Consider the following 71,915-nt stretch of genomic DNA (forward strand, 5'->3'; position numbering starts at 1 on the left):
AAATGGACAACTGTAAAACGATCGCACGGTCACTTTGGAGCTGCTAGGCCGAAATATAGCCCCACTTCACCTTAAGACAGAAAGAGTAGCCGAGACCGCCTTACGCGCATCGTGATTTTGACCAACTTCGGCTGGATTTCTCGGAGCTTGGGGCATATTTTCACTCCTGATGGCCTTGGTTTGCAGTGAAATGGACACAGCAAAACCTTTTGAACGATCACTTTCGAGCTTCTACCAAACTATAGCCCAACTTCACTTTAAAACTGAAAGAGTAGTTGACACCGTCTTACGCGCATCGTGATTTTGACAAACTTTGGCTCGATTTCCCGGAACTTGGGGGAAATTTTCCAGTCCCGGGGACTCTAAACTAACTCCTAATGGCCTTAGTTTTCACTGAAATGGACACAGGCAAAAGGACCGCATGCTCGGTGTCGTTGTTCTAGTCCGAAATATAGGCCCACTTCATTTTAAGACTCAAAGAGTGGCCGAGACCGCCTCACGCCCATCGTGATTTTGAGCAATTTTGGCTCGATTTGCCGTAAATTGGGAGATATTTTCCAGTCCCAGGGACTCTAACCTAACTCCTGATGGCCTTAGTTTTCAGTGAAATGGACACAGGTAAAAGAAGGATACGCTCGGTGTTGAGCTTCTAGGCCGAAATATAGCCCTACTTCATTTTAAGACTGAAAGAATAGCCGAGACTGCCTGACGCGCATCGTGATTTTGGGTAACTTTGGCTCGATTTGCCGGACATTGAGGGATATTTTCCAGTCCCAGGGACTCTAAACTAACTCCTGATGGGCTTAGTTTTCAGTGAAATGGACACAGGTAAAAGAAGCGCTTCCTCGGTGTCGAGCTTCTAGGCCGAAATATTGCCCCACTTCATTTTAAGACTGAGACAGTAGCCGAGACCGCCTTACGCGCATCGTGATTTTCAGCAACTTTGGCTTGATTTGCCGGAACTTAGGGGATATTTTCCAGTCCCAGGGACTCTTAATTAACCCTTGATGGCCTTAGTTTTCAGTGAAATGGACACAGGTAAAAGAAGCGCACGCTGCGTGTCGAGGGTCTAGGCCGAAATATAGCCCCACTTTATTTTAAGACTGAAAGAGTAGCCGAGACCGCCTTACGCGCAGCGTGATTTTCAGCAACTTTGGTTCGAATTGCCGGAACTTGAATGATATTTTCCAGTCCCGGGGACTCTAAACTAACTCCTGATGGCCTTAGTTTTTAGTGAAATGGACACAGGTAAAAGTAGCTTACGCTGGGTTTCAAGCTTCTAGACCGAAATATTGCCCCACTTCATCTCAAGACTAAAAGAGTAGCCGAGACCGCCTTACGCGCATCGTCATTTTGAGCAACTTTGGCCCGAATTGCCGGAACTTGAGGGACTTTTTCCAGTCCCGGGTACTCTAAACTAACTCCAGATGGCCTTAGTTTTCACTGAAATGGACACGCGTAAAAGGAGCGCACACTGGGTGTCGAGCTTCTAGGTCCAAATATAGCCCCACCTCACTTTAAGACTCATAGAGTAGCCGTGCCGCCTTGGGCGTATCGTGATTTTCACCAAATTCAGCTCTATTTCCCGGAACTTGGGGAATATTTTCCAGTCCCGGGGACTCTAAACTAACTCCTAATTCAGTTTCCTTCTAAGATTTCCCTTTTGAACGATCACTCTTGCCAATTCAAATATTGACAAATGCATTGGCTGAAACCGAATGTCAGGTCTCATTAGAAATTTTAAATGTTGAGCTTAGGAACGTGTTGGAATTAACGAGCAGAACAAGACATCACGTCTTTATACGCACTAGACCCAGTTAAAAACAAGTCTCAGAAACGATATCAAAACTGCTAAATCCCAGTAGTTCGATATAACAGTTTTTATGTCAAACTACAGCGATTGAACAGTTTTTAAAACGTGTCTAAGAGCTTTTTTGTAAGTTCGTCTAGGTCTGTTCTCCTCGAATGTCAGGTTCAGTTGAGATACTGGTGACTCTCCTAGTATCTGATACAGCCCTGGCCTTTCCCTAGGCTGGGTTTCTAGCAACAACTTCCCTCTCAGGAGAGAACTAATGGTTCCAAGAAGGTAAAACCGGGAGGGCATTCAGAGAACCTATGTGGGGAAGTGCGGTGCGTTTGTTGAAGCTGCTACCGGCCTAATTCAGACCAAAACATGTGATTTCGGACGTGACTCTAAAATGGATACCTTATTTAAACTCTCTATATCTAAGGATAGGTACACGCTGTTAGAACCCTTTCCGTCACGTGATTTTTTCAGCCAATACTTCCCTCTGAGGAAAGGACTAATTGTTTCAAGTTGTAGCAGACAAAGCCGGGGACTCCCCGAGATTAGGTGGGGATGTGCAGTGCGTTCCTTGAAACCCTTACCCTAATTCAGACCAGAGTATAGTGACTTTCGATTCCCTTTTTCAGACCTGGGGCCCTTTTCTCGAAAGCCCAGGAAACTCTGTTCCGACCCGTAAAGCCATAGCAAAATCTCGAACCTAACGATTACAGAGCTGTTTTATTCACATATTCTTCATATGAAGAGAGGTTCCCTTCATATAAGAAATTTCAGGCGTATAAACTTCTCCGTTTTTAGATACACATGAACTAAAAATGGCTTTACGGGCCCTAAAACTGATACCCCTAAAACTGATGCCCTATTTCAGCTCTCTATATCTGGACTTGTTCAACCAGGAATGCCTTCAACTGAGACTGCTTATATATGGTAGTTCCCTGAACTTGCGGCAAACAGAATAATTTTGAACAGTAAAATTTAGAATATAGGTAACTTATTTGAGTTTAGATCTATCGTCAATTGATTTACTCTTTTAAGCAACCTGCACGTAATTGTATCACAGTTCTATGATCTTGATGTGGGCACTGTGGAGAGGATTGAGATAAGACCAAGAAGAGTCAAAAACAGCTTTTTCGGAAGTGATACCTGGAACCTTAACCAGGTAGGTGGGCAAAAGGTAAAGTCTGCATACGAGCCAAGTGGCCCATCAGGCCGGAGCTTATCCTGGTTTCAGCAGTATGAAGTGACCAGGAGTATTTCTAATCCCCCCTGGATGGGATGCCAGTCCATCGCAAGTTTCCGTGAGAGTAAAGTGTCTTGCCCAACAAAATAACACAATGTCCCCGGCCAGGGAGAGAGGAACAGCAGTGTATGACTGTTTTTATTATTATTAAATTCCATTCCATACACGACATATAATACTTAAAATACATTTAGTACAATTCATTGCTCAGTTATATATTATTACTTTGTTTGCATGCGTTTACTAATTTATGAACGAAACATAAATTACCTACAATACGTTACTTTCTCACTTACCTACCTACCTATCTACCTGCCTATTTACTTCATTTATGCTTGCTTGCTTACGTTTGCCACTGTGGGCGAAAGACTGGTTTATATTGACAAACAGGCGGAAAATATGCGCATGTTTAGACCTGGTATCTACAGTAAGAGTAATACAAATAAGTAGCTCTAAACTAGCCATTAATTTCGTGTTACTCAAATGCTCAGAACATGTCACTTAAAGAATATTTGGTTTGTTTTTGTATCAGGTGAAGGTTACAAAGGGAGACGAAACGCGAACTGCAGTGTTCAAGGAAACCATTCCAGTATGGCCCTCAAACATCCGCTGGTATTCTGGTACGTCCTGACGCCAAAACAACAGCTGGAAAATATTATTTGTTCTAGAAATCTAATGCCCATGTGTACTCTTAAAACTAGCCCTTTTAAGCTAAAACTTTCCAATGCACACATAGTAGTCTAATTGGTAAGTAATTGGTTTGGGTTTGGTTTTAGGACACTCAATTGAAAACCACTCTATGCCCAAGGTTTCCTAGTACCCTATGGTAATTTTCTGAACTCTATTATTAGTATAGGTAATCGTATGAAAGCGAGTGCAATTAAGGACTACACCACGAGTAATGTTAAAAAATTGTACGATTGCTCATTTATACGCCTACCCGCTATATATTATGCATTGTATTGGATTTACTTTTAAGTGTGATTATGCATTTGATATATTTTATCCACTTTAACTTGTAGGTTACTTAGATACTAGTCAGTTACACATGACCCCTCAAGCATGTAATGCTTTTAATCTCATCGTGTTTAAATAAAGGATCAAACTTACTTACTTACCCCTCCCCCGAAAGTTGACGCTCACGCGTCTAGCCGTCTCTTCTCGCGGAGGAACGTAGACCAGACTCGAGAGAGTGGCGGAAATCGAGACTTCATCAGAGAAGGGAGAGTACTTTTCCTATTCATGCTCTCTTGACCGCACTGAGTAATAATAGTAATATTAAAGTGTAACACAAACAGCTATACGAAGTCAATTTAATAAACTTATCTCGTATTTTGCTTTGCAGCTAGAGCCTGGCTTAATCCATACGGTAAGTAAATGAGAATGACGCAAAAAAATATAAATAAATTTAAATATGATGAAAGAAATTAGTGAGCTAAAGTTAAGAAACCATTCTAATGAGGGTGTTTAGATCTACTTAGAAGCCGCTGCGTTCAGAACCGCTGTGTTTTGGCCTTGGACCCGAAATTCTCAATCGAAAGCTTTCAATCGTCAACGGCTTAAAACTGTATTTATTATAATAACTTCGGTGATTTACAAGGATTTCCAGCCCTGAGAAAAACCGAAATTGAACACGTGTGTAAACTTACGATAATTTAACTGTAATGATATCAATGACGTGATGTTTGATATCAAGGCATGCTTGACCCTTTCACCGTACTTAAATTTGTTGGTGTTAATCGAAACATCTTCAGATGTTCCTGGAAAGTCTTCTGCAACTTCGGTAATCTTCGGAAATTTTCGGAAAATGTCCTCGGAAACGTGCGTGGGCTTAGGAATCATTTGGAGAATACTTAAAAATTTTCGGAAACTGGTCGGAAGTCTTCCAAAAATCGTCAAAAACGTCGTTATTTTTGTTTATGTAATAAACAAAATAATACATGGTTGATTTTAGATATGGAATTTCTATTCTCGTGATCAACTTTATATCTTAGGAGTGAGCGCAGCTCACTCGTAAGATATCCAGTAGAACACTTGAAGTTCCTTATCTACGATTACCCATGCATATATGTACGTATCATTCTAGAAAAGATGCATGTGGAGCCTGTCTTATTTCATTGCATGTTCCTTTCATGTTCATTCTGTTTATTTCAACAGTTTCCTACTCGGTCAAAGTTTACGGATCGGACACAGAAACTAAAAATATTTTGTCAATGGCTGTTGTGATTGAAGGAGAAGATGACACAGAAACTAAATTCAAATACTTGACCAACAAAGCGACAGAAGGGTATGAAATGCTCATCATGTCCTCAGCCGAAATGGCGGGCCCCGGTCGGAGGGGGCGGGGGGAGACCTCGGGAGTTATCATCGCACCTCTTTGTGGATAAAACTCGTGGTTTGGTATAGCTTGGCTTGGCATGTTTAATAAATTGACAAATGTTTATCCTGGCAGCTGGAAACACAATACGTTTGGAATCAGAGAGAACTGATACCTTTTATAGGTGAAGAAGGGGGAGACGGCATGGCCGAGTGGTTAGGGCGCTCTGACCACTAAGCTGGATTTGTTTTTCAGTAGACCCTAGTTCAACTCTTCGGCAACGCTTGTAAATAGCCAAGTGTTCTGCCTCCTTCCAGTTGGGATTTGCAACTATGTTATGTTCATTTGCATTATTTGTTTCATCATTTGGTTTCTTTGGCCCTGAAAAGCCCCATCGTATTTATTTATTTATTTATTTACTTATTTATTCATTGATGTAAAAAGAATTCCAGCAGCGCCCACAAAATGCGATTCCGGTCCTCTTTCTCGTCGCCAGTGCCTCCGTTTCTTTTGGTCATGTGGTCGGCAATTTTAAAACGAGTAGCACTGGGATCGAGAACTGGGACTACCGATGATAGCTCTCGTCAAATTTATCTCCCGTACGGTTACAGGGAGGAAAAATCTATAAAAATCGGTTCTTATCGCCAATTTTCTCTTGTTTACTCCCTTTAGTAACCAACTCGTCATCAAAGGCAGTTTCAGGGATATTAATGTGGGTATTATCGAATGGATTCGGGTAAGAACAGCGACAATAATTGATTGGACTCTTAAAGAGGTACAGTGATATTTCCGGTAAAAGTATCTTTAGTGACGTAGTTCAAAAAGTTCAGGCACTGGCACTTGAAGTAATTTACCCCTACAAAGGTTGCTTAGAGCGGTTTTCAATTGTGTGTTGTAAAACCAAAACCGATGACATCCCTCTGACCAACCATAAAGGAGGTAGCCAGTCCAATTAACCAATCAACACTCGAAGCAAATGCATGAAGTCGGCCCGAAGCGCGGGAAAATCTGCGCGAACGAGTTATACAGGCCTGCAAATGATCTCGGGACTGCAAATCATCCCCAAATTGTACCGCAAAAGATCCCCCGGACCAGAAATTGTCGCTTCGCTATTTTAAGCCAATTACTCATTTAGCGTGGTAATTTAAAACCAAAGAAAATGGCCCGCTGCATGATCTACTAGCACTAAACTGAAACTTTACTCTTGCCTCTACCCCGTTTTATTGATTCCAAGGGTCGCCGAGTAATATTTGTTTTGCTTGTGTATCAGGTAAAGGTTACAAAGGGAAAGGAGACAGTAACTGCAGTGTTCAATGAAAAGAGTACCGCATTTAATCTAAATAATTATCGAGGTAGGTCAGATCAGCTGACTTGAAACTAGTCAAAATAGTATTTACTTTTTTGTTTTTGTTGTCAGAAGTGTTTTAGCTCTCGTAAGCTTGTAATATTTTTTCCCTGCTAGCAGCTGTTATTGTTTTGAGGCTAAGGGCATTGTTTCTGTTGTTTTGTCTATTTTCCTCTCAAAGGGTATCAAGCCATTCGTATGAGACCTTGCGAGAGCTACCACCCGACCCCTTGTTGTTGGCTCCCTAGACTCAAGTTGTTATGGGAACATGCTTCACTTCTCGAATACAGCCAATTTGGGTTTTAATTTTCCTAGTTAGCGGTCTGAATTACCATGAAAGTATTGATCAAAAAAAATTATGACAACACTTCGAAGATAGAATTGATATTCCTACTTAATTCAAGTCCTATTTTTTCTTTTGATTTCCACTGTATATTGGTTTCGCGTTTTTCATCTATCTGTAGGAAATTTGGTGGCCAAAGATAAATTTTATAACATTAACTGAGTAAATAAAGCAGTATCGGACTAATAATACTTTCAAGGAAAGTTGGCTGTATAATGCTGTAAGCTGATTAAAGTTCGAACTAATAGAGACAGTTATTGATTATCAGTTAAATAAAATGATTTTGCATTTTGTTTTGCAGCTAGGGCACAGGCGTCTAGCCCACCGTCTGGGTCATAACGGTCAGCGGAATGGGAACGGAGCACAAAAAGCATGCGCATAATCTGCAATGAGAGGAAACGAGTGAAAAAAAATAAATAAAAGATTTATGATTGAAGTTTCTTTTACGACTTATTCAAGTCCAGTTCTTAAGTTTCACGGATTCCCAGACGGTTACAGTGAAATCGTTATTTCTCAGTGGGTTTGAAACTTGCTCGGTATAAGAAGGGACTTTAGATATCTTGAGCGCTTACCATCTGTGTAGAAAACCAGCAAACAAAATGAGAAGGGATGAGTGTGTACCATTTGACAACATTTGAAAACCTTCCATTGGAAAGAACATTCTCGACTCCAGAGCTACTCTCTTTTGCGCATGCCTGATGGCTTCGTGTCTTATATACCTAGTCCAGAACGCGAAGGTCTGGGGCGGGAATAGTGGAAAGGACTGTTTCCATTTCCCAGTTTCCCACCGAAACGACTGCGTATTTCCCGGCGGGCTGAAGTTGTCTTCCAATTCACTACAGAATCTCCTGCTGCCAATTCCCCCGCTAGAAGTACACTACCAATTTGTTTCCCTTTTGATTTTATACAACTGCTGCAATCACTAGCTTTCTAACCCCGCACGCAACCGGAAAATATCATTTGCGCACTTGCAGAACTAAACAGCACAAATGTAATATGGTTTACGTATCAAGACTTACTTAGAAGCACGCATAACTATGGATTTTCACACGGTAATAACTTTTTAGGAATGCTTTCGCTATTTTCCAAACAATATAACATTGAATGCTTTTCGAACGCATATTTCATCTCTTGGTATTAGAACCCTGTCTCTTAAACATTGGATGGAAATATAATCCCTAACATGTGAGTCATGGCTCGTAAACGTACTGCCAACTTGCCACGACGTCTAATATTTGGGTCCAATAACTTGTTATGTAGTGCCTTGGTAGTTTTTGGCTGATATCAAAAGATACCACAGTCGCCAAAACCTTCATCTCTCGCTAATAGAATCACGTCTCTTTCACGGGTCGAAAAGAGTATGATGTCAAACTTCGGATAGGTATTACTTATATTCCACCATCTTGAAACTAGATTCAACCTTTGGGATCTAATGTCTGTTACTGTAGGACCTTGCCAACAGTAGTCATCTTGATATTCAGTCCGCAAAAAGGACCAAGGTACAACACAAAACGTTATTAGACTCGAAAAAGTGGACATAGTTTTAAGACAAGAATTGGTTGGAAGCTGCCGGGAGGTTGGTGAAAAAGTGCTGGGAAACTTGGAGTGATAAATTACAACATGGCTTTTAACACAGTATTCAGTCTCGGACCACTTCAAGATTATGTAATGTACTGCTCATATGGTGTTTGTAAGCTTAGACAACCCCTGTGCTGTTAAATATAGAGACTGAGGGGTCACAAAGCCACCGCGCCCTAAAGGTACTATTACAGTACCCCAGGGCTCCACTTCCTTAAATCCACGGTCTTTTTCAGTCTCGCATGGAATGTAAACAAAATACTTGGGAAGAGTGTGACTTTTCCGTCCAAGTACTTTAAAAGTGTATGCCAGCGAATTGTACATTGTGGACCTTACAACCCGTTCTGCCTTTTTATTGGTCCGTCAAGCGAGAAGGGACAGAAATAAAACGCATGTGATGACATAAGGGGTGCGCGAGAACACAAGCGGCCGAGACGCGCCCGCATAATGTGACGGACGTTTAGCCGGCCGCATCATACAGCAGATGGTTTCAGGGGCACAGCACAAGCGCGCGCTCCGTGTTCGTGTATCGCGCTTTGAGTATCGGAGCTCTGCCCCGCTAAACCACCTGCTGCGGGCTACAGAAATCACAGGAGAACCTGATGAGAGCAGCAAGACTTGTTTGTCTACAGGCATTTCTTCTTTTCTTTCTAAGTTAGCGCGAGTTCCATTTCCCGAACAACGCCGACTGGTAATCGAGCCTAGGCGATGAGATAACGACTACAAAATCGAGAGAAAAAAAAATTGTCTGAAAAAAATGCACCGTGGACTCGATGGAGGTTTATTGTGTTAGAGAGAGAAGAGGGGGGCTTATGATCGTAAGGAATTTTGCGCTTCAAAATTTTTTGGCATCCCTTTACGCGGCCTACGAGTAGCGTGGTTACGGTTACACGCAGGCCACCCCTTACGTACACCTCCCGTGAGCGGACATCGGTCAGGAAACATCTCAGTTTTTATTTCCCATGAGCGGGGCCCTCCCCCAGGTGGGTCTTTTTCCCTTGCTAAAAGCGTACGCTAAACGGAAGATTGGTTTAACTCCGTAAACACGTTACATTATACTGTGATTAAACACAAGGAAGTTCTACAGAAGTCTCTTAAGCATGCTCTAACGACATATAAAATAAGCCCTTAAATAAGGGGACGTTATTCCTGCGTGTTTGGGAGGTGTGGAAGGAAGAGTTTCTTTTTTTTGGCACCTTTCCCCTGCGAGACATGACAGAAAATCGAGCGATATAGCTCACATAAATGCAGAATTTTGAACACTTGATTTCACGATGTGGCTTTTGCAGAGGACAAATGGCTAACCTGTATAGAAATGCGCCAAGGTTTATCACTGACTTGCTGGTTCATTTAACCTTTATCTGTGCGGTATTTTCGTGTGTTTTCCCATAAAAAACCCCAAGAAACCCATAGCAAAACCATTTAAAGGCCAGTGCAATTAAAAAAGCCAATCAGAAACCAGACCTTACCCACGTGGGTCAGGAAGCCAATAAGAAATAAGGTTTAACCTAGGTGTTAAGGATTACTCAATTTCGCGGGTCCTCTTCGTCCTTGAAAGTCTACTTTAAAATCTTGAATGGCGAGAAGAAACGGGAAATATTCACAGAATTCGCAGTTATATCTTCTAAAACATCTTAAAGTTACAGATTTCAAACTGCGTAATGGCTTTTTTCATCAACTTGAAAAGTCACTGACAGTAAATGACGTAGTCGACGAAAGCCCGTGCAACGAAACAAGCCAATCAGCGTAGAGTAGTTCATCACGTTATGTGCGGCCGAAAAAAGCGCTGCTTTCAAAATTTCATTCCCCGCGAAACATGCGCCTCGAAGGAAGTGAATTTTTTTCACTGAAGAAGCTCGGAATTTCTATTCTTTGCCGACTTAATTGACGGTGTAACCAGCTTCAGCAACATTCTTGCAGTTACGAGAAGCTAACTGCGACAAACATGTGAGTGTATTATTGTTTCAGGCCACAAAATGTTTCAAAAATCAACACATGTTTGCGAGTTAATGTTGCTTCATTCGCGGCGAAGAAAATCTCGTTTTCCGTTCACGTACGTTTTCCTCAAAAAATTATACGTACGAACTAGTTCCTCTTTAGTAATTAATTGTAATTTTGTATTTGTAGGCAGAGTTTGCCAGAGAAAATGAGAACATTGGTCGTACACCTCCGTACACAAATTTGCTGTACACTCGCCCTCGCCATGCCGGATTAAAAACCATGTTGACAGTTCACAAATCGACAGGTAGGCGAAATTCACTTGTTACACTTGAGCTAAATTTAAAAAAAGTAGCTGGAATTATTTTTATACGCAAAATTTTCTTTCAAGTTCCCTTATAATTCTAGAAATGAGGAACGCTAGAGAGTTCCCGCGCGAAGCGCGACTTTTGCCGCCAAACTGAACCAAAATGTTTCTCAAGTGGTTATGCGTTTTTCGCGGAATGAAATTTTATTTTCCAAGTCGCGCTATAAAGGTAAATTACTTTTCTTCTCTTTAAATTATTGTTGCTGCTTCTAAATTCTGCAATTAAAAGTTAGGGAAAAGTGAAATTCCTTAGAAAGTGGCCATAATTATCCGAAGATGCGACTTACGATTTATAGTCAAATTTCTTGTTAGCACCTACGTAAACAATATTCTGTTTTGGACTATGAGCGTATTTGGTTTTGGAGCGATTTTACAATACCGGACAACTTGTTAACATATCAAAAAGAATCATTCAAATTAAGTGAGATGCAAATGAGTGTTCCGTTTTTCTAAAATATTGCCTAGGTTTTATGGGATCTTGAATTTAAGTTGTAAATGACGGCCTGAAAATGTTTAAATCAGTTGTGTGACACTCGAGTTTCTAACACCGACTCCAACAACAGTTTGCTGTACAGATAATTACCATTTCCTTTAAAATCCTTAAACTTGAGTTAAGCAAAGTGCTTCTTTCAAAAATTTTAATTTCTGCACGTAGAGTTAATTACTTTTAATTACTTCGGCCGTTTTACAGTTCATGTAACTTCGCACACTCGCGTTCTGAATATTTTGTTGCGAACTGCATGAGACAAACATGATTTGGTAAATAATCTTGAAGGAAATAACTGGATCATCGTTCAATGAAAAATAAACTGACTTAATAGTTGTTGTATCGAGAAATGTGTTTTTAATTATAGGTACAAAGAAGCTTACATTACATTCGAGACCTACGTTTTCCTAACATTTCGTGACTAGAATAGTAAACCCATTGAAACGTCCGCTAATGCAATTTACGGGTTTGACTGGTCTTTTTAATCCACAGTAACCAAATCTGATCCCAAAGTCACTTTACTGTAATAATAATAATAACAATAACAATAACAATAATAATAATAATAATAATAATAATAATAATAATAACAATAATCATAATAATAAACAATAGACTGTAATATTCCAAAGAGCGAAATTTATAAAAATTGTGACATTAGTCTTGGTGATATCCTTTCCCACGTGAACAAAAAAAAAATGCACACTTTGCCAGGAGTCACATCCTTTGTTCCACTTGGAACTTAAAGGACTAATCCAGTCAGCTGTTTTTAATTGTATGTATGATGTGTTGCAATTTCTGGAGCAAACTTGTTACCAGCATACCTTGTGTAATTAGTTCTTGTTATCTTTCCTTGTTTTAGTGTTTCTTGACCTTGGAGGAGGAACAGGCTTGGTCCATCACTTCAGCACCATACAGTCCACCTGTGCAAGACAAGACCTGACTCTGACCCAATCGACTCTGATGGGGACATTATAAGATGCGAGGATAATGGAAGGGTGGGGAAGATGAAGTAACCTCTTCTCTTTCCTCCTTCCCATTGTCTACTGCTACTTACGATTTACTCAGACGAGGAGAGTGGGAACGAGTCAGTTCGAAGATTCTGATAGAAGACTTTTTTGCATATCTAAACATATGCAGTTGGTTGGTAACATTGATTGTGGGTTGGTAGGGGAGGTTTTAAAATACTGTAAAGCTCTGGATGAACCTTAACACTAAATTTCGGCCAGAGGTCAACAAACCTCTGTTTCAGCTTAACTTAATGTAGTTAGATTAGTTAGTTGGGTCCCAAGGTTTTGGGTGGTTCCTCCCTTAAGGCTTGTCCATTGGGTTCCTTTTCAGGTTATTTCGGTCAAGATTCGACTTTTCTTCAACTCGATGCTGGGTCTGCTTCGAGAATTTATTCGGACAAGATTCGACTTTGTTCAACTGGACACTGGCTCTACAATGTGGATATTTTCGGCATCCACTTCGGCTCGACATTTTCATGACTGCGTCTCCCGCTTAGCTGCGCAATAAAAACTTTCTTTCCTTGCTTTACTTGATGACAGGGACTGTGATCAAGTGAAACTATTTTGACCAAAATTTTTCAAAAAACTTTTCATCAGTAAAACCATTTCGGCCTAAAGGTTCAACCAGACATGACTTAAAAGTAGATAACTGGAGATTTCAGGTCATTCAGCTGAAAGGAGGAAGGCTGTTTTCCTACTCCTATGCAGTTTAGTGGCTTGACTCTGGTTGTAGCTAATAGTTAAGGCCAGGAATACAAAGCAGTTTAGGAGGGAATATAGGGGACGAAACACACTTCAGTTTAGTTCGCTTGCATACATTTAGGCCAATTGTCTGTTGTCATATTTTGACAGCTTCACAACTGTCAGTCAAAATTTTGGGCCATTGTGTACATTTTAGGGTTTAAGCCAATTGTCTTGTTGTGGCAGTTTGTCAACTGTCTGCTAAATTATTACATCAACATCGCACAAATAAAAAGGTTGTCAGTTTTCAAGTTTCCACAATGGCCCATACAGTTGTTTTCACTTCACACTTTAGGCCAATTGTCTTGACACAGCAGTTTCAGCTGCCTGCCAAATTTTCATAACTTAAATTATCGCCAATCTTGTGATGAACATGGAAAGGAGGAGGAGCACTGGTGTTTAACAGCAATCCATGTAAGGTAGGGCAAGTTCTACACCCTGGCATCAGGTACGTGGTGTAATTTAAGGACGACAAATTTCGCTTTCGGATTCGGTTTTCAGTTCGGCTTTCAACTCGGAACACCAATTGGCGCTAATTTACAAACAAAGGCTTGGTATCGACTATAACTCGTTAGCAAGCCGCTAATAACCCCTGTGTACCATCCGGGGCACCCTAAGTGTTCATTTCGGGGTGTCGACATTTACTGACACAGAACACTTGAGGTTTCTCAGGATGTCAAATTTTTTCACATAGGAATGCGCGTCCCCTTAATTAGGTCCTGTGGATAATGTAGGAAACATGTAACATACTTTGAATAATAAATCCAACAAAACTGTGTGTCTGTGTCATTTTTTTAAACCTATTAGCTAAGATTAATTCAAGGCAGTTATGGATAGCGTGAAGCATTGTTGAACAGTGCAAAACTAGATAAATTAAGTACTAACCATTTTCAATTTCAGGACCTTCGACTATGGTAAGTATTTTATCCGCACTGAGCCCATTTTCGGGGGCACGCCCATGTTAGTGTAGCATAATGTAGCAAACATGTAATATATTTCAAACAATAAATCCAACAAAACTGTGTCTCTGTGTCTTTTTTTAACCTAATGACTAACATTAATTTACAGCAATAATGCATAGTGTGAAGCATTGTTGAACGATGCAAAACAAGATAAATTTAGTACTAACCATTTGCAAATGGTAAGTTACTTGAGCCCATTTTCGGGGGTTCGCCCATTTTCGGGGGCGCACTTGCAGCCAACGCACAGTTAAACAAATTTAAAAATAAGGTGAGTAGTCAAGGCATTTCTGGCCCACTTTTAAGGGCTGGCTCATTTTCGGGAGCATTACCTCCAGTCTAGTATACAGGTGTAGCTGTGCAACGTGGTCCTGAGGGAAACACCATCACAGGAGCCATGAGGAAGGAACTTGAGGAAGTTTGAGAGAACAGTTGTCTACATGAAATTAACATCTGTCTGAGTTTCCAGGAGGATTTTGGATCATGTGTGTTTGGGTGGTAAGTCATACATGCGTACTTGTAAATAGGAACATGAACATGATAACATTTTTGCTCTCATTTAAGTTTCCAGGAAGCCTCAACACAGCCAGTGACACCAGTCACAAGGAAAGAGCCTCTTCCAATGCAACCTAAAAAAAAACAGGTAATGACACAAATAAATTCTGCCATTTAGCTGCTGACTTTTTTTTTTTTGACATGGATCATTTTTAAGCAATTAAGTTCTTTCATCATCTTCATCATCATCACATCCTTTTCCCATCTGGGAAATAAGGCTTTATGAATTGCCTGTGGATGAATTATTGGAAAAAAAAATTACCTGAAGGTGCCATTTTTTTTTCAGCAGCACAAAAGATGATGCAAAACACTCAAGATCAAGTGTTGGTGAAGGAACCAAATTATATACCCTTATTTACGGCATTTACAAAATGTTTTTGACACGATATATTCAAGGTAAATTGTCTGAAATGAGATCAATTTTTACACCATCTTTCGCCATCGATTGTGGGCAGAGGTCAGGTCAAAATTTTAGTTTATTCATTTATCAGTTATCACTACTAAATTATTGACTGTTATTTTTATCATGTACAACTGATGTCACCACTAGCTATTGACAAGACAATTGTCTGTTGAGGAGCTCAAATTGATCATATGTCGCTTATCAGCATAAAACAACAGTGCATTTATCCTCATTTTAAGACAACAGGGCCCTCATTGATGACAGTGATGTGTAAAGGCTACCCTGTATGATGCCAAGTGATGTGAATAGTATGTCTCTGTATGTCTTTTCCAATGTCATAAAGAAAATACAAAAGGCCAATTATAATACCTTTGGATGCTTTTAAGCCAATTGTCTGTCAAGGAGCTCAAATTATAGACAGTTTTTTGCAGTATAACTGAAAAAAATAATGGATTACATGGATTATTCCTTTTGGAAGGATGCTATATGCCCAATTGTCTGTTGATGGGAAAAATAATGGGCAACATTTTTCAGCAGTGTGCAAAAAACATTGCACCAGGATAATTGTCTGTCGCTTCAAAATTGTTTTAAAAAACTTTATTCCACATTATGCCTCAACAGTGTGTAGTTTTAACTTTTGCTAGGAGCAGGATAATCTGAGGAACAACAACCTTGAGGTTGAGCAGCCAACAACACAGATGAGTTCCAGACGCCATAGTACTAATGGTCTCAGTGGAGAAACTTATCCATGCTTAACTGGTTCTGCCGCAAACTTGGAAAGAACCTGGTAACAAAGAAGGATGACACACCAACACTAAACAGTTATGTGCATGTCAAAGGAACCCGACAGGAAGTAACAGGTCACATCTCAAAAGCAACAAGTGAGGACTGATAGTGAAATGAAAGATGGACTAAATGGAACTGCTTGTCATGTTTGATGGTGAGGGGCTTTTTTGAATGCTATGCAGTCACTCTTTTACTCTGCTGGAATAGAGAAGTCTCTCAAGGTGATTTGGATGCAGTTATAGAATTTACTCTCCTGTAGTAAAGTCATAACCCCTATCAAATGACTCTTCATTGTCCAGCCGCTTTATTTGTCAATAATGATATGCTGCCTCTTCAGTTGGCAGAGTTTGTCTGTCATCTTGACATGTTTGTCAACATGCAGAGGAAATAATATTCTAGTCAGGGAAGCATTGTGTTCTTTGACAAACCACTGCATACTGCAGGGTCCTATTTAAACTGTGCCCTTGAACCCAAAGACTTTTAATGCAGAGGTGACATTGCTCTTGATGCAATGTTTTGTCATGTTACATGTAAGTCATGGGGTGATCGATGTTGGCACAATTCTACTCACTGATGAACAATTAGTTTATGTTTTGGAAGCTGTGCAAGGGATCAGGCCAGAATACTGTACTGCAGTGGCTTATCAGGAATCAGACTTTATTCCAAGGTTTGATTTTTCTGCCTGTATGTCCCTGTTCACAGTCCATTAGACTACAGATAGTGATGGCCTCCAGCCATGATTTGAATTGGTTATACATTCAAATGAACTGACATCAATTTCCAATCCTCTGACAAAGACTTTAAACTTAAGTCTTTTACAGGCTCAGTTAAGCAGTCCTTTTCAGGACTCTTCCACCCAGACAGTCACACTAGAGGAGTGTGATTCTTTACAACCTACAATTTTTCTTCTTTCTGGAATACATATACCACAACAATTAACCAGACTCCTCACTTATCGTTGGATGGACTACATTGCTAATTTAGTGATCGAGTTGACACGGAAAAATGTTCAGCTCTGGACAAATAAGACCTCCACTGCAACATTAATTAATTGGAGCCAAAAGTCTTTCTGTGACTTCCTGTGCTATCAGTCTGTCCTCTGTCAATGCTTTTGATGATGTAGTAAATTGTGGTAACATCTGATATATGGATACCAGGCCAGAATACTGTACTGCAGTAGCTAATTATGCTTGTGCAAATACAAATAATAAGGTAATAAATGTTCTCAGTATCTGATGATCTGCTTGCGAATATTACCAGTAACACTATATGGAACAATGTAAAGGTGCACCTTTGAGCAACAGAATGCAACAACTTAGAGCATGTGTATCTATCTCTGTCCTTTTACAGCCTTTGTTTTTATCAGCTTGCATCTGAATGCAACCAACACACAAGGGAGTCCAGTAAGCAGCTGTTGAGCTCTAAGTCTTTCTCTTTCACAATGTAGAGCTTGGTTGTGCTCAGGTATCATTACCAGTCCAGTACTATTTGTGCTTGTTGTACGGCTATCTGAGGCCAGAATTCTGCACCCTGAAGATGTGATGTGGCACATTGGCAGCAAAATTAAAATTACTTAATGATCTTGTCAAAAGAGATGGCAAAATCAGCCAGCAAGACCAAAACAATCATGAAGACACACAGTGACAAAAGAGTTGGAGTGCACCAGGACGAAAAAGGGTGAGACTGAACTGATTGCAAACAACAGAGTACAGTGAAGAGCTACATGTATGGTACAAGACCTGTGCCTCACAAGGGGCAAACACAATTGAGACTAAGACTCAATCTAACATTAAATCTGCTTGCCTCAAACCTTTGTGTCAACACTGCATTTAGCTCTGTACTCTTCCACATTAAAGGAGTTGTTATAAGCTGAGTAAAGATCTGTGCTTGAATAAAAACTGCACGGAAAAACTCTGCAGTTATTCTCATTTCTACAACAGACTGAAAAAGCTCATTTGGCCTAGCTCTAATCATCACAAAACAACTATGTGAATTTAATGCTGAAACTTAAGTGGTTATTTGATCTTTCTGACAGACTGTAGAACTTGATGTTCTTGACTGTGTTTTCATTCACTTGTAAATTTCTATTTGCTTTGCTGATGCTTTCAACGAGTGCTTCATCATCAAATCTACAAAAAATTTAGTGGATACCAGGCTTTAATACTGCAACCAAGTAGCTTGTGTTCTGTGAATTGAAGTGCAAATATTTCTCCATGCCCACATGAGCTCCACTCTAATTTTGATTAAATGTCTTTGCTCAAAGACTACCAACAACAATCACAATGCAGCTGCCCCCACTGAACCACAGAGATTTCTGTGCTAACACTCAACTACAGTGTGCATAGGTATGGCTTATTTGTTACTTTCCCTACTTGCAATAATTCGGTTCAGTCCTTTAAAGCCAACTTGGACCACGATTTTCCAGATTACATTGCTCTGACTGGCTCTGGCCCTGACCATCACATCACATCACATCACATCACATCACATCACATCACATCACATCACATCACATCACATCACATCACATCACATCACCCTTGACTAGAATGTACACTACAATGTAAACAGCTCTGGTATGTTTCTACAAAAGTGGGGCCACTGGAGGACAACAGTAATCTCATTCAAGATGGCAAGGAGCTTGCTAGAGATGTCAGACATTGGGTAGAGATTAATCAAGTGTGCATCAGCAAAATTACAGAAAGATGGTGGAACTACTGTAAATATGGACCTCATGTTGCACTCGAAGATTATTTTAGACTGCTGTGGAGTCCTAATCTAATTTAATTACATTAGTTATTAAAGAGCAAGCTGCACATCTTAAAAAGAAACCTGCAAATTAATAATGGTGCTTGAGTATCTTGAGTGACCTGGAAGATGTTTATTTTGTGTCTCACATCCAATAAATAGCAAAACTTACAGCTTACTCACAACATCCTGCACATTTCCTGGGAGGAAAGATCACCGAGAAAGGAACTTTGGAAGAAAATAAGGCAAGATAGACATTGGACCTGCTTAATTCAATGGGAGAAGACTGTCCACCACTGAAACATCACCATCAAAAACTGGTTTCAGTCACTTAATGTCTGCATGGCTGCTTGTTTCTCAATGCTGTCGAGCTTCATGGCTAAGCCAGAAGCTATTTGTGTGAGAGACACAAAAGACCTCTCCTTTAAGGGCACTACCCCCTGCTGTCATAGCAAAGTGCTCATATGCCACAGCTTGAACCTGTGGTCACTGGGATCCTTGCCTAAATATACCCCAGGCCTGTGAAATCTTGTAGTTTTCTTCCTGGTGATTCATCAAATTAAAGATGAGTCGAAGGGTGGGACCTTTTGTTGCCCCCAGAACCTCCAACAGCAGTTCTACTGACCTGCATTTCTTCAAGTGGCTGAAGAATTAGAGCACCTGGAAGTTAACATTGTTCCTCCTAGTTCACTCATGCATTATCCTTGTCATCACTGATTGCAGCATTTAAATACTACTTGATCATCTCTTCTTGCGATGAAGACTCCACCAATTACAATGTACCACTGCAACCACATACAGGATTTAGCTTTCAGTTCCATATCTAAATCATCTCTCAATGAAATTTTAAGAAGCATCGATGATGTATTTTGCCTGGGAAGCCTTTTCTCTCTTCATTGGTTACCCCCTCCAAGCTGACTTTGCTTGCATCCATGTGAAGGAGATATTCATCATAACTTACGACAATTCTTGGTTTGCCATTTCAAGTAAATCAAACAATATATTTGGAGTGTAATCACATACAATCTACATTTGGATACAATTTGGACGTCACCTTTGAATGACACATCAAGTAATCTTCAGTGAAATCATCTTGTGAAACCTTTCTCTACTTGATGACACATTCCCCTATTGGAAAATCAACGGGAAAAAAATATGGAAGATACTCTACCCCCAAACTAGATTGCATTGTGTGATTCTGCTCTTATTTACCATCTGCTGTAAATACCTGTCATGACAGATCTGCATGCAAGAGAATTTCAACCCCTTGGCTCCAGTGTGGACTGATCAAAACTTGGATCTCCCCTTTTGAGGCCTTACCTGCTCTTACAATATTTGAATACAGGTTTAAACAATGTTTGCTGAAAATACATGTACTGAGCTATTCTCTTCTCAGCAGTATCTCAGGTTTAACACTATTCAGTTTCTTGCTAGACAGAACACCCACATGCCCCTGACATATCAAGAATTGATGATTATAAATTTTCTGTTATTTTTGAGATTTCACTCTTCTCAACCTCCCAAAGAATTGGTCTACAGTTTTGTTCCCTTTCTGGATACTCAAACATCCTCCTCCAAATCGTTCCTTTCGAGGTGCACATTTATCCTCAAGTTTCATTAGTTTTCAAATTGCAGACCAATTTTCTCTGACCAACTTTATTTCCTTGCCTCCTTGAGCTAATCATGCTGCTGAAAACTTCAATAAACATGGCATACTTTAGCCAGCAAACTGGGACATGATGGTTTTCTTGACCTGAGGTCAGGTTGTGGTTTGTTGTCTCATATCGATCATCATCTTTGTCCTTTCCCTATTCTCAGTGATTTGGGCTGTTGTTGCTTGTCTATACTCTACACAATTCTTTTTCTGGTAGGATTTTTCTGCCTCCTATCAGTCAAACCCCATCTGCCACACTGATCTACTTTTATTTATTCTCAACAGTTCTCTGCATCTCATAAATAATCATTCTTCTCTCGTTTTGGAACATTTTAAGTTCAAAACAAATTGTCATATTTTTTGAGAAAGCAAGTAACATTAAAATGTATTCAAGCTAACAAAGGGATTCAAACCCATAACCTTTTCAGAGGTTGTTGGTTTCAAGTGCTGAGCTGACAAATCCACTGGGAGTGTTTGAGGCCAGTTATGTATTTAAAAAATTGTCTTACTTATATATGGATACTGTGAAAATTGTTTGCTGTTTAGAATTTTCTCCAGAGTTTGAACTGAATTACGTTATTATGTAGTGACAGGTCAGCCAGCAAAGTGTTTAACAAAAGTGAAAATTTAGGCTTGAATGGGATTCAAACCCATGATGAAAGACTGCAGTCTTGTACACCTCACCATGCAAATTACAATGTGTTAGTCACTTCAGGATCAAGTCAATTATTGGAAAAACTTGATTTTTAAAATCACAAAAAAGGAACAGAGTTGTTCAAATAATCTTTTTAAACTTATTTTCATCAAAATGTGATGCCTGTTTACTTCTGACACCAAAAGAATCATGTGAAAGGAAATGTCAAGCAAATTCCGTTAACAAAAGAAGGTAAGTAGTTAAAAAGGAAAAATGTTAAGGGTTCAATGGGATTCAAACCCATGAAAAGGGACTGCAGTTGAACTGCTCAATCAGAGCTTCAAAGCTACTGGGAGCATGTAAGATACAAACATCTTAGCCTATGAAAAGATGACTACATGATAAATCACTATGAAATAAATCATGTGAACTGAGGGTGAAATTCATTGCTTTGAATTTCAGTCACTGTACACATGTATGATTTATTTCATATAACTGTACTATCATGAAAAGTAATTTGTGTGCTATAGAGTTCCAGTCCTCAGCAACTGTCAACCACAAGCAGGATTTGTCCGTCCTTCCAGAGCAGTCAGGTCAGACCATCAGGACCAACCAGGACAGTGGATCTGTCAGCCCATGGAGAGCAGCCAACTCAGACCAACAGGACCAACCAGGACAGGGGATCTGTCAGCCCATGCAGAGCAGTCAAGTCAGACCATCAGGACCAGCCAGGACAGTGGATCTGTCAGCCCATACAGAGCGTTCAAGTCGGACCATCAGGACTAACCAGGACAGTGGAACTGTCAGCCCATATAGAGCGTTCAAGCCAGACCATCAGGACCAACCAGGACAGTGGATCTGTCAGCCCAAAGAGAGCAGTCAAGTCGGACCATCAGGACCAACCAGGACAGTGGATCTGTCAGCCCATAAAGAGCAGTCAAGTCAGACCATCAGGACCAACCAGGACAGTGGATCTGTCAGCCCATAAAGAGCAGTCAAGTCAGACCATCAGGACCAACCAGGACAGTGTATCTGTCTTCATAGAGTAGTCAGGACCAACTAGGACCGTGTAACAGGCCAGCCAGGACAATGGATCTGACTAAACAAAGCAGTCAGGACCAACTAGGACCACGGACCTGAATGTTAACCTATACACTGCAGTCAAGTTGGACCATCCACTAACAGGCCAGCCAGAACAGTGGATCTAGATGCAAGCCTATACCGTGCAGTCAAGTTTGAAAGCCAGCCAAGCCAGGTACAGTGTATATACAAGAATTCTACATCCCAGTCATAACAGCTAGCTAGTAATCACCTAATATTACACAAGTTTAAGACAGTACCACTAACCACAAGGCATACCAAACCCATTCTAATGCATGTGTGATATATATCACTGCTCTTAGCTATATAGAAGTAAATTATGTTCCTGACCAATTATTCACCTACTACTGGGCCAAATTAATAAAAATGTTGGCCTCAATATAAAATAGGAGGAGCATTAAGTAATTATAAAAGTTAGTGCCAAAAACCACTCTGCTCCAACTGCTTTGAAAGCTTTCATTGAAATATTTCGATTTAGTCTAAAAGTCAAGAAGAGACTGTACAATGTCATCTGTAGAACTAGCATTTTATATATTTCAGATTTAACAAACAAATAGCAGTCTTTATTGATAATCAGACATGAGGTATTCAGACCTAATGAAAATTACATTTCTGATACCTTGTCAGTAACATTTGTTTTCTTGCACATTTTAGCTCCATGTAAAAATTTGTCTGAGATGACTGCTTATACAAGCATTTCCAGATGTGTACCTGTTATGCAGCTCATCATGATGCCATAGTCACAAGAGGCAATAGAACAGCAGCCCAGTCGGATCAACCTGAAAGGAATTGAAGAAAGATTAACATGAGCAAGCTATCTTGAAAGGTAAAAAATACAGTATATTAAAAATGGTTATCATTAATCACTAATTACCCAACCTTTCCTGGCCTACACTATGACAATGTCAGAGCTCACAAAGAGACAAGAAATGTTTATAAGACAGGCTATTATTTATTATTAAAAGAAAATTGTTGGAGAGCAAGACTTTGATCTCCAGTTACATGTACTGTCAACTTTTATATAAAATCCTCAAAATTTTGTTAAACATTCAAACCACTATAGTTTTCCTTAAATGTCCCTGGTCAGTCAAGCTACATGAATGTCAACGATGTTGCTAATTGCATTGAATGCTCTTTCCATTTCTAAAGGTTGTATTCTTTTACATGTAGTTGAAGCCCTTTAGTTAAAATATTTTTTCTTCACAAAAATAGGTCCTTATGATTATTATACATGCAGGATCCCTTCAAAACTAATTTTCAGCTATCATTAATTGAAACACAAGCACAAGCATGAATGGATCATGTGCACCAAAGGAACCTGTGGTTAAGTGTCGAACGAAACTCTGGATATATATATACCCTTGATTTACATCTCGATCGATACTTACTCGACACTGAATCAACAGCCAGATGATAGTCGGCTGAGTGTTGACCAACATATATGCATCAATTGAAATTAGTCTACTCCCGACCAACTGTCAACCAAGATGTCAATTGAGTGTCAACCGAGGTGTCGATTGAGTGTCCATCGAGAGTATCAATTGAGGGTATTGATCGACACTCAATCACAGATGCCACAATAAACTAGAGAGGACAGCAAGGGCGTCCAAATGTAACGACATTCTCTCTCTTTCTTAGGCCATGGTCAAACAACAAAATTTGCAGGAGCTGAATCTATTATGCAAATCATGGTGTTGGTGACACAGTGCAGGATGACATATGAAGAGTAAGTACCTGTTTGTTGTTTTGATACTTTCCCTTATGTTGCTAACAGTTATATACTTTTTGACTCGTAAACATTGTTTACTTAGACCTTCTAAATTTTATGTACATGTAGATGCATATGTACACATAATTGAATGCTAAAATCTCCATAATCAACAGTTTCTAACATTTCTCAAGCAAGGGAAGAAATTTATTCCTGTGCAGAAACATTGTATGTTTTACAGGCAGTCCTAGTTACATGATTTTATGCCCATTTGCAAGAAATGAGTCTGAGAACAATTTACTCACTAACAAAAGTCACGTGTGCAAATATGGTGATTTTCGTTTTGTTATTTTCAGTCAACGATCACAGATGATTGCTGGACAGGAGAAAGGCAAATCACTGGATCACACAAAGGACAAGCAACTTGATGATGACTCACTGAAGATGGCGGCAGACGATCAAGACAATGCAAAGCGTTCTGGAGGACTTATAATTTTTAATTTATTTTCATTATTAATTATGTTTGTCATGCTATTTCTTTTCAGTAGACAGCAATTAGTCACATAAAGATTTATGTTGTGCATCAAATGAAAATTCTAAAAAATTAATATTCTTGTTTTCTACAAATAATAGCAACAAAGCTATTTATTTAAAGTCAAATAGATAGCTTAAAATGCTAATATTTAACAGTAACAGTCAAGCATTATTAAGAAATAATAGCCTAATGCTATCATTAACGAAATGATAGCTTGAATGCAATTATTTCAAAATAATAGCTTGATGAATTTTTTCTATTCAAAAATTTTAGCTTCCTGCAAGCTATAATTTTTGAATAGACTCTTGAAAGTTATTCTTTTTGATATATAAGGATAGCTCAGGAGAGTTCTTATAAATTAGAAATTTCATTTGATGTTAAAGACCCACTTCTGTATGTGATTAGATTTGTCTTCTGAAAAGAAACTGATACAGACATGACAATTAAGCTTGTTGGCAAAACTGGACAAGATGAACTCATTACGTCAATAACTTGATTTCTGTCGGAGTCTGCGAAGTGAATATCAAGATCATTAAATCGAAGGTAGACTTGAATTTTAAACCACAAGATTAATCAATTGATATTAATTATTATCATTAGAAGTTCGAAAGGAAACATCTGGACAGTATGAACTCTTCTTGATTAACATAAGCTAAGCTGATAATAACATAACCCTGAACAACAACTAATGCTCTTAGTAACTCATGGAGAGTTCTACATGTTCCAGTATGCATTGAAAAAAAAAATCAATCAAAAACCTTTTTGCATGATTTAAATCTGCTTTAAAATTCAAGTCTACCTGATACTTGGCAGTTTTCATGAGTTTTAAAATGCTAGTAAGAATAAAATTAAACTTTGTTTTGCTGAAGAGAAAATTTCTTTTTAACTATCCAAAGTAAAGTACAAGTTCTGGTCAGCTGTTAGGCCCTAGGCTTTTTGCAGTATTGATTCAAGTTACTTTTGTCATCTATAAGACGTCAAATATTTACAGTAAAGAAATTAAATTGGCCATGAATTTTTATGACTAGCCTGCTGGACAAATATGAAAGTTAGTCTGTGAGAACTCAAAATTTGGGGACCTGGGATGGATTGGGACTGTTGGGGGTTTAGGGTTCCAAGGGCAAGGAGTTTTGGTTATTGGGATTAGGGTTAAGGTTTGGGCTAGGAATTTGGGCTTGGGACTTGGTGAAGGGAAAGGGTTGGAGTTGGGGTTTGGGTGTAACAGGCTGGAGTTAGGGATTTGGGTCTGGACTAGGGTATGGATGAGGGAGTAGGGTTTGGGTCAGGGAAAAGTACCAGGGATTTGGGTAAAGGTTAGGGTAACTGGGTTTTTGAGTTTTCACAATCTCACTCAGGTGTTGGCAGCCAGCTAAGTTACATGAACCTTTGATGTGCTAGTCATGATATTAATGTCGTTTTACATTGTTATTTATAACATGTATCCTTGAAAGATAATTATTCTTCCCTTGATGCTGACCCGTTCTGTACAGTACTTGGGATTGTTTTGTTATTGCTTAGGTTTAGTTTTATTCATCAACGATTAATTGTATACATGCAAGAGTTTTCATAGCCTCAACCCAGAGGTTTAGGTGAGGTGCAGTGGTTTGGAGAATATGCTTCCAGTTTTTCTCTGATTGAGTTTTTACTGGTTTGTGCATCCGGAATTTCACCACTATTAATATGTATTTGTGTATATCTATAAAATTTATAATAAATTGGACCGTGTTTGACTAAGGTACATTTAGAGCTATTTTGACCTGTAAACTCCAGAAGTTTAGGTAAAATGCAGTGGTTGGGAGAATATGTTTCCAGTTTTCTCCAGTTCAGGAGTTTTTTCTGTTTTTTTGCATCTAACATTTCACCACTATAGTGTTGCTGTGTATTCCAATAAATTATTCCATAATTTTCAATTTGCCTCACAAGAATATGTTTAACAAATCATCCTCAGTTACTACTTTTTTAAAATCAACAAGAATGAATTTATTACCTTTAAATTATTAATAATAAAAATAATAATTATTTCATGGCCATACATGTAACTGTTGTTTTACTTCTGCTCAAAATTTTTTCAAGGGGGAAAGACAGCTCCACTTTGCTCATATCACCTGTAGGGAGCTAGCTAACACTAACTGCTGCCTGTCCAATGATCTGTATGACCCGGAGGGGACAGGTTGAGGATGCTCATAAGAAAATTTGGACTGAACCCTTAAAGGAGACCAACCTGGGATTGGCTTGAGTTTTATTTTGACCCCTAAAAGATAGTACGCTTATCAGTTAAGTAAGGCACGACGGAGCTTTGGTGATGAAGTTTTAGACTTAATATTACAGTTTTGTCACAGGCAACTTTCCTCGTTTCCAATGGTAAAATAGTATTGTCGCTTCAAATTTCATGCGCTTTGCTGCCAATGATGTCAAAGGTTGACAGGCTGCTATTAGAAATGGAGCCAGTTGCCCGTGACAACAACACAAGTTGAACGTTGAAACCTGGTCGTCAAACTTTTGTTGTACCTTACTCAACTGATAACTGTAGTACCACTTTAAATGGAATAAGCTTTATTTCCTACCCCTGCTCAGGAAAGGAGCCTTCCGGGGGGAGGGGGAGTACTTCTGGAAGAATTGGGTGGGGGTGTGCAGCCTGCTTCCCAAAACCCTTACCCTATCTATGACCAAAATCTGCGATTTTACCTCTCCTATTTACGGGCCTGACCAAAATTTGATACCATAGTTATGACTGTTGTGGCTGACACAGTTGCCTCAAACATAATTTATGAAGGCTTTTGTGGATGGTCTTATCGATAATGATGAAAAGGTAACTTCTTCTAAAAGAACATACTTAATTCAAGACTAGAGTGCAAAAACCATACCCTATTTATGACGACAAATGGCCAAAATCGATACCCTGTTTATGATCAATACGGCTGAAAAACGATACCTTTTGGGGCACACCCCCCCCCCCCCCCACCCCGGGTTTACACCCCTTCCACTAAAGGAAGGGCACGACCTTTTCATATGGCAGTCCCCCCGCCCCCCTCGGCTGGATGACTTTAATCCGACTCGGTATTTATTTTCTCCAGGAGTGGAATGGTGCGGATCGTGAAAGAAATAATCAAAATTATACCTGAGCCATTGAAATCACACGAGACGAGCCGAAATTGATCAGAAGGCGAGAATTACAATCGCAGAAAATACTTTACACTAGCAAAAACCATGGTGAAAAATAATAACTACAACTTACGATCGCTTTACGAGTTCATACCGCCTTCGTTGAAATCAAACTCGTTATGCTTACCTCCGATCATAAGCTGCAATAGTCGCACCAGTGTTCGAAAGTGTTGACAAAACTATCAAGCAAAGGAAGGCAAAAGTGCGCTTAGTTTGACCGTGCGAGAGTTGGGGCGAGGGAGGACAAAATATTTTGCGCTGAGGGTTGCTCAGCCACACAGCATAATGTCCTGTAAGTTGGATAACGTCACCATGCCAACGCATCAATCTCAGCGATACATTAATTAACGTCCAAAATAAAATATTCTGAAATTTTCGCACAAGCGGCTCTGAATATAGGCTCAATCCTGATCTGCAGCCGTGGGTGTTTCGGTGCGCCCGCGTTCCCCCACTGGTGAGGCCGATCACAACTGGAAAGGGGTAAGGTGTCGCCATGTCAACGTATAAATCTCAGCCAATCAGTATTTTGCGTCCAAAATTTGGACGGACTGATTCAGAATTCACTACGATGCGGGCAGGGTCTTCTTCCCCTCTTCTCTCCTTCCTTGCCATGCCAAGAGCTTGCCCGGCCCTGTGCTAAACCGTTACCAGAGTCACTTAAGTGTAATAAATGTTTTAACTCTTAAAAGAGTTTGTATAACCAAAATATAAGAGTTAAGTATGAAGATTAGGAGATGACATTGAAATCGGTCCGATGTATGTGTAATTCACCGAATAAAGACTCTTGAACATCTAATAGTACCATTTCTTCTCATCCTGGTGTGTTTAAACGAGATTTGAGCGAATTTTGATGATTTATTATACGGTGTTATGATAAGAGACATGGTAAGAAACTTTGGCCAGTCAGTTTGACGACAAAACACTTTTCGGAAACGACTCAAATTTCACACAAAAATAGCATTTACTCACAACATTAATGGCTGAACTTAGAATGTAAGGCCTTCAGTTTCTCTTTCTGTAATCCAATTAAGGTGGCCGAACACAGTTTTCGCCCGCGCTTTTGCTGATGCAATTGAGCGCGCGCACAAGGATTGCAAAGAGCGATCATTTTATTTACTCAACACCCGCACTATCTGTGCTATTTTTTCTCTATTATTGAGCGCAGTGTATTGATGGCTTTAGTCTTTTATTCAAAGATATGTTAGAAAAGGTAACGACGCAAAGAAACCAGCTATTCTCAGCTTTCTCTTTGTTACCGAAAGAACCCAGTTAAATGCAGCGTATGCGCAGTTGCTCGAAAAATTGAGACTGATTGGTTTTGCAGAAACTTGCGGATTTCTGACGATCCAGTCGTTAAAATTTCAAGAAATTTGGCAAAAAAATAGTTCAGAAACCACGTGAATGATCTATCGCAAAAAATCTAAATTTTGACAAAGGGAATTTTTAATAATACAGAACATGCGGTGAAAACGATTTACGGCGAATTACGAAAATCGCCTATGTCAAAATTTTATTAGAACAGTGTTGACAGAAGGGATTTAATGTCAATTCGTAGTGGGCAAAAGATGAAAAAAATCTAACGACTGGATTTTTTTTTAAATAAACAAAAACCATTTTTTAAGCCTTGTTTTTAACCAGTCCCGTTGCCATGGCAACAGCACACACCTTAGCCAAAATGCGAGAATAAACTTTTCTGTGGTTAACCTTGACTCTTGCAAAAAACGAGCGCCAAAGCATAAATAGCTTAAAAGTAATGGTGCATTAGGCATAGGCTCTTGAAAACTGTGCTCGGCCACCTTAAGCACACGTTCAGTTTTCACCGTGTTAGTTGGATGGTTGAAAATTTGAAATATGACGATCGAAATGAGGACGCCAGAAAGTTGTTCAAAGTCACTCGGCCGTCGGAGACTGGGCGCTGTTTCACGCGTGCTATCTCGCCAACATATTTACCCTCGAGTGTCCTATAACTGAGTATTATGAAGAAATGTAGAGATATTTAGTCCCGAGTGCATAACTTACAGTTAAAAGTGAGTCGTTGTAGATGTATTTATCCTCTCGTGTAAATAAATATAAATAAATAATAAATATAAAGTGTCAAAGTCTTTAGCACTACTTTGCTAATTGAGGACACTGAAATGAGCAAACAAATATTGTGAATTGCACAGAAACTTCTTAAAAATCCCAGCTGGCGGGAGGCTGACCAGTTGGCTTTTTAAAAAGCGTGGAGGAGTTGAATCTGGGACCACCAAACACAAATCCATCCAGTGATAAGGAGGAGGATTTGAACCCGGGACCTCCAGATTACAAATCCAGCTCCCTAACCACTAGGCCACGCTGTGGAGGCAGCGTGGCCTAGTGGTTAGGACGTGAGCCTCGTGCGTTCAATATTCCTCCTCGTTGTAGCATCAAATATGATTAAACGGTTTACAACGAAAGTCAGATTATTCTCCAGTTTTTTGAGGTGAATAATTGGGGTGAATACTTCTTTTTTCGTAAAATTGAAGGGGACACTTAATGGCAAATGGAAACTCATTTTCAGGGCTTGTAGGTTTTAACGGTTGGTGTTGAGGGCTTCTTTTTTTACAATGTACGCCATCATTTGGAATCTTAATTTACAAGAACAATTCATTACCGGTAGTGACTCAACAGTAAATCCCTTGATTTATTTCACATTCAACAAAGATGACAAAGATATTGATTCTTTACAAATCTTCACATATGTATCCACGTGGTTCTGTGTTACCTGTAGCCTTATATTTATACCGGAGTTTTAGACTGTCTGCGACGCAGGCTAATACTTCAGATACTTATATAAAAACCTAAAATCACAATTAAAGCTAAATTATTCAGATCTAAGTGCCTTGCTTTATTACGAGTGTAAGAGTTTGGTACTGCGCATGCCGACTAATTGAGGACACTGAAATAAGCAAACAAATATTTTAAATTAGAAAGAAACTTGTTAAAAATCCCAACTACCTTATAAGATAATGTTAACGATAATGTAACATCAATCAATAAATTAATCGGTTTCGGGCTAGTGATAGTATCGAGAACGATGGCTATGTAATGCTTAAATTGATTAAATTTCGCAATAAGATAAACAGCTCTTAATTTTCAGTTAGATAAAATGGTTTCGCATTTCGTTTTGCAGGAGATCTGCAAAAAGCAGGGCACCAAATCCAAAGCGTGAAAAACAGGGAAGCGGAATAGGAACAGCAGAACAGAATAGCATTAAAAAAAAAGATGCACATAAATTGTCATGAAAGTAAAGAATCAAAAATAAAGGATAAATGGTAGTACTTGAAAGAATGGATTGTTCGACTATTAAATTTTTGCCTTTTAAGACATAATAGTAAAAGTTGTTTATAGTAATTTACCTTTGTAAAATAACTAAGATACTAAGCACGCCCTGATTGGTCCTGTTAACTATCGTATCATCTTTAAAATTCTACTCATCACGTACAAGGCCCTAAACGATCTGGCACCTTCATACGTTCGTGATCTTCTCACTCCTTACACTCCGTCTCGTCAGCTACGTTCATCTTCTAAAGAACTTCTTTCCATTCCGCACTTCAATTTGAAAACATATGGCGCAAGATCTTTCTCTGTAGCAGCTCCTACACTTTGGAACACTCTTCCGTCTGACATCAAGAACAGCTCCTCAGTGTCCCTTTTTAAACATAAACTAAAAACGTTCCTTTTTAAGAAAGCATTTTTATAACTTTTTAGCGACATTTTTTTATTTTTACTTTATTTGTCTTAAGTGTTTTTAATATTTCTAACTGTAAAGCGCTTTTGAACTTTTAGGATATTGGCGCTATATAAATATTTTATTATTATTATTATTATTATTATTATTATTATTATTATTATTATTATTATTATTAGAGTTGCCAAAGCCATGTTCTATTGTACTGATAAGCGCATGATTCCCGATACGGCAGAGCTATGCGAGAACTGGAGAACTCTGAATACTAGCGAGAACAAAATACACAACTCCCTCGTTCTCCGTCTGAGATATCAATAAAGCGAGTATCTTTTCATTCAACATATACATGGATATTTGCAAGGAAAAACAGGACCATGGCGATAGAATGCTTAATCTTTCCTTCCATGGCAAAAATTTGACACATACACCGCTTTCTCTTTGGCCAAGGGAAAAAAAATAAACACAGAAATCAAAACTCTTTTGTTTATTTTTATTCAGCTTGCTTTATTAAGCTTAAAATTTACTCCCTTTTATATTGATTTCAACATTTAACTGATCAGGTTAACTCAGTTAATCTCGGTTTGATTTAATAGTTTTCACAGATGTATCCACGTGTTGCCGTTATTCCTTGACCCGCATCTTTTCTATTGCACATGACATTATTAAAATGCCCTTGGGTCCCTGAACTGGGATACCAGATTTCGCCACAAACTTCCCTTGAATCATCACTAGGCTGACCGCTCTGCCAGCGGCTGTCATCTGTGGCCACAGTGACACCAGGCGATCCTGCCTCAGTCCATTTCCACGTTCCGCTTTCTTTACGGAGTCCAATGTAATAGTGAGTGTAACTACCAGTTTCCGTCACTTTATCTGCGAGGAAGCCCTTAACTTTGTTCCACTCGTCTGTCGTTTCCATGGTAACTAGGTGAGCTCCCATGTCACGGCACGCGTCACGGGCTTCGTTCCAGGTACTGTCAACGTCATGAAAAGTGTAGCAGTTGTTTACATTGCTGGCACTACAGTCCACAGCTGGAAAATTTCACCACATGGTCATTAGAACTTTAATTAGAAACAAGAATTAACTGTAAAAACACAGCAAAAATTAAATTAAATGTATGGGAAAAAGTTCGATGCCCAATAATTTGAGCGTGATTGACGTTCTGAAGATTTTATGAGTTACAAAGAAAAGATACCCAGCGGAAGGTCCTTTTGATCAAGTTTGAAGAACATAGGGCGACGGATTTCTTTTTTCAAAGTTTTCATGCAAATTTATGTAAATTTTCCAAGGAATCCTGATTCGGCGTTACAGACAAATTTCCCTCAAATTTGAGAAGTAAGTTTGTTTACCTAATATCTCTTGTATTTAATTCATAAATATTTAAAAACTCAAATTTTTCGTTACCTGTTAGACATTAGATTCTCCATTTTCCCCACACATTTAACATATTTTTTTTCCTTATTTGTCCCCACCCCCCCCCCCCCAAACATGATGGCATCAAAACCCGTGAAAAGGTTTCTCAATTTTTTACTACGCACACCCATCATTAGAATCGAAACCCGGGGAATGGAGACGGTCATTATAAATGACCTCCCACGAGAGAGGATAAGGAGTCATCTCCCCGGATAGTCTCATTCAAGTTAATTTTAGACATTTTTACCCAGTTCCTCCGCGTATGATGTTAACACGCCGTCCACGCGCTTGCGTAGATGTTTTCTTGGAGGATAAAAATACGTGCAAAGCCTTCTGGGTTGAGCACGTGGGTAATATTCGCGTCGTGTGATTCGCTATTTCTAGATCCTCCTGGGATTTCTGAAGCTGGAAGTGACCTCAAAATAAGTTGAGAGAGATTATCTTAACAAAACAAACTTAAGGAACAAAATTAAGCTACATTTATCGCCTGGTGTAACCTTAAACACGAAGGCGCGCTATATAAGGAAGTCTTCCCAAGGCTCATTTGTTAGTCACCGTTGACGTGCGCGGGTCAAGTTCAAAATGGCGGGCGATCTGAATACACGAAAGGTAAGCTGTAATTGAATTAAACTTCTTTGCTGTCTTTACTTGCCATAAAATTAAAATATCTTTATCTAACAAGAAATAGTACTTCACAGATTACTATTTTATCGGACGAATCTTTAATCGTAGTAATCACATCGATTCGGAAAAAATTCCGAGTTCCAGATGGGATTTGAACCCACGACCCTCCGTGATCTAGACCGGACGCTCTTACCACTGAGCTACAGGAGACTCTATGTTGAGCAAGGGTGAAATGTGGGCCTCTGTCTGAAACCGCATCGCGCGGTCACACAGCCAAATGTTGAATTGGCGCATATGAACTCTCTAACTACATCACGCAGTCACATTTAAAGCATATCAAAGATACAACCAACCACCCTTCAAAGTGAGTATTAAATGTAGAAATCACATCGGCTCGCAAAAATTAACTCGGAATTTTTTCCGAGTCGATGTGATTTCTACATTTAACACTCACTTTGGAGGGTGGTTGGTTGCATCTTTGAATCTTTAGTCGAGAGCTTACTGGTTAGCTTGGTTGAATTTGACCTCAAGAACGAAAGTTTTTCATACGGAGCGAGGCGACATTGTGCTCCGAGCAAAAAAAATTACAGAAAGGTAATTAACGAATAAACACATTATTTTATTCATTCTATATGATAGTTTTCTTAATTTAACTTGTTTTATAATCAACTCGTCCATGCATTTCTTCCAACAATCAAGAACAGACTTAAAAGGAAAAGAAATTTAGAGTCGCCTTCAAATATCAAAATCTAAAATTAAACATGTACACACATACAAATAAACGTACAAATTTTTTTGGAAATCCACAAGAAGAATTGAAGTCAGTAACATTTTGTGTGCCAGATAGAATGAAAATATGTGGAAAACCAATAAGACACGAACTTCGGTCAATTTTGTCGGTCATCCGACTGACTTCTTCACCCTCCCATAACTGGTGCAGTTGATACATTGGTATAGTTTGGAATATAAATTTTGGAATATCCTCCTAACATAATGTATGGATAGAAGCATTTGTTTAGATCCTTTTCTCGTTCTCGAACAGGTAAAATACTTAACATTATTTGCTCTGTTTCAGGTTGGAGATTACATTCACGATGTAACACAAGTTTTGGAAAGTCTCAAAAGGAAACCGACTTATAATTATCAATTATTTGTCGAGCGTGCTTCGGATTGGAGACAATAAAGGTAACACTTGAGATGGTTACAGTCATCTGATAACCAACAAGGATGAGTAAAAGAATTTTTATTGGCAACCAGAAAATATCGGTAAATCTTTCTAATGGCGGTCAGTCTTAAACTAGTAAGTCAGATCTAGTAATTCGATATTTTAACTCAAATTCTTTACTTGAACTGGAATTCATGTAATGGACGGCAATCGCTTTGTTCACGCCCCAGTTACATTGACTGTAACAGTTGGATTTATGTGAATAACTGAGTTTCATATGCATCATTCGAAATTCTCAGTAACACTTAAATCAATAAAGAACAATTCGAGAAAACCAACCTCTTGGTACATGTGAAATAAGAAAGAACATCAAAATGAACTTGAATGGCACCACTGACTTCATCTTCAACCTGAAAAAGAACAAGTTAAAATTAGACGAAAAACATGTCTACATCTTTCTTTCCTAATTTTCAAGTTATGCTAGTTAAAAGTATCACGGTATTCTACTAGACACCGATAGATCAATCCAAGTTAAATAAAACAAAGTTAACAAATTAAAAGTAGATAATAGTTGATCATCAAAAACGCAAATGCTGAGGGATTCGTTAGACCTGCAACTTACGTTGGAGAATCTACCGTAGGTTTCTCGACTTCAAGACTGAAAATTACTACGGTGTACTAAACAAATTTATATTCTAGACTTACACAAAGGTGCAGAAGAATACAGGACTCTTTCTGGCCCCACAAGAAATTGTTTACAGGTGACATAATTGTTTACACGTTTGACACAATATGCTTGGCTAGGTTCGCGTCTTTTCACGCTGCGTGCAGTAGGACCAACTACTCAGTAAAGAGAGTAGTCTGTTCAGGGAAAAGTCGTTAATTTTTTAAACGAGTTGGGACCCTTTAATTTAAATTCTTCTCCCTTAAATAATAACGTAGTTACGCTAGAAGTTTATTCCTTTCTTGTCGCAGTCTGTTCAATTAAAAGGTTTATTTATTTTAAAAATATATGATTAGTATTCGATTGAGCGTTTCGTGGCTCATATGTACTAGGTAGGCGTGAATTAAGCAGGTTCTTGTACTCTTAACAGGTCAATATATTTCGTTTTTGGTCAATAAAAGCATGGACGCCAGACTCAACAAATCATGAATTAGCTGTTTCTTTTGAACTAAACTGAATTCCATAAGTTCTTATATACAAAATGTTTGATCGAGCGGTACTGTGTATCAATCGTAACATTTTCTCAAATTAAACAAAAGAATTACTAATTGTTACGGTTTTTAGATATCTTGCCTTCATTAACATTTATTTTTTATGATTTTTTTTTCTCCGTTTACTTTCTTTTTACTTCTATTTCGTTAAAAATACTCCGCTGCGCATTTGACTTTCAACTGTCTAAGTTTAGGAATGTCATGAAACATTGTTTTTCGTACTAATTTGACTACGGTCGAACCTCCGGTTACAACCACCTCTCCTCAGCGACCAGAATTCCAAAATACTAAGAGTTTCTTCGTCAAATCATTATATTTGGAATCTCTTGTAACCGACCACCTCTCGTAAGCGACCGCGACCGCGACTACTTCCAGAGGTAAAAGTTTGAAATTTTCTTTAGTTTTCAACCTCCCGGAAGCGACCACTTGACAGATAATAGAGCAGAAATTGGATAATAAGTTGTTGGGACATTATTGCATTCCGGGTTGTACAAGAGACGGAAATTCTCAATAGCAAGTACCGGATTTTTCTCGAAATTGACTTTTCACACGAAGAAAACATTTAAAACATCAGTTACCGTATGCTAAGGAGGAAAAGTTGTGACCCAATATTGTCTAATCTCTCGTAAGCGACCACCTCCCTTGAGCGACTACCTAGGCTTGACATTTTGGGTAGTTGGTTACGGGAAGTTCAATAGTATTTCGGAAAGGTGATTATATTCATAATTGTCGATCTACACATTTCAGAGAAATTGACATTTAGAAAGTAATTTTTGTCTAAAAGAGCTTTCGGGAAATAAAACGAGCTGAAATTCTCGTCGTTCAGAGCTTATTTCATCAAAAAAACATTCAACAAAAAACAAGAATTGGGATCCTTCAAAATATTTTTCCTGCTTCGTTTTGCAGGTTCAAGTTTGACGCTTACTGTTTATTTACATTTCACATCATTAAAAATTAAGGGTGTGAGGTGTTTTTTGTCAATGACCTGATAATATGGTTATTTTCTGTGAACTGGCTTTATTTTTTACGAGCTTAGAAGATTCGCAGGAACACATCGCCAACGGAGGACCTTACGATACAAATTGATATTTCCTGTTTTTAGCCAAAGGTATGTCCCAATTTGGATTCTTTCATAAAGTTATATTTCTTTTTCAGTATATTTTTACACCTTTCTTCAAATCAAATCAAAGTGATAATTATCCTTTAGAAATATCAATATCTCATCCACTGACCCACAAACTCGAGTAGATGATTCAATTTCTGACTATAACAGTTTAGAAGTTGTAAGAATAAAAGGCTTCCCAGTTTGACAGCTTAACTCGCTCTAGTTATATAAGAAACACTTGCAGATTATTTCTTTGTGTTGCGGTGGCAATTTATGAAAAGTACCTTAAAGGTCAAGACAGACACGCGATGTCCTGTGGTGGACAGAACAGAGTACATCAGCTTCAACATCGGAAGCTTAAAATCACAGCGCGGCCACGAAACTTCGTATAAGTTTTTCTAGAAGCTAACAAGTCACCGCTAATCTAAAGTACATGAATTTAGTGTGAGTAGCACACTTAGATATCATTTCACCAATGGGCTCTAACTGCGCCTCAGTCATGAAGTTATAAAAAAATACCCTGTGGCGATTGCTTCGAAGGTCCCATAATTTTGTGATGGAGCGATAAGAGGGAGGGGGAAATAAATAAGTTATTTACCGGCTTGAGGCCGGTCCATATCGTATAGTGAAAAACTTTGTGCACGGACTCGAAAACGCTGTTGGAAAAGTGATAAAAACTGTTGCCAGCCATCTTCCTAAATCATCAGTTTAACGTTTAACTCTTTGTTATCGAGATATCATTACGCTGTGAAAAACATATCTTAGCATTGTTATGTTAGACCTCGCGTCAGTAAAGCGATATTACACTACAGCATAAGCTGTATTACTTACAGAAATTTGTATCAAACAGAGAATATATCATTTGACACTGTACCGTGAGGTCACTAGGCATGTATCATGTTTCTTTACACAGCACAGAGATGAAGATTGTCTCCGCCCTTTTGGTGGGATGGGCAATCCTTCTAATGAGTTTACGTTATGGTATGGTAAATTATTTTAAATTATTTTGAATAATTTTAACTTATAAAATTATTTTATTGGTTTCACTTTCAAGTCTGATTAAGCATATTTTATCCACTTTAACTTGCAGGTTAATTTAGTATTAGTTAGTTACACATGACCCCTAAAGCATGCAATGCTTTAATCTCATCGTCTTAAAATAAAGGATCTTATTTCTTTTTTTTTTTAATTTGATGCACATGTATATTAAAAAATATTTCGAAGATTTGATTGGAAGAAATTCGGGCCGATCTAACTTGCGAAATATGTTCGTAAAATCTCAAGTTCTATGAAAGGAGAAAAACTAAGATTACCACACAAAATCCAAACTATTTTTTATTTAATTAATTTGGAATTTGTGTTTTCCATTGAGACATCTTCCAATTAAAATTTTTTTTCTGGAGTAATATGTTTCAGATGGTAAAAAATGTGACTTATAAGAGCTTTGTGCGCTTGTAATAAGCGGTACAGAGCCTAAAATGGTGTGGGAAATTGTTAAGAATGCATTACCGCTGAGCCACCTTTGTGCTGCCACTTGCTCCTTCAAACTATTACTCGTGACATTCCTCCACATGGGTAGTACTTAGTCGATTGCTTTTGTTACTAGATCAACTAATTTAAAAAGTAAACAACGTTTTTCATTTTACAAAAGATGAAAATTCAAATGTACAACCGTCGAACATTTACAACTGAAGATGACATAGGAATGTCGAAACATGTTTTGTAAAATGAAAAAAGTTGGTTTCCTTCTTAAAGATTGCTGTTACAGTGCTGTTTTTACGATCGTTTTATTTATTTTTTAGTCCTTTAACGCTTTTAAAAATATTGAATATTCCTGTTTCACCTCGCATTTAGGGATAAATACGTTACAAAATTTTTAATACGAAAAGGTTTCTTTTTCAAGGTCGAGCATCATCTATCAAACATAATCGACTAAAAGAAACAAGTCTGACAGAGGGTAAGTTTTCATGGTTTCTGCACGCCAGGCTGGCCAGCTGATATTTTGTTTTAATGTGCCATTTTTGTGCTTGGAGTACGATTCGGATTTTAGTTTTCCACTGTGACTGAACTGAAATGTTTTGTAGATATTCTCACTCAAGATACGTTCTTCTTTTGGGTAGTAATTTACCATTATGTGTAAGAGATTTTCATTTATGGTGTCTTTTCCGTTTGAAACATATCAGCTAATGTCAGGAAAAACAGAGTAAAATCTTGATTTCTTTTCATTTCAGAAACCGAAAACTATGTTTTTCTGATCACTTTTCTTTCATAAAATGCTATGTTAGATGAAAGAGAAACGTGATTTAGTTAGTGTCTGACAGAAGAACTTTTAGACCTTTTCTGTTTAGAGAAACAAGAAACGACCTAACATTATTAGAGTCCAACGGCTGTCAAACATGTGTTGTATGTAACAGTTAGTTACACACACTTTTATATACACAGTTTTATATTATCACCAATTTTATAATATTGTTAGCATTCATTTGTTTAGTATTTTTAAAAATCTTTACATTAGTGTATATTGAAGTATTTTATTAGTATTTTTAGTAACCATATCTTAGCTGGTGTAAGTTTTTAGCAATTTTTAGTAATTTTTAGTATGTTGAAGTATTCTATTAGCATTTTTGTTAACTATCTAGTAGTCAGTGTAAGTTTTTAGTAATTTTTAATTATTTCTACAGCTTGTCCCCAAGTAACGCCTATCGCGCTTGATGCATTTGACAGGCAAATAAAGTTACTCACTTACTATCCGATTCTTGTGAAATTCATATATTACAGATTTCAAATCCGAAATCTTCTGGCGAAAACTCTTGAATCAGCTTTCTTCAAAAAACGAAGGAATCGACTTTGTGATGGTATACCCAAAATATTGGAACAGATTTATTAAATTTTATTTTTCAGAAGGAAGAGGAGAGAGAAGAGCATGTCCTGGTATACCCGAAAAACCAAGGTATCTTTTAGTGGAAAAATTGGTAAAAAGAGCGACAGGGAGAACTAACGTTTGCAATCTATTCACTTACGGCTGTTGGTGTGGTCGACGTGGACACGGAAAATACGTGGACAACTTTGATTAGTAAGTATGGACTTCCTCCAAACCATAACAATAACAATAACAATAACAATAACAATAACAATGACATTTATGACTTATATTAAGCTTTTTCTATAAAAATAGTCAAAAGCGTATTACAATTAGATCAATTCTTACAACTTAACATTGAGAATTAAAACTACCAAAGCATCTTAAAATTTTTAAAAGTGCTAAAATCCTATAATATATTCGAAAATTGGACTTATAATGAAGTCTTAATCGGAGTAAGTTATATCTCCTTCAGAGCTTGATATTTTGCAGGGTATAACAGGTTAGATCGGTCTGAAACTCTTTCGATCAGATCTTCCAAAAATTTTTAAAATATACATGAACATAACAATCTGGTTTGATTAAAATTTGAAACACGAAATAAAGTAGGGGTTGTACAATTAATTTCTTTGTTTTTTGCAAATTGGTATATTGTGTCTTTCTTTAAAAACTTGCGTCAAGGAAACTAGATTATTAGAACTACTCTGCCAGACTTAAGGCATTTTCGCAGAAGGAAGTGCAATAAAATTCCCTGCTGTTTTTGCTTTTACTGGTGCTGACTACTAAAAGCGTATGCAAGCATGTTACAAATTATATGAAAACCCTGAAGTTTTTCTTTAAGCGCGCGCAAAATACTTACCGGCGTCTGTGTAACTTCACTGTTTGTTTTTAAATTAATCATTTCTGTATCATATATTTCCATTTATGATTAAGATGCTTTTTTCTTCTGTTCCATTCCCTTCATTTTAGCTTGCCTCCCCCATAGCTTCTGTTCCCCTCTTGTTCCTTTTTCTCGCTCATAATTTATTTGGTTATTGTCATCAGCTGCTGTAAAGTTCACGATTTTTGTGAGAAAGACCTTGATAAAGATCCGGACAAGTGTGATGTTGTCGGAGGACTTAGGTATAAGGCGAAAAAATTCCTCTACGACAAAGATACCAACAAGTGTTGTGAGTAACATATCAAACACTCAAGACATTGTTTGACCACATTTCCAAACACCGAGAAGTTAGTTGAAAATACGACGCGTAGCGGAGTACGTTTTTAGAGCTTCGAGGTGTTTGAAAATGTTGTCAAACACTGTCTTGAGTGTTTGATATACCTTCTTAATGGAAACTAGAACTAAGGAGAAAACGGAGAAATAAAATCGTAAAATCTATGCTAATTAAGATCAGACATTCAAACCAACCGTCCCGACCGTGATTTTCTGTCTCTAAACTTGATGAATTATTGCTGTGTTCGAAAGGTTTGTTCAGGATAAAATGGATTTTTCATTCTGAGAAAAAGTATTCGTTAAAAGTAATAAAGAAGAACACCTAAATGAAATTGTTGTTAAACGGGGCATGATTACGTACGGCTCGCACTTCACTGCTTGAGTTGAGAGAAATTTATCTCGGAGCTATCGTGTGTATATATGGCTTATAAACGAGGGCGAATGAAATAAACTTTTCAAAACAATATTCCAGAAGTACCCTAAAGAGGAGTGGTCTATGCTTCATATTGTTTTTAGTTCCGGAATTGTAGGGCAAGTTTTAGCTCAAAAACCAGTCCATTTTATTTTATTTTTATTTCGTTTTTTCAGTGATTTTTCTATTGTTTGAATTTTAATTCTATTAATATCTAGATCTCCAATGAAAACACGGGAAACAAAAAACAGCTTTTCGGGACCGGTGACTATCGGGACTTTAGAGAAAGGGGCCCCTTATCCCTTATTTAACCATTTGCCCGTTAATAGATAATAGTCAAGCGAGTTTTGTGAAACAATGCATGATCCATCAGTAATAACTAAACTCGACAGGGAGGGTTGTTCGAAAGCCGGTTTACGCTAACCTAGGATTAAAATTTAACCGCAGTAGTAACTTTTCTGAAATAAAATTGTTTTTCACTTTTCATGGTTTGTGTATTTTGAGATTCCCAAACTTAAAACTGCATGACAAACAACATAAACAGAATACCTTATCGAAAAGTTAGAAAACTTAAATCAAAATTCTCGCTAACCCCGGGTTAGCTTAATCTGGAACAACCCTGCTTAACTGGTTTACCTGTTTAGTGAGATGTACCTTGCAATTGTCAACACAGCTCCAGTGAGTGAATATTCTGCAAGACTTATGAAAGAGAAGAAGTGCAGGCATGCTGTATGTCTTTGCGACATGGAGATGGTTCGATGTATGGGACACTATAAAAGTGAGATTGATACTGACAACATCTCACATCAGCAATGCAATATCACAGGTAACATTTTAGTTCCAGGACTAAGTGATTTGCATCGTAATTCATTCGAAATTATGAATATATTTTTTCTCTGTTTCTTAGTAGACTTTTGGTATGCAATAGAGACCGAATGAGTGCGGGAAAGTTCAGTCAACATTTATGCCATGTTTAAACCTGTTCACTTGATCTGCTAATAATGTCTAATTACAGAGAGTCCTGTTTGCAACACCAAGGCGGACGTGATTATTCTGATCCAAGACGGTCAAGGTATTTCCTCGGCGACAGTTAAACACATCAAAACCGTGGTGAAAAGAATGCTGAATCAACTAAGCAGTGAGTCAACTGACTTCAAATTTGCTCTGGCAAAGTACGCTACTTCATGGCGAATGAGTTGTTTCGGAAGCGCAGAGGAAACAATCGGTTACATGAACAACGAATACCAGCATGGAGGAAGCGGTCGTAACCGGTTAAAACTTGCCCTAAGCAAAATGGTATTGAAACAGTTTGACAAGCGTCGTGGCGACAGAAAAACGGACACGGCAAAGGTGAGATTTGTTTTTGGCATTTTTCCCACTTGGTCTAAACTGTGTGACCAACAAATTCAAGTTATCTGCATTATCTCTCACTTTCACCAAAATTGGTATAGGGACGACAAAGGATGAGAGAAGGAAACATACTGCAAGATAACAAGCAACAAATTCCAAAGTCTATTATTCAAATTGTCAATCCTGTTTTTCATTCTTCTTATTTACAAACTTGTTTTTTAATTTTGAAGATTCTAGTCATATTCTCAGACGGGAACACGGTGGATGAGAATGGAGACATCATGGACACCTTCATGCTTGACAAAACAGCCAAAGTTTTGAGAGTCGATAACAACATCAAAATAGCTGGTGTCCTTATTCCCAACACTGAGAAAACACCACGAATACAAGAGTTAAAAGGCATCGTCACTGAACCAGATGACGCTATAGAAGCCGATTTTTCTGCTTATTTTGACAAGGTCGCAGATCTCCTAGCAACCCAAATAAAGGAATTCGCTTGTTCTTATGGTAAGAAGCTACTCTTTTTTCAGTTGGAACTTTCTCTTTTTATCTCTTTGTATAGGACTGGCAAATAAATTAAAATGGCCTTCTTGGGTACGTTTCTCCCAGTACAGGGGGGTTGGGGGGGGGGGGGGGAGAGAAGTAGCAATTCAGGAACACTCCTCGGAATTTTACAAAGGGATTTTCGATTTGAGGGCGAAATTTGTCGTTATTCAGATCCTTGCAGTTTCCATTGTTAAAAAAGTCGCGGCAAATAATACTTTACAGTTGTAGCTTTTGTCTGCAAAACCAATGAAACGGGTAGAATACACCCTTATACTTTTAATGCACACACCAATCCTATAATTTGAAAACATCATCAAATTTTAAATGGGTAAAGTTATGTACCTTCGCAAAAATCGCCTTCCTGAAAGTTTCAATAAACGTACATAAATATAATATGATAAGTAAGAATTTTTCCGTTTGCCCTACCGTGGAGCAAATGAAAAGAAATTCTCACTCCGTCTTCAGACTCTTCAAGGCCCTAAATTAGCTACTTCTCTCAACACTGAAATTAAAAATGCCTCAAGTTGCTGTGTTGCTGTGTTCGACTATAAACTTAAGTTATCTTGCTTGGTATAAGTATATTTTACTTCTCTTAGCGTGCTTATTCTTTTTTTTTTAGTCTTAGGTATTTTTAAGGTTACTTCAAACCTTCGCGGGAGTCCTCCAGAAAAAAATTTGTACGCGCGCTGTTTTCAAGGAAACCCCCACAAACTATATATCAACAGAAGGGTTATAAAATGTAAAATTCGATAAAATTATGGTTTGTTTTGGATTTTGCTTTCCAAAGGCGGCAGAGGCCGTCAACTCCAAAATGACCGACTGACGTTCCGGCGAATTAATCGGGTATCAAATGCGATCGTTCATGCAAAATAACTGTGCAGTGTTAATCACAAAGCTTCAATCTCCAAAAATGTGTCAGCATTTTCTTTTATTTCTATTGGTTATCTTTTTATAGATCTGTCAAATTCGGCGATCGAAAAATTCGCGTAACCTGTTACGTTAAAGGCCGCTACGGGGAAAGTATTTAAAATAAAGGAATTTGCCGGCACGCTTTTGTTCCATATCTATCAGTGAATTTTCTGACCAAATTTCATGGAAAACCGTCAAATCTGCATACCCTATTAATTCATTTAAAGAGAAGGGATTCTCTCAAAAAACGAGTGCGAGTTTTCGCCTTCTAAAGATTTATAAACATATCACGCCTTCACAGAGGAATGTGTCAACTTGAAAGCCGCGAGCCAATGAAAAAACAGAACCCCTAGCGTTCACAGTATGCAAACTTGTGCTTCGCGGACATTAATTTTCTGGACCAAAAAAAAAAATCGACTAAAATAGCCCCGCGAAGGTTTGAAGTAACCTTAAGGTAGTCCTTTACATAACCCTTATTCGCTTCTCTGGGCGTCCTTGCTTTGTACATTGATATGTTGTAAATAACAAATTATGTTGAGAGACTACTCAGATCTTGAGTGCATATGGAGTTTAATACAGGTCTGTTTCGTAGGCTAACAAAAAGTTAGGCCACTCATCGGTTAGTTTCCATATACACTGAAGCCTACCGATATTTTGTAGCGATATGTTGTAAATATATTTATAAATGGCATAAACAAAACAAGAACAAGAACAAGAACAAATACAAGGCTTAAATTCTTATAGCTGAAAGAGGCGCCTTGCGATAAGATGGCTATGCGTCATATCGTATCCAGTTTCCATTGAAATAAAACCCTAAACCTAAGTTACAGGCCTCAATTTATTAAGCAATTAGATTGTGAGCTCGAGATTTCTATCACGCATAGAAATCGAGAGCGAATAATCTAATTGTTTAAATATAAGTCTACTAGTCGTTCAAAACTTTATGTAAATCCTCTTCACAGACACTTCGAAAACGCCAAGAAGCGGTCGTGACTTTTTTAACAAGGGCACACTGCTACGCTACTGGCTATCTATCACAGAATTGATAGTGGGTAGCGTAGCCAATCAGAGAACGGCATTCGTGATAGAATGCTGGTAGATTTATACTAATTACACATAGTTGATCAACAGTAGATTAAAGAATACCTTGTGATTGTCCACAAGATCTGCAGCGAAAAATAAAACAACGTTGTCTAATTACAGGAGTTTACTTTTGCATGGACAAGACGGATGTGATTTTTCTGATTCAAGACAGTCAAGGTATTTCCTCAAAGACAGTTGGAAACATTAAAACCGTATTGAAAAAAATAATGCCTAAACTACGCAGTGTGTCATCTGACTTCAAGTTTGCTGTAGCAAAGTACGCTATGTCGCGGCGAATGAGTTGTTTTGGAAACGCAGATGCAACAGTAAATTACATGGACAACGAATACCAACACGGAGGAAGCGGCCTTAACCTGTTAAACCTTGCCTTGAGTAAAATGGTTTTGAAACAGTTTGAAAAGCGTCCTGACGACAGAAAAGACGATACGGCAAAGGTGAGTTTTACTTTTGGCTATTTTCTGTTTTGGTCTGACTGTGTGATCAACAAATTCAGGTTATCTGCGTTATCTCTGACTTTTATCAGAATTGATATCAAGAAGATAGAAAATTTGGGGAAAATAAAAACCAAGGGCCCGTTTCTCGAAGGTCCCAAAAAGTTTTTCCACCCGAAAAGTCGTAGCAAAATCTCGAACCTTATGACTACAGAGCTGTTTTATGCACAAATTCTTAATATGAACAGAGGTTCTCGTCACGCAAGAAGTTTCAGGCGTATACAACTCTCTGTCTTTAAATACCGATAAACTAAAAATGGCTTTGCGGGCCCGAAAAGTTTCCGGGCCTTTGGAGAAACGGGTCCCTGGCCTCAGTTATATAAATACAAAACCAGAAACTCACTGCAAGACAGCAGGTCTTAAATTCCAAAGACTTTTGTTCAAAATGTCAGTGTTAATAAATCGTCCGCAATGTTCAAGATTCTAGTCATATTCTCAGACGGGAACGCACAGAATGAGAATGGTGACATTATGGACACCTCCACACTCGAGCAAACAGCAAGGTCGTTGAAAGAAGACAACAGCATCAATATGATTGGTGTCCTTATTCACAACGCTGAGAAAGCATCACGAATACAACAGCTGAAAGGCATCGTCTCTGAGCCAGATAACGTCATAGATACAAATGCGGTGAGGGTCACCAGTTACAACAACATAGCGGATCTCCTGGCATTTCGCGTGAAACGATTGGTTGGCTGCCTTAGTAAGAATGTTATTTAATTCATTCTTTATTTTTACAATCCCCCATAATTCACTCTGTTTGCCCTGTTTGCCCCCAAAATTTTGGATCAACTACTGTTGCAAAATGTTCCTGAGAATACGCAGACCTCCCAAGAGTATTTAAAAATAATAATTTATGGAAAATTAGGGAGCAAACAGAGTGAATTATGGGCAGTTGGAAAAAAGAGAATAAGAACTTTATCTCTCTATACCATTTATACAAGGGTGCATTCTTTTGGGATTTTCTCGATCAGGGAACAATTCTCCAAGATCACTCGGATCTTGGTGGATCAAAGGACCCGATGATTCCACTCTGATAAAGGATTTATAGTCTTTAAATGCATCCTGATACAAGTGATCTTGGATCATTGATCCTGACCAGAATTATCCCAAAGGAATGCATCCTTATTGGCAAGTACACTGCAATGGCCTTCATGAGTTATCTCTCTTCTTGGTGGGTCGGGAGGGTTGGGGGGAGTCTGTGGTGGCAAAATAGGAATACTCCTTGGAATTATTGGTAGATGGGGATGTGCCGCCCAGTTTTCCAAATCTTGACCAAAATTCAGGGCAAAATGTTATTCAGTCCCTGACAGTGTCTTAAAAGGTAATTCGCGTCACTTAAGACGTTGCAGCTTCATTCATTTTCTTGAAACCCGAAATGAGTTAACAGATGTTAAGGTAAATACACCCTTGTGGTCTTCCTCTTTACCTTAGCAGGTCACCTACCGTTTTCGTTCGCAATAAAACTATACCCAATTTGGAAAAAAATTAAGCCATGCAATAAACACACCTTTATGCCTACAGTGCATACATAATCATCTCATATTTTGGGTGTCCCACTACTGTATGTACTGTACTGTTTATTTATTTATTTATAATTATAATCTCGTAAATTCTTTTAGTTGTTTACAGTAGTAGATATAAATTGTTGTTGTTGTTGTTGTATATCCAAAAAGTGTGAGTGAAAAAATTTGTTTTACTAAAAACGCCACCAAAATATAGAAACCTATAAAAATAGGAACGCCTCTAAAAGTTGTGCGTACGCTTACCATATTTGTAAAGCATGGTATAATGGCTCTTATTATATCTTTCAGTAAGTAAGCGCTGTGATTGGTCAATTTAGCGGGCCGTATTCTACTGTACGGCTCGCTAAAATTTAAAGTTGCTTTTGTTGCCAGAATGTTTCGTGATTTATCGCCAACTGTTCTTAACTTTTATAGCAAGTAAAAGTTTAAAACGTTCTTTAACTTCTGAAATTTGGTATTAAAACCTGCTGACGACTTAAGAGTCACTTAACAACGATTTCAAATTGGCTTGTTTTTCTTTCGAGGTGCGTCAGAAATTTGAAGCCGTTTTGCGTGAATAGATACCATTCCCGAACACGTCAGACACACAGTAGAGATATAATAAATATCTTACTAACTTCGTCTTGTTGGTCCGTACTGTAAGGAACGGATCCTCGTTTTTTTCCCCTTCCATTTGTGGCCCGCGCGCTTCGCGCTTGGGCCATATATCAATGGGGAAAAAATTCGGTCCGTAACTTACAATACGGACCTGGAACTCGCTTAGTAAGAGGTATATATACCATGATGGCTGAGCCATTGAAAACCCTTGAAATGCATTATCCAATGATCCAGTTTTTAATAAACAAATTAGAAACTGATCATTGGATAATGCAATTTAAAGTTTTCAATGGCTTAGCCATCATGGTATGTGAGCCATTATACCATGCTCTACATTTAACAGCGTTCTTTTTTTATATAGTATCTTAGGTTTTTATATTTTGGAGGCGTTTTTAGTAAAACAAATTATTTCACTCGCGCTTTTTGGATATGAGATGATTTGAAGTTCCTCGTTGGCTATCCAATGCAATGCGTACTCGTGAATAATTGATAAATATTTAATACAAAAATTCAGCATAATTAAAAACAGGGCCTGGCGAGTAGCTTCCAGTTTAATAATGCCAACATAAAAGAGATGTATGTGGACTTAAGCTAGTTTCAATACGCCAACTAAAAAATTTCATAACAGCTTTGCTTTTTTTTTCAACAGTTAAGTACACAGTGAAGGTTTACACTCCGGACTCCAATGCAAGGAGTGACTACGAACTGACTGTAAGGATTAAAGGAGAAGGGAAACAAAAAACTGCGGATCATGTCTTGCACGAGACAACACTAGTCAGGGAAAAGTATGATATATTATCCTTTGTGTTTCTCTGTTTTCAGGGTCCGGGGGGACATGTACCAGTGACGGGAGTGCATTGCACACCTTTTCGTAGTCATCTTTGGTAGCTTTGTGTCGTTTACCCTTTTATCGATAGAGATTAGAGATATAGTTATTCTAGCACCTTTTAGGGTGTAATGTTTGGAACAAAATGTGTTTGCAACGACTTCGCAGAAAGAATTGGTATTTCTTACTACGATTATCAGTTGAGTAAGGCGCGATGGAGCTTTGGTGACGAAGTTTTGGACTTAGAATTACGGTGTTGCCATTGACAATTTTCCACGTTTTCAATGTTGACGATGTGCTTTGCTGCCAGTGACGTCAAAGGTCGACAAGTTGCCAATGGAAACGGAACCAGTTGCCCAGGACACTAACGCAAGTTGAACGTTAAAACCTGGTCACCAAACTTTCGTCGCGTGTTTCTCAACTGATAATCGTAGTAAGGACGAAAATGAAATCGACCCGTGTCCACAAAACGCGATTCCGTTTCCTTCTGAGACCCAGTCAAAAAGAAGTCTTAGAAACGATGTCAAAATTGTTAAATCCCAGTAGTTCGGTATAACAGTTTTTATGTCAAAGTAAAGCGATTGAACAGCTGTTACATCGTTTCTAAGATTTTTTATAAGTGCGTCTAGATCTGTTCTCCTTGAATGTCAGGTTCCGTTGAGATACTGGTGACTCTGATATCTGATGCAGCCGTTTTGGTAGGGTGGATTTCTGGCAACAACTTCCCTCTCAGGAGAGAACTAATGGTTCCAAGCAGTAGAAAGCAAAACCGTGAGGGCATTCCGAGAGCCTCAGGCGGGGATGTGCGGTGCGTTTGTTGAAACGTTTACCCTAATTCAGACCAAAACATGAATTTCAGACCTGACCTTAAAATGAATACCCTACTCTATATTGGACCCGTTCAACCCGGAATGCCTTCAATGGAGACTGCTTAGATATGGAAGTTCTCTGAACTTCCAGCAGACAGAAAAAATTTGAACTGTAAATTTTAGAATATCGATGACTTCGTCAATCGTTTTATTATTTTAGTAGCCTAAACGTGATTGTATCAGAGTTCTATGATCTTGATGTGGGCACTGTGAAGAGGATTGAGATAAAACCAAGAAGAGTCCAAGACACCTTTTTCGGAAGTGGTACCTGGACCCTTAACGAGGTACAGCGATGTAATTTACAAGTGAATACATGAAGGATCATATATTAGAACTGCGAAGAAATATATATGAAGACATGATTGATCATCGCAGTTATATACAAAACTTAAGCAACTGTGAAATTATTTAAAGCCTAAAAAAAATTCAGGCTTGAACTGGATTTGAACCCATGACCTCTGCGACACCGGTGCAGTGCTCTAGTAACTGAGCTATCAAGCCAACTGGGAGCTGATCATAATTATTGTGAGTTCGTAATATACCCTTAGATGATGAAGAATACAAGTGAATATATGAAATATCATCAGTATATTTGAACTGCGGAGAAAATTATGAAGATATGGCTGATCATCGCAGTTATGCACACAACTTAAGCTAATTGTGAATTAAAGCCTGAAAAAAATTCAGGTTTGAACAAACAAAATATAAATTACCTACAATACAATACTTCCTCACTTAGCTATCTACCTCTATCTATCTACCTGCCTAGTTACTTAATTACTCGTTTGCTTACTTAAGTTTGCCACCGTGGGTGAAAGACTGGTTTGTATCGACAAAAACGGAAAATATGCGCATATTTAGGCCTGGTATCTGCAGTAAAAGTAATACAAACATCTAGCTCTAAACTAGCCATTAATGTTGTGCTACTTGTGGAGGCGCGGTGGTCTTATGAGTAATGCGCTCGACTCCGGATCGGCTTCGAGACTTAGTTCGGGGACATTGTGTTGTGTTCTTCGGTAAGACGCTTTACTCTCAAGGTGCCTCTCTCCACCTAGGTGTACAAATGTGTACTGGCGAGTTTAATGCTGGGGGTAAACCAGCGATGGACTAGCATCCCATCCGGAGGGAAGTAGAAATATTCCTAGTCGCTTCATGCTACAGAAACCGGGATAAGCTCTGGCCATCTGGGCCATCTGGCTCGTATGCAGACTTAACCTTTACCCTACTCAAATGCCAAGAACGTGTCACTTATAGAATATTTGGTTTCCTTTTGTATCAGGTGAAGATTACAAAGGGAGACGAAACGCGAACTGCAGTGTTCAAGGAAACCATTCCAGTATGGCCGTCAAGCATCCGCTGGTATTCCAGTAAGTCCTAATGGCAAAACTTTACAACAACTGGGAAATAATATTTAATTTAGAAATCTAATGCCCATGCGTACTCTTAGAACTGGACCTTATTCAAGCTAAAACTTTCCAACGCACCCATAGACCAGTAAACGGCCTACAAAACCAGAAAAAAAAATAACTAAAGAAAAAAATGAAAGAACACCGTGAAAAAAAAAAAAAAAAATAAGAACGAAAAAGACTAAGCTGCCGTATTTTTTTTCCTCTTTAGAAAGTCTCTTTTCTGTCCTTGCCCAAATGTAATACTAAGATACTACCTCAAAATAGAAGAGACCGTTCTTCACGTCATATGTGAACTTTTCTGACAGTACGCTTTTAATTTCGCAATAATACTTTTTGCACATCTTTGATATATGCCTTACGATTCCCAATGCCCTACGATAATTTTCCGAAATCTGTTATTAGTATACGGTAATCATATGAAAGCGAGTGCAATTAAGGAATAAAAAATTCTCTCAAAATTGTACGCTTGCTAATTTATTGCTTGTTCATTATACGGTCCGCCCCCGAAAGTTGCCGCTCACGCGTCCAGCCGTCTCTTCTCGCGGAGCAACGTAGACCAGACTCGAGAGAGCGGCGAAAATCGAGCCTTCATCAGAGAAGGCTCACGTGAGTGTGGGAGAATAATTCTCCTATTCATGCTCTCTTGACCGCACTGAGTAATAATAGCGGCAGCTGGGCATTATGATATTAAAGTGTAACACAAACAGCTTTATGAAGTCAATTTAATAAACTTATCACGTATTTTACTTTGCAGCTAGAGCCTGGCTTAATCCATACGGTAAGTAGAATGGGAATGACGCAAAAAAATATAAAATATAAATAAATGCAAAAAATATAAATCATTTGGAGAATACTTGTAAAATTTCGGAAACTGGTCGAAAATCTTCCAAAAATCGTCAAAAACGTCGTTATTTTTATGGAATTTGGAATTATGGATATGGAATTTGTATTCTCGTATTTAACTTTTTATTATATCGACACGAGTGTTTAACTGGAAAATACACCACTCGTAAAATTCGTACGAAACCACATCCGGGACTCGAGTGGCGTATTTTCCATATCCTCACTAGTGAAGATATCGATGATTTCAAAGATATCAAGTTTCTCTTTTAAAAATTGTTTTAAATTCGTTAGTGTATAATATAAAATTCATATCTTCTCGCCACCGTGTAATATCCTCTATATATCTCACGAGTGAGCGCAGCTCGAAGTTCCATATCTACACGCGTCCATGCATATACGTATTATTCTAGAAGAGATAAATGTAAAGCCTGTTAGGGCTAACCCTAACCCTAATGCTGTTTATTTCAACAGTTTCCTACTCGGTCAAAGTTTACGGATCGGACACAGAGGCTAAAAATATTCTCTCAATGGTTGTTAGGATTGAAGGAGAAGATGGCAAAGAAACTAAATTTAAACACTTGACCAACAAAGCAACAGAAGGGTATGAAATGTTCATCATGTCTTCAGCCGAGCTGGCGGGGCCCCGGTCGGGGGGGGAGACCTAGGGGGTTATCATCGCACCCGTTTGTGGATAAAACTCGTGGTTTGGTATAGCTTAACACGTTTCATAAAATGACCAATGTTTATCCTGGCAGCTGGAAACACAATACGTCTGGAATGATATCTCAGAGAGAACTGATACCTTTTATAGGTGAAGAAGGGGGGAGGCAGCGTGGCCGAGTGGTTATGGCGCCGGAGTTGAAAAAAGAATTGAAATCGGAGGTCGCAGGTTCAAGTTCCGCTCTGACCACTAAGCTAGAGTTGTTTCTCGGTAGACCCTTGTTCAACTCTTGGGCCACGCTTTGAAAACTACAAGTGGCTGCCTTTTTCCAGTTGGGATTTTAACCATGCTATGTTTATATGCATTATTTATTTCAACATTTGGTTTCTATGGCCCTGAAAAGCCCCATTGGGAGAGTGATCAATTAAGATATTTATTTATTTATCTATGTAAAAAAATTGCATCCGCGCCCACAAAGCGCGATTCCGGTTCCCCTTAGGGCTTCGTCATTCTCATCTCCAGAGCCTCCGTTTCTTTTGGTCACATGGTCGGCGATTTTAAAACGAGTAGTACCGGGGTCGAGAACTGGGCCTCCTTTCCAAAATTCCCAACGATTACTCTCGTCAATTTATCTCTCTCACGATTACAAAATACTTTTACTCACGTAAAAGTAAATAATCACATTTTATAAATATTTTACGATGTATATAGGCTTAATTATTTTATTTTAATTATTTTTAACATTGTTACGATTGTTGCTATTTCTTTCTTTTTCAAATTTTATTTTTGAGGGCCATTACTGTCAAATGTTACCCTCGTAAAATAAAGTCTTACTTACCTACTTACTTACTTATTACACGGAGGGAAAATCTGTAAAAACCGGTTCCTATCGCTTGTTTACTCTCTTTAGCAACCAACTCGTCATCAGCGCCAGTTTCAGGGATATTAACGTGGGTACCATGGAGTGGATTCTGGTAAAACCATCGACAACAGTTGATTGGACTCTTAAAGAGGTACAGTGATATTTCCGGTAAAAGTATTTTTAGTGACGTAGTGTAAAGAGTTCAGTCACTGGCACTTGAAGTAATGTTTCCCTACAAAGGTTAACACTTAGAGCGGTTTTCAATTGTGTGTTGTAAAACCAAAACCGATGACATCCCTCTGACCAATCATGAAGGAGGTAGATAGTCCAATTAACCAATCAATACTCGAAGCAGACGCGTGTAACCGACCCGAAGCGCGGGAAAATCTGTGCGAACGAGTTGTGCAGGCCCGCAAATGATCCCGGAACTGCAAATCATCCCCAAATTGTACCGCAAATGATCCTCCGGACCAGAAATTGTCGCTTCGCTATTTTAAGCTAATTACTTAGCGTGGTAATTTAAAACCAAAGTAAGTGATCTGCTCCATGATCTACTAGCACTAAACTAACACTGCATTATTGCCGTTACCCCGTTTTATAAATTCCAAGCGTCGTCGAGTAATATTTATTTTGCTTGTGTATCAGGTAAAGATAACAAAGGGAGACGAAACGGCAACTGCAGTGTTCAATGAAAAGATTAGTGCATGGACTCTAAATAATTATCGAGGTAGGTTAAGATCAGCTGACTTGAAGCTATTCAAAATAGTATTTACTTTTTGTTCTTGTTGTCAGAAGTGTAGTAGCTCTCGTAAGCTTGTAATATTTTTTCCTTGCTAGCAGCTGTTCTTGTTTTGGGGCTAGGGGCATTGTTTCTGTTGTGTTTTCTATTGTCCTCTCAAAGGGTATCAAGCCATTGGTATGAGACCTTGCGAGACTCAAGTTGTTATGGGAACACGCTTCACTTCTCGAATACAGCCAATTTGGGTTTTAATTTTCCTAGCTAGCGGTATAAATTACCATGAAAATATTGATAAAAAATTATGACAGTACTTCGAAGACAGAATTGATATTCCTACTTAATTCAAGTCCTATTTTTTTTCTTTTCATTTCCACTGTGTATTGGTCTCGCGTTTTTCATCTACCTAGAGGAAATTTGGCGGCTAAAGATAAATTGTATAACATAAACTGAGTAAATAAAGCAGTCTCGGACTAATAATAGTTTCAAGGAAAGGTAACTGTATAATGCTTTAAGTTGATTAAATTTCGACCCAAGACAAACATACTTCTTACTTACCGAGTTCGAGGGCCGTACTGTAAGTTACTGACCGTACTGTTAGTTATGGCCCAAGCGCGAAGCGCGAAGGGGAAAAAACGAGGATCAGTAACTTATAGTACGGACCGAGAAGACGAGGTTAGTAACATAGCTATTATATCTCTACTGTGTGTCTGATGGTTTCGGGAACAAATTATTTTCACGCGCAACGGCTTCAAATTTCTGACGCACGTCGGAAGCAAAACGAGTCAATATGAAATCGTTGTTAAGTCGTAAGCACGTTTTAGTACACAATCTAAAGTAAAGGAAAGCTTTAAACTTTTACTTGCTATAAAATTTAAGAAGACTTGGCGATAAATAACGAGACGTTTTGGCAACAAAAACAGCTTTAAAATATAGCGGGCCGTACAGTAGAATACGGCCCGCTAAACTGATCAATCACAGTGTGCATACCAGCTGAGATATAACAAAGTTATTGATTATCAGTTAAATAAAATGATTTTGCATTTTGTTTTGCAGCTAGACCACAGGCGTCCAGCCCGCCGTCTGGGTCTTAACAGTCAGCGGAATGGGAATGGAGCACAAAAAGCATGCGCGTAATATGCAATGAAAGGAAATGAGTGAAAAAAATAAAAGATTTATGATTGAAGTTTCTTTTTCGACTTATTCAAGTCCAGGTTTTAAGTTTCTCGGACGCCTAGACGGTTACAGAGAAATCGTTATTTCTCAGCGAGTTTGAAACTTGCTCAGTGAGTTTGAAACTATAAGAAGCGACTTTAGATATCTTGAGCGCTTACCATTTGTGTAGAAAACCAGCAAACAAAATGAGAAGGGATGGGTGTGCACCATTTGACAGCATTTGAAAACCTTCCATTGGAAAGGACATTCTCGACCCCAGAGCGTCCCCCAGAGCTACTCTTTTTTGCGCATGCCTGATGGCTTCGTGTGTTACCTAGTTCAGAAAACGAAGGTCTGGGGCGGAAATGGTGGAAAGGACTGTTTCCATTTCCCAGTTTCCCACAGAAACAACTGCGTATTTCCCGGCGGGCTGAAGCTGTCTTCCAATTCACTACAGAATCTCCTGCTGCCAATTCCCCCGCTAGAAGTACACTGCCAATTTGTTTCCCTTTTTGATTTTATACAACTGCTGCAATCACTAGCTTTCTAACCCCGCACGCAACCGGAAAATATCATTTGCGCACTTGCAGAACTAAACAACACAAATGTAATATGGTTTACGTATCAAGACTTACTTAGAAGCACGCATAACTATGGATTTTCACACGCTAATAACTTTTTAGGAATGCTTTCGCTATTTTCCAAACAATGTAACCTTAAATGCTTTTCGAACGCATATTTCATCTCTAGGTATTAGAACCCCGTCTCTTAAACATTTGATGGAAATATAATCCTTAAGATGTGAGTCATGGCTCGTAAACGTACTGCCAACTTGCCACGACGTCTAAATTTTGGGTCGAATAACTTGTTATGTAGTGCCTTGGTAGTTTTTGGCTGATATCAAAGGAGACCACAGTCGCCAAAAAACTTCATCTCTAGCTAATAGAATGACGTCTCTTTGACGGGTCAAAAGGAGTATGATGTCAAACTTTGGATAGGTATTACTTATATTCCACCATCTTGAAACTAAATTCAACCTTTGGGATCTAATATTTTTTACTGTAGGACCTTGCCAACAGTAGTCCATCTTGATATTCAGCCCGCAAAAAAGACCAAGGTACAACACAAAACGTTATTAGACTCGAAAAAGTGGACATAGTTTTAAGACAAGAATTGGTTAGAAATTGCTGAGAGGTTGGAGAAAAAGCGCTGGGAAACTTGGAGTATTAAATTAGAACATGGCTTTTAACATAGTATTCAGTCTCGGACCACTTCAAGATTGTGTAATCTACCGCTCAAATGGTGTTTGTAAGCTTAGAAAACCCTCAGTCCTGTTAAATATAGAGACTGAGGGGTCACGAAGCCACCGCGCCGTTAAGGTAATATTACCACAAAAATAAATATTTGCTCTTACCCTGGTCCCCAGGGCTCCACCCCCTTAAATCCCCGGTCCTTTTTAGTCTCGCGTGGAATATAAACAAAACACTTGGGAAGAGTATGACTTTTCCGTCCAAGTACTTTAAAAGTGTATGCCAGCGAATTGGACATTGTGGACCTTACAACCCGTTCTGCCTTTTTATTAGGTCGTCAAGCGAGAAGGGACAGAAATAAAACGCATGTGATGACATAAGGCGTACGCGAGAACACGAGCGGCCGAGACGCGCCCGCATAATGTGACGGACGTTTAGCCGGCCGCATCATACAGCAGATGGTTTCAGGGGCAAAGCACTAGCGCGCACTCCGTGTTCGTGTATCGTGCTTTGAGTATCGGAGCTCTGCCCCGCTAAACCACCTGCTGCAGGCTACAGGAGAACCTTATGAGAGCAGCAAGACTTGTTTGTCCACAGCCATTTCTTCTTTTCTTTCTAAGTTAGCGCGAGTTCCATTTCCCGAACAACGCCGACTGGTAATCGAGCCTAAGCGATGAGATAACGACTACAAAATCGAGAGAAAAAAAAATTGTCTGAAAAAAATGCACCGTGGACTCGATGGAGGTTTATTGTGTTACAGAGTGAAGAGGGGGGCTTATGATCGTAAGGAATTTTGCGTTCAAAAATTTTTGGTATCCCTTTACGCAGTCTACGAGTAGCGTGGTTAAGGTTACATGCAGGCCACCCCTTACGTACACCCCCCGTGAGCGGACACCTTGTCCAGAAACACCTCAGGTTTTATTTCCCATGAGCCGAACCCTCTGCCAGGCGGGTCTTTTTCAAGTCCTAAAAGCGTACGCTAAACGGAAGATTTGTCTAACTCCGTAAACACGTTACAAATACTGTGATTAAACACAAGGAAGTTCTACAGAAGTCTCTAAAGCATGTTTTAACGACATATAAAATAAGCCCGTAAATAAGGGGACGTTATTTCTGCGTGTTTGGGAGGTGTGGGAGGAAGAGTTTCTTTTTTTTTTTTTTTCACCTATCAGGTACTTTTCCCCTGCGAGACATGACAGAAAATCTAGCGATATAGCTCACATAAATGCAGAATTTTGAACATTTCACGTTGTGGCTTTTGCAGAGGACAAATTGCTAACCTGTATAGAAATGCGCCAAGGTTTATCACTGACTTGCTGGTTCATTTAACCGTTATCTGTGCGGTATTTTCGAGTGTTTTCCCATAAGAATCCCAAGAAACCCATAGCAAAACCATTTAAAGGCCAGTGCAATTAAAAAAGCGAATCAGAAACCAGACCTAACCCACGTGGGTCAGGAAGCCAATAAGAAATAAAGTTTAACCTAGGTGTTCAGGATTAGTCAATTTCGCGGGTCCTCTTCGTCCTTGAAAGTCTACTTTAAAACCTTGAATGGCGAGAAGAAACGGGAAATATTCACAGAATTCGCAGTTATATCTTCTAAAACATCTTAAAGTTACAGTTTTCAAACTGCGAAATGGCTTTTTTCATCAAATTGAAAGTCACTGACAGTCAATGACGTAGTCGACGAAAGCCCGTGCAACGAAACAAGCCAATCAGCGAAGAGTAGTTTATCACGTGATGTGCGGCCGAAAAAAGCGCTGCTTTCAAAATTTCTTTCCCCGCCAAACATGCACCTCGAAGGAAGTGAATTTTTTCACTGAAGAAGCTCGGAATTTCTATTCTTTGCCGACTTAATTGACGGTGTAACCGGCTTCATCAACATTCTTGCAGTTACGAGAAGCTAACTGCGACAAACATGTGAGTGTATTATTGTTTCAGGCCACAAAATGTTTCAAAAATCAACACATGTTTGCGAGTTAATGTTGCTTCATTCGCGGCGAAGAAAAGCTCGTTTTCCCTTCACGTACGTTTTCCTCAAAAAATTATACGTACGAACTAGTTCCTCTTTAGTAATTAATTGTAATTTTGTATTTGTAGGCAGAGTTTGCCAGAGAAAATGAGAACATTGGTCGTACACCTCCGTACACAAATTTGCTGTACACTCGCCCTCGCCATGCCGGATTAAAAACCATGTTGACAGTTCACAAATCGACAGGTAGGCGAAATTCACTTGTTACACTTGAGCTAAATTTAAAAAAGTAGCTGGAATTATTTTTATACGCAAAATTTTCTTTCAAGTTCCCTCATAATTCTAGAAATGAGGAACGCTAGAGAGTTCCCGCGCGAAGCGCGACTTTTGCCGCCAAACTGAACCAAAATGTTTCTCAAGTGGTTATGCGTTTTTCGCGGAATGAAATTTTATTTTCCAAGTCGCTCTATAAAGGTAAATTACTTTTCTTCTCTTTAAATTATTGTTGCTGCTTCTAAATTCCGCAATTAAAAGTTAGGGAAAAGTGAAATTCCTTAGAAAGTGGCCATAATTATCCGAAGATGCGACTTACGATTTATAGTCAAATTTCTTGTTAGCACCTACGTAAACAATATTCTGTTTTGGACTATGAGCGTATTTGGTTTTGGAGCGATTTTACAATACCGGACAACTTGTTAACATATCAAAAAGAATCATTCAAATTAAGTGAGATGCAAATGAGTGTTCCGTTTTTCTAAAATATTGCCTAGGTTTTATGGGATCTGGAATTTAAGTTGTAAATGACGGCCTGAAAATGTTTAAATCAGTTGTGTGACACTCGAGTTTCTAACACCGACTCCAACCACAGTTTGCTGTACAGATAAGTACCATTTCCTTTAAAATCCTTAAACTTGAGTTAAGCAAAGTGCTTCTTTCAAAAATTTTAATTTCTGTACGTAGAGTTAATTACTTTTAATTACTTCGGCCGCTTTACAGTTCATGTAACTCCGCACACTCGCGTTCTGAATATTTTGTTGCGAACTGCATGAGACAAACATGATTTGGTAAATAATCTTGAAGGAAATAACTGGATCATCGTTCAATGAAAAATAAACTGACTTAATAGTTTTTGTATCGAGAAATGTGTTTTTAATTATAGATGCAAAGAAGCTTACATTATATTCGAGACCTACGTTTTCCTAACATTTCGTGACTAGAATAGTAAACCCATTGAAAGTCCGCTGAAACATTTGCGAGTAATTCAATTTACGGGTTTGACTGGTCTTTTTAATCCATAGTAACCAAATCTGATCCCAAAATCACTTTACTGTAATAATAATAATAACAATGACAATGACAATAATAATAATAATAATAATAATAATAATAATAATAATAATAATAATAATAATAACAATAATCATAATAATAAAAAACAAACAATAGACTGTAATATTCCAAAGAGCGAAATTTATAAAAATTGTGACATTAGTCTTGGTGATATCCTTTCCCACGTAGAAGAAAAAAAAAATGGACACTTATAAACTTTGCCAGGAGTCACATCCTTTGTTCCACTTAGAACTTAAAGGATTAATCCAGTCAGCTGTTTTTAATTGTATGTATGATGTGTTGCAATTTCTGTAGCAAACTTGTTACCAGCATACCTTGTGTAATTAGTTCTTGTTATCTTTGCTTGTTTTAGCGTTTCTTGACCTTGGAGGAGGAACAGGCTTGGTCCATCACTTCAGCACCATACAGTCCACCTGTGCAAGACAAGGCCTGACTCTGACCCGATTGACTCTGATGGGGACATTATAAGATGCAAGGATAATGGAAGGGTGGGGAAGATGAAGTAGCCTCTTCTCTTTCCTCCTTCCCATTGTCTACTGCTACTTACGATTTACTCAGACGAGGAGAGTGGGAACGAGTCAGTTCGAAGATTCTGAAGGAAGACTTTTTTGCATATCTAAACATATGCAGTTGGTTGGTAACATTGATTGTGGGTTGGTAGGGGAGGTTTTAAAATACTGTAAAGCTCTGGATGAACCTTAACACTAAATTTCGGCCAGAGGTCAACAAACCTCTGATTCGGCTTAACTTAATGTAGTTAGATTAGTTAGTTGGGTCCCAAGGTTTTGGGTGGTTCCTCCCTTAAGGTTTGTCCATTGGGTTCCTTTTCAGGTTATTCCGGTCAAGATTCGACTTTTCTTCAACTCGATGCTGGGTCTGCTTCGAAGATTTATTCGGACAAGATTCGACTTTGTTCAACTGGACACTGGCTCTACAATGTGGATATTTTCGGCATCCACTTCGGCTCGACATTTTCATGACTGCGTCTCCCGCTTAGCTGCGTAATAAAAACTTTCTTTCCATGCTTTACTTGATGACAGGGACTGTGATCAAGTGAAACTATTTCGACCAAAATTTTTCAAAAAACTTTTCATCAGTAAAACCATTTCGGCCTAAAGGTTCAACCAGACATGACTTAAAAGTAGATAACTGGAGATTTCAGGTCATTCAGCTGAAAGGAGGAAGGCTGTTTTCCTCCTCCTATGCAGTTTAGTGGCTTGACTGTGGTTGTAGCTAATAGTTAAGGCCAGGAATACAAAGCAGTTTAGGAGGGAATATAGGGGACAAAACACACACTTCAGTTTAGTTCGCTTGCATGGATTTAGGCCAATTGTCTGATGTCATATTTTGACAGCTTCACAACTGTCAGTCAAAATTTTGGGCTATTGTGTACATTTTAGGGTTTAAGCCAATTGTCTTGTTGTGGCAGTTTGTCAACTGTCTGCTAAATTATTACATCAACATCGCACAAATAAAAAGGTTGTCAGTTTTCAAGTTTCCACAATGGCCCATAAAGTTGTTTTCACTTCACACTTTAGGCCAATTGTCTTGACACGGCAGTTTCAGCTGCCCGCCAAATTTTCATAACTTAAATTATCGCCAATCTTGTGATGAGCATGGAGAGGAGGAGGAGCACTGGTGTTTAACAGCAATCCATGTAAGGTAGGGCAAGTTCTACACCCTGGCATCAGGTACGTGGTGTAATTTAAGGACGACAAATTTCGCTTTCGGATTCGGTTTTCGGTTCGGCTTTCAACTCGGAACACCAATTGGCGCTAATTTACAAACAAAGGCTTGGTATCGACTATAACTCGTTAGCAAGCCGCTAATAACCCCCATGTACCATCCGGGGCACCCTAAGTGTTCATTTCGGGGTGTCGACATTTACTGACACAGAACACTTGAGGTTTCTCAGGATGTCAAATTTTTCACCTAGGAATGCGCGTCCCTTAATTAGGTCCTGTGGATAATGTAGGAAACATGTAACATACTTTAAATAATAAATCCAACAAAACTATGTGTCTGTGTCATTTTTTTAAACCTATTAGCTAAGATTAATTCAAGGCAGTTATGGATAGCGTGAAGCATTGTTGAACAGTGCAAAACAAGATAAATTAAGTACTAACCATTTTCAATTTCAGGACCTTCGACTATGGTAAGTATTTTAGCCGCACTGAGCCCATTTTCGGGGGCATGCCCATGTTAGTGTAGCATAATGTAGCGAACATGTAATATATTTCAAACAATAAATCCAACAAAACTGTGTCTCTGTGTCTTTTTTTAGCCTAATGACTAACATTAATTTACAGCAATAATGCATAGTGTGAAGCATTGTTGAATGATGCAAAACAAGATAAATTTAGTACTAACCATTTGCATATGGTAAGTTACTTGAGCCCATTTTTGGGGGTTCGCCCATTTTCGGGGGCGCACTTGCAGCCAACGCACAGTTAAACAAATTTAAAAATAAGGTGAGTAGTCAAGGAATTTCTGGCCCACTTTTAAGGGCTGGCTCATTTTCGGGAGCAATATTTCCAGTCTAGTATACGGGTGTAGCTGTGCAACGTGGTCCTGAGGGCAACACCATCACAGGAGCCATGAGGAAGGAACTTGAGGAAGTTTGAGAGAACAGTTGTCTACATGAAATTAACATCTGTCTGAGTTTCCAGGAGGATTTTGGATCATGTGTGTTTGGGTGGTAAGTCATACATGCATACATGTAAATAGGAACATGAACATGATAACATTTTTGCTCTCATTTAAGTTTCCACAAAGCCTCCACACAGCCAGTGACACCAGTCACAAGGAAAGAGCCTCTTCCAATGCAACCTAAAAAAAAACAGGTAATGACACAAATAAATTCTGCCATTTAGCTGCTGACTTTTTTTTTTTTTACATGGATCATTTTTAAGCAATTAAGTTCTTTCATCATCTTCATCATCATCACATCCTTTTCCCATCTGGGAAATAAGGCTTTATGAATTGCCTGTGGATGAATTATTGGGAAAAAAAATTACCTGAAGGTGCCATTTTTTTTTCAACAGCACAAAAGATGATGCAAAACACTCAAGATCAATTGTCTGTGAAGGAACCAAATTATATACCCTTATTTATGGCATTTACAAAATATTTTTGACACGATATATTCAAGGTAAATTGTCTGAAATGAGATCAAATTTTACACCATCTTTCACCATCGACTGTGGGCAGAGGAGGTCAAAATTTTAGTTTATTCATTTATCAGTTATCACTATTATTGACTGTTATTTTTATCAGGTACAACTGATGTCACCACTAGCTATTGACAAGACAATTGTCTGTTGAGGAGCTCAAATTGATCATATGTTGCTTATCAGCATAAAACAACAGTGCATTTATCCTTATTTTAAGACAACAGGGCCCTCATTGATGACAGTGATGTGTAGAGGCTACCCTGTATGATGCCGAGTGATGTTAATAATACGTCTCTGTATGTCTTTTCCAGTGTCATAAAGAAAATACAAAAAGCCAATTATAATACCTTTGGATGCTTTTAAGCCAATTGTCTGTTAAGGAGCTCAAATTATAGACAATTTTTTGCAGTTAATGACTGAAAAAAATAATGGATTAATTACACTGATTATTCCTTTTGGAAGCCGATGCTACATGCCCAATTGTCTGTTGATGGGAAATATAATAGGCAACATTTTTCAGCAGTGTGCAAAAAACATTGCACCAGGATAATTGTCTGTCACTTCAAAATTGTTTTAAAAAAATAACGGGCAACATTTTTCCGCAGAGTGCAAAAGACATTGCACCAGGATAATTGTCTGTCACTTCAAAATTGTGTTTAAAAACTTTATTCCACATTAGGCTTCAACAGTGTGTAGTTTTAACTTTTGCTAGGAGCAGGATAATCTGAGGAACAACAACCTTGAGGTTGAGCAGCTGACAACACAGATGACCTCCAGACACCATAGTACTAATGGTCTCAGTGGAGAAACTTATCCATGCTTAACTGGTTCTGCCACAAACTTAGAAATAACCTGGCAGCAAAGAAGAATGACACACCAACACTAAACAGTTATGTGCATTTCAAAGGAGCCCGACAGGAAGTAACAGGTCACATCTCAAAAACAACAAGTGAGGACTGATAGTGAAATGAAAGATGAACTAAATGGAACTGCTTATCATGTTTGATGATGAGGGGCTTTTTTTGAATGCTATGCAGTCACTCTTTTACTCTGCTGGAATAGAGAAGTCTCTCAAGGTGATTTGCATACAGCTATAGAATTTACTCTCCTGTAGTAAATTCATAACCCCTGTCAAATGACTCTTCATTGTCCAGCCGCTTTATTTGTCAATGATGATATACTGCCTCTTCAGTTGGCAGAGTTTGCCTGTCATCTTGACGTGTTTGTCAACATCCAGAGGAAATAATATTCCAGTAAGGGAACATTGTGTTCTTTGACGACCACTGCATACTGTTAGGGTCCTACTTAAACTGTGCCCTTAAACGCAAAGACTTTTAATGCAATTTCCAATCTTCTGACAAAGACTTTAAACTTAAGTCTTTTAACAGGCTCAGTAAAGCAGTCCTTTTCAGGACTCCTATACCCAGACACCACCTTAAGAGGAGTGTGATTCTTTACAACTTACAATTTTTCTTCTTTCTGGAATACATATACCACAACAATTAACCAGACTCCTCACTTATCGTTGAATGGACTACACTGCTAATTTAGTGATCAAGTTGACATGGAAAAATGTTCAGCTCTGGACAAATGAGACCTCCAGTGCAGCATTAATTGGAGCCAAAAGTCTTTCTGTGACTTCCTGTGCTATCAGTCTGTGCTCTGTCGATGCTTTTGATGATGTAGTAAATTGTGGTAACATCTGATATATGGATACCAGGCCAGAATACTGTAGTGCAGTAGCTAATTATGCTTGTGCAAATGCAAATAATAAGGTAATAAATATACTCAGTATCTGATGATCTGCTTGCGAAAATATTACCAGTTAAACACTATATGGAACAATGTAAAGGTGCACCTTTGAGCAACAGAATGCAACAAGTTATTGCATGTGTATCTATCTCTGTCCTTTTACAGCCTTTTTTTTATCAGCTTGTATCTGAATGCAACCAATACACAAGGGAGTCCAGTAAGCAGCTGTTGAGCTCTAAGTATTTCTCTTTGACAATGTAGAGCTTGGTTGTCCTCAGGTATTATTACCAGTAACTATTTCTGCATGTTGTATGGTTATATGAGGCCAGAATTCTGCACCCTGAGGATGTGATGTGGCACACTGACAGCAAAATCAAAATTACTTTATGATCTTGTCAAAAGAGATGGCAAAATCAGCCAGCAAGACCAAAACAATCATGGAGACACACAGTGACGAAAGAGCTGGAGTGCACCAGGACGAAAAAGGGTGAGACTGAACTGATTGCAAACAACAGAGTACAGTGAAGAGCTATGGTACAAGACCTGTGCCTAACAAAGGGGCAAACGCAATTGAGACTAAGACTCAATCTAACATTAAATCTGCTTGCCTCAAACCTTTGTGTCAACACTGCATTTAGCTCTGTACTCTTCCACATTAAAGGAGTTGTTATAAGCTGAGCAAAGATCTGTGCTTGAATAAAAACTGCCTGGAAAAACTCTGCAGGTATTCTCATTTCTACAACAGACTGAGAAAGTTCATTTGGCCTAGCTCTAATCATCACAAAACAACTATGTGAATTTAATGCTGAAACTTAAGTGGTTATTTGATCTTTCTGACAGATTGTAGAACTTGATGTTATTGACTGTGTTTTCATTCACTTGTAAATTTCTATTTGCTTTGCTGATGCTTTCAACGAGTGCTTCATCATCAAATCTACAAAAAATTTAGTGGATACCAGGCTTTAATACTGCAACCAAGTAGCTTGTGTTCTGTGAATTGAAGTGCAAATATTTCTCCATGCCCACATGAGCTCCACTCTAATTTTGATTAAATGTCTTTGCCCAAAGACTACCAACAACAATCACAATGCAGCTGCCCCCACTGAACCACAGAGATTTCTGTGCTAACACTCCACTACAGTGTGCATAGGTATGGCTTATTTGTTACTTTCCCTACTTGCAATAATTCAGTTCAGTCCTTTAAAGCCAACTTGGACCATGATTTTCCAGATTACATTGCTCTGACTGGCTCTGGCCCTGACCATCACATCACATCACCCTTGACTAGAATGTACACTACAATTTAAACAGCTCTGGTATGTTTCTACAAAAGTGGGGCCACTGGAGGACAACAGTAATCTCATTCAAGATGGCAAAGAGCTTGCTAGAGATATCAGACATTGGATAGAGATTAATCAAGTGTGCATCAGCAAAATTACAGAAAGATGGTGGAACTTACTGTAAATATGGACCTCATGGTGGACAGGAAGATTATTTCAGACTACTGTGGAGACCTAATCTAATTTCATTACATTAGTTATTAAAGAGCAAGCTGCACATCTTAAAAGGAAACCTGCAAATTAATAATGGTGCTTGAGTGTCTGAGGTACCCGGAAGATGTTTATTTTGTGTCTCACATCCAATAAATAGCAAAACTTACAGCTTACTCACAACATCCTGCACATTTCCTGGGAGGAAAGATCACCGAGAAAGGAACTTTGGAAGAAAATAAGGCAAGATAGACATTGGACCTGCTTAATTCAATGGGAGAAGACTGTCCACCACTGAAACATCACCATCAAAAACTGGTTTCAGTCACTTAATGTCTGCATGGCTGCTTGTTTCTCAATGCTGTCGAGCTTCATGGCTAAGCCAGAAGCTATTTGTGTCAGAGACACAAAAGACCTGTCCTTTAAGGGCACTACCCCCTGCTGTCATAGCAAAGTGCTCATATGCCACAGCTTGAACCTGTGGTCACTGGGATCCTTGCCTAAATATACCCCAGGCCTGCAAAATCTTCTAGTTTTCTTCCTGGTGATTCATCAAATTAAAGATGAGTTGAGGGGTGGGACCTTTTGTTGCCTCCAGAACCTCCAACAGCAGCTCTATTGACCTGCATTTCTTCAAGTGGCTAAAGAATTAGAGCACCTGGAAGTTGACATGGTTCCTCCTAGTTCACTCATGCATTATCCTTGTCATCACTGATTGCAGCATTTAAATACTACTTGATCATCTCTTCTTGCGATGAAGACTCCACCAATTACAATGTTGCACTGCAGCCACATACAGGATTTGGCTTTCAGTTCCATATCTTAATCATCTCTCAATGAAATTTTAAAGAGCAACAATGATGTATTTTGCCTGGGAAGCCTTTTCTCTCTTTATTGGTTACCCCCTGCAAGCTGACTTTGCTTGCAGTCATTAGAAGGATGTATTCATCATAACTTACAACAATTCCTGGTTTGCCATTTAAAGTAAATCAAACAATATATTTGGAGTATAATCACATACAATCTACAGCTGGATACAATTTGGACTTCACCTTTACATGACACATCAAGTAATCTTCAGTGCAATCATCTTGTGAAACCTTTCTCTACTTGATGACACATCCCCCTATTGGAAAATCAACGGGAAAAAAAATATGGAAGATAATCTGCCCCAAACTAGATTGCATTGTGTGATTCTGCTCTTATTTACTGTATGCTGTAAATACCTGTCATGACTGATCTGCATGCAAGAGAATTTCAACCCCTTGGCTCCCGTGGACTGATCAAAACTTGGATCACTCCTTTTGAGGCTTTACCTGCTCTTACAATATTTCAATACTGGTTTAAACAATGTTTGCTAAAAATACTGAGCTATTCTCTTCTCAGCAGTATCTCAGGTTTAACACTATTCAATTTCTTGCTAGACAGAACACTCACATGCCCCTGACATATCAAGAATTGATGATTATAAATTTTCTGTTATTTTTGAGAATTCACTCTTCTCAACCTCACATAGAATTGGTCTACAGTTTTGTTCCCTTTCTGGATACTCAAACATCTTCCTCCAAATTGATGCTTTTCGAAGTGCACATTTGTCCTCAAGTTTCATTAGTTTTCAAATTGCAGACCACTTTCCTCTGACCAGCTTTATTTCCTTGCCTCCTTGAGCTAATCATGCTGCTGAAAACTTCAATAAACATGGCATACTTAAGCGAGCAAACTGGGACACGATGGTTTTCTTGACCTGAGGGTCAGGTTGTGGTTTGTTGTCTCGCATCATCATCTTTGTCCTTTTTCTATTCTAAGTGATTTAGGCTGTTGTTGCTTGTCTATACTCTACACAACTCTTTTTTGGTAGGATGTTCTGCCTCTTATCAGTCAAACCCCACCTGCCACACTGATCTATTATTATTTATTCTCAACAGTTTTCTGCATCTCATAAATAATCATTCTTCTCCCGTTTTGGAACATTTTAACTTCAAAACAAACTGTCATATTTTTTTGAGAAAGCAAGTAACAAAATGTATTCAAGCTAACAAAGGGATTCAAACCCATAACCTTTCCATAGGTTATTGGTTTCAAGTGCTGAGCTGTCAAATCCACTGTAAGTGTTTGAGGCCACTTACAGTGTATAAAAAATTGTCTTACCTATATATGGATACTGTGAAAATTGTTTGCTATTCAGAATTTTCTCCAGAGTTTGAACTGAATTACGTTATTATGTAGTGACAGGTCAGCCAGCAAAGTGTGTAACAAAAGTGAAAATTTAGGCTTGAATGGGATTCAAACCCACAATAAAAGACTGCAGTCTTGTACACCTCACCGTGCAAATTACAATGTGTTAGTCACTTCAGGATCAAGTCAATTATTGGATAAACTTGATTTTTAAAATCACAAAAAAGGAACAGAGTTGTTCAAATAATGTTTTTAAACTTATTTTCATCAAAATGTGATGCCTGTTTACTTCTGACACCAAAAGAATCATGTGAAAGGAAATTTCAAGCAAATTCCGTTAACAAAAGAAGGTAAGTAGTTAAAAGGAAAAATGTTAAGGGTTCAATGGGATTCAAACCCATGAAAAGGGACTGCAGTTCAACTGCTCAATCAGAGCTTCAAAGCTACTGGAAGCATGTAAGATACAAGTATCTTAGCCTATGAAAAGAAGACTACATGATAAATCACTATGAAATAAATCATGTAAACTGAGGGTGAAATTCATTGCTTTGAATTTCAGTCACTGTACACATGTATGATTTATTTCATATAACTGTACTATCATGAAAAGTAATTTGTGTGCTATAGAGTTCCAGTCCTCAGCAACTGTCAACCACAAGCAGGATTTGTCAGTCCTTCCAGAGTCAGGTCAGACCATCAGGACCAACCAGGACAGTGGATCTGTCAGCCCATGGAGAGCAGTCAAGTCAGACCATCAGGACCAGCCAGGACAGTGGATCTGTCAGTCCATGCAGAGCAATCAAGTCAGACCATCAGGACCAACCAGGACAGTGGATCTGTTGGCCCATGCAGAGCAGTCAAGTCAGACCATCATCAGGACCAACCAGCCAGGACAGTGGATTGGACAGTGGATCTGTCAGCCCAAAGAGAGCAGTCAAGTCGGACCATCAGGACCAACCAGGACAGTGGATCAGTCAGCCCATACAGAGCGTTCAGGACAGTGGATCTGTCAGCCCATACAGAGCGTTCAAGCCAGACCATCAGGACCAACCAGGACAGTGAATCTGTCAGCCCAAAGAGAGCAGTCAAGTCAGACAATCAGGACCAACCAGGACAGTGGATCTGTCAGCCCATAAAGAGCAGTCAAGTCAGACCATCAGGACCAACCAGGACAGTGCATCTGTCTTCATAGAGTAGTCAGGACCAACTAGGACCATGTAACAGGCCAGCTAGGACAATGGATCTGACTAAACAAAGCAGTCAGGACCAACTTGGACCATGGACCTCAATGTTAGCCTATACACTGCAGTCAAGTTGGACCATCCGCTAGCAGGCCAGCCGGGACAGTGGACCTAGCTGCATTACCGTGCAGTCAAGTTTGAAAGCCAGCCAAGCCAGGTACAGTGTATATACAAGAAATCTACATCCCAGTCATAACAGCTAGCTAGTAATCACCTAATATTACACAAGTTTAAGACAGTATCACTAACCACAAGGCATATTAAAGCCATTCTAATGCATGTGTGATATCACTGCTCTTAGAAGTAAATTATGTTCCTGACCAATTATTCACCTACTACTGGGCCAAATTAATAAAAATGTTGGCCTCAACATAAAATAGGAGGAGTGTTAAGTAATCATACAAGTTAGTGCCAAAAACCACTCTGCTCCAACTGCTTTGAAAGCTTTTATTGAAATATTTTGATTTAGTCTAAAAGTCAAGAAGAGACTGTACAATATCATCTGTAGAACTAGTATTTTATATTTTTCAGACTTAACAAACGAATACCAGTCTTTATTGATAATCAGACACAAGGTATTCAGACCTAATGAAAATTACATTTCTGACACCTTGTTAGTAACATTCGTTTTCTTGCACATTTTAGCTCCATGTAAAAATTTGTCTGAGATGACTGCTTATACAAGAATTTCCAGATGTGTACCTGTTATGCAGCTCATCATGATGCCATAGTCACAAGAGGCAATAGAACAGCAGCCTAGTCGGATCAACCTGAAAGGAATTGAAGAAAAATTAACACGAGCAAGCTACCCTGGTCTTGAAAGGTAAAAAAATACAGTATATTAATAATGGTTATCATTAATCACTAATTACCCAACCTTTCCTGGCCTACACTATGACAAAACAATGTCAGAGTTCACAAAGAGACAAGAAATGTTGATAAGACAGGCTATTATTTCTTATTAAAAGAAAATTGTTGGAGAGCAAGACTTTGATCTCCAGTTACATGTACTATCAACTTTTATATAAAATCCTCAAAATTTTGTTAGACATTCAAACCACTATAGTTTTCCTTAAATGTCACTGGTCAGTCAAGCTACATGAATGTCAACGATGTTGCTAATTGCATTGAATGCTCTTTCCATTTCTAAAGGTTGTTTTCTTTTACATGTAGTTGAAGCCTTTTAGTTAAAATATTTTTCTTCACAAAAATAGGTCCTTATGATTATTATACATACAGGATCCCTTCAAAACTAATTTTCAGCAATCATTAATTGAAACACAAGCACAAGCATGAATGGATCATGTGCACCAAAGGAACCCGTGGTTGAGTGTGGAACGATACTCTGGATCAATACTTGATTGACACTGGATCGACACTGAATCAACAGCCAGATGATAGTCGGCTGAGTGTTGACCAACATATCTGCATTGATTGAAAATTAGTCCACTCTCAACAGGCAGTCAATCAAGATGTCGATCGAGTGTCAACCGAGGTGTCAATCGAGTATCGATTGAGGGTATTGATCAACACTCAACCACAGATGCCACAATAAACTAGAAAGGACAGCAAGGATATCCAAGTGTAATGACACTCTCTTTCTTCTTATAATTAGGCCATGGTCAAACAACAAAATTTGCCGGAGCTGAACCTATTATGGAAATCATGGTGTTGATGACACAGTGCAGGACGACATGAAGAGTAAGTGCTTCTTTGTTGTTTTTATACTTTCCCTTATGTTACTAACAATTGTTTACTCTTTGACTCGTAGTTTACTTAGGCCTTCTAAATTTTATGTACATGTACATGTACACATAATTGAATGCTAAAATCTCCATAATCAACAGTTCCTAACATTTCTCAAGCAAGGGAAGAAATTTATTTCTGTGCAGAAACATCGTATGTTTTACAGGCAGTCCTAGTTACATGATTTTATGCCTATTTGCAAGCAATGAGTCTGAGAACAATTTATTCACTAACAAAAGTTAGGCATGCAAGTATGGTGATTTTAGGTTTGTCATTTTCAGCCAAGATCACGGATGATTGATGCTGGACAGGAGAAAGGTAATCACTGGATCAAACAAAGGACAAGCAACTTGATGATGAAGCACAGAAGATGTCAGCAGACAATGAAGACAATGCAAAACGTTCTGGAGGACTTATATTTAATTTATTTTCAGTATTAATTATGTTTGTCATGCTATTTCTTTTCAGTACACAACAATCAGTCACATAAAGATTTATGTCGTGCATCAAATGAAAATTCTAAAAAATCAATATTCTTGTTTTCTACAAATAATAGCAACAAAGCTATTTATTTAAAGACAAATAAATAGCTTAAAATGCTATTATTTAAAAGTTATAACAGTCAAGCTTAATTATTAAGAAATAATAGCCTGATGCTATCATTAAAGAAATGATAGGTTTGAATGCAATTATTTCAGAATAATAGCTTGATGAATGTTTTCTATTCAAACATTATAGCTTCATGGCTGCAAGC

At 38.5% G+C, this 71,915-nt stretch overlaps 3 protein-coding genes, 2 long non-coding RNA genes and 1 other non-coding gene across 7 annotated transcripts; 3 read left to right on the forward strand and 3 right to left on the reverse strand.

The window, feature by feature from the left end:
• Positions 1-3,526: 3,526 nt before the first annotated feature.
• Positions 3,527-7,485, forward strand: LOC149113611 (uncharacterized). The gene is made up of 6 exons (XR_016206620.1): positions 3,527-3,664; positions 4,390-4,413; positions 5,202-5,331; positions 6,034-6,136; positions 6,632-6,713; positions 7,351-7,485. It is a non-coding gene; the product is annotated as an uncharacterized LOC149113611 (long non-coding RNA).
• Positions 7,486-14,147: 6,662 nt separating this feature from the next.
• On the reverse strand, positions 14,148-28,040 carry LOC149113612 (uncharacterized). The gene is made up of 3 exons (XM_089286162.1): positions 27,543-28,040; positions 22,722-22,789; positions 14,148-14,758 (listed from the first exon to the last, which is right to left on the reverse strand). The coding sequence occupies exons 1-3, from the start codon at positions 27,908-27,910 to the stop codon at positions 14,685-14,687; spliced, it is 510 nt and encodes a 169-aa protein (XP_089142288.1). The 5' UTR covers positions 27,911-28,040; the 3' UTR covers positions 14,148-14,684.
• LOC149113613 (uncharacterized) lies at positions 22,771-24,344 on the forward strand. The gene is made up of 3 exons (XR_016206309.1): positions 22,771-22,836; positions 23,649-23,736; positions 24,075-24,344. It is a non-coding gene; the product is annotated as an uncharacterized LOC149113613 (long non-coding RNA).
• Positions 28,041-31,593: 3,553 nt separating the features above from the next.
• On the reverse strand, positions 31,594-35,072 carry LOC110069436 (C-type lectin domain family 10 member A-like). Of its 2 annotated transcripts, none has more exons than XM_020776959.2 (3): positions 35,030-35,072; positions 34,664-34,734; positions 31,594-32,153 (listed from the first exon to the last, which is right to left on the reverse strand). In XM_020776959.2, exons 2-3 carry the CDS (start codon positions 34,725-34,727, stop codon positions 31,711-31,713), a joined length of 507 nt encoding a protein of 168 aa, XP_020632618.2. In that variant the 5' UTR covers positions 34,728-34,734; positions 35,030-35,072; the 3' UTR covers positions 31,594-31,710. The 2 variants fall into 2 exon arrangements, with proteins under 2 accessions (XP_020632618.2, XP_020632617.2); XM_020776958.2 differs by having other exon boundaries at positions 34,947-35,058.
• On the reverse strand, positions 33,296-33,370 carry Trnal-uag (transfer RNA leucine (anticodon UAG)). The gene has a single exon. It is a non-coding gene; the product is annotated as a tRNA-Leu (tRNA).
• A 1,492-nt stretch (positions 35,073-36,564) lies between the features above and the next one.
• On the forward strand, positions 36,565-53,959 carry LOC110069414 (uncharacterized). The gene is made up of 17 exons (XM_089286163.1): positions 36,565-36,647; positions 37,558-37,625; positions 38,548-38,601; positions 39,546-39,717; positions 40,549-40,673; positions 41,803-41,955; positions 42,145-42,479; positions 42,710-42,986; positions 45,138-45,472; positions 45,950-46,232; positions 48,302-48,437; positions 49,508-49,631; positions 50,627-50,714; positions 51,511-51,534; positions 52,071-52,200; positions 53,171-53,273; positions 53,768-53,959. The coding sequence occupies exons 2-17, from the start codon at positions 37,565-37,567 to the stop codon at positions 53,957-53,959; spliced, it is 2,592 nt and encodes an 863-aa protein (XP_089142289.1). The 5' UTR covers positions 36,565-36,647; positions 37,558-37,564.
• The last annotated feature ends 17,956 nt before the right edge of the window (positions 53,960-71,915 follow it).

Source organism: Orbicella faveolata, unplaced genomic scaffold (genome assembly GCF_042242905.1).
Source record: "Orbicella faveolata isolate gen_17 unplaced genomic scaffold, um_ofav_v1 contig_14, whole genome shotgun sequence".
Taxonomy (NCBI): domain Eukaryota; kingdom Metazoa; phylum Cnidaria; class Anthozoa; order Scleractinia; family Merulinidae; genus Orbicella; species Orbicella faveolata.

What these genes read in the sequence shown, in the direction of transcription:
- LOC149113612 (XM_089286162.1), bottom strand. Translation starts at nt 27,910, where the DNA reads ATGGCGACACCTTACCCCTTTCCAGTTGTGATCGGCCTCACCAGTGGG. An exon ending in ATTGCAGCTTATGATCGGAG is followed by an intron (nt 22,790 to 27,542) that starts GTAAGCATAACG and finishes AATTCCTTTCAG; the next exon opens with GTTGATCCGACTGGGCTGCT. An exon ending in CATGATGAGCTGCATAACAG is followed by an intron (nt 14,759 to 22,721) that starts GTACACATCTGG and finishes GTTTTTTTTTAG; the next exon opens with GTTGCATTGGAAGAGGCTCT.
- LOC110069436 (XM_020776959.2), bottom strand. Translation starts at nt 34,727, where the DNA reads ATGAAGTCAGTGGTGCCATTCAAGTTCATTTTGATGTTCTTTCTTATT. An exon ending in TATTTCACATGTACCAAGAG is followed by an intron (nt 32,154 to 34,663) that starts GTTGGTTTTCTC and finishes GAAATTTTCCAG; the next exon opens with CTGTGGACTGTAGTGCCAGC.
- LOC110069414 (XM_089286163.1), top strand. Translation starts at nt 37,565, where the DNA reads ATGAAGATTGTCTCCGCCCTTTTGGTGGGATGGGCAATCCTTCTAATG. An exon ending in GTACCTGGACCCTTAACGAG is followed by an intron (nt 49,632 to 50,626) that starts GTACAGCGATGT and finishes CTTTTGTATCAG; the next exon opens with GTGAAGATTACAAAGGGAGA. An exon ending in AGCCTGGCTTAATCCATACG is followed by an intron (nt 51,535 to 52,070) that starts GTAAGTAGAATG and finishes TTATTTCAACAG; the next exon opens with TTTCCTACTCGGTCAAAGTT.